Consider the following 72,089-nt stretch of genomic DNA (forward strand, 5'->3'; position numbering starts at 1 on the left):
ATCATTAGGCTTCTGTGCTCTAAAACAACCAACAGGGTTCCTTTGCAGATATAAAAGCCGGAAGATAATTGCAACAGTCCAGAAATCTTGGGCTCTTGTTAGACATTGGTCTCATGAACCCAATAATGTGCTACCAGTGGATTGGAACATTTGTCTCCTGATGGTACAATGGGCAGCATCCTCCCAGTAGAACGTGTCACAAGCCAACCTTCTCAGAATCATTTTAAAACAAGGTTTTACCAACATACAATACAATTTGAAAATAGCCAAGAATACACCTTTTATAATGTGTAATTCATAGGAAAAAGTCCTATATCTAGTTGTCAGTTTGACAATAGGATCATTTTGAACCTCATTAGCCATCGTAGTAAGCTTTGCAGTGCCTTCTGGACAGATGTCACTTAAGGCATCTATTTTACTTCACACATGGGGGAGGGGTGATTCAGGCCTGTTCGTACAGGTCCGAATTCAGCCCCGTCCCCATTGGTTGAGGTCTGCACATGTGCAAATGTGAGAAATTATCGCATGTGCAAACCCCTGCAGCAAGTGCTTTCGGCACATTTTTAATTCGCCAGGGAACTTGCTCACTGATTGACAGGCAGGGGAGCGTTTCGGGGTGGGCACTCAGTGTTTCATGGGCGTGCCCACAAAAATGGTGGGTGTGCCCATAGAAATGCTGGGCGGACCACTGAAAACGCAGGTGTGCGTCCGACTGCTCGGGGTGGGCGGATGACATCACATGACATCAGTGCCCGCCCCCAATTTGGCAGAGACCGTCCATACAAAAAGTCTTGGCTTACTTATTATAGGGACCAGAGGAATAATCATTAGATGGAGAGTAACCATCATATGATTTTTCCTCTGTGAGGGTGCATGTCAGTGGATGTATAAGCCTACACATCTGCTCGCAGCAAAGTGAGGGGATCCAATCAATGGGAGGGGGCGTGGTTTCGGCGGGCCGGTGTTTACCTGCTCGTTAGGCAGTGAATATATGCAGCCTAGCGAGCTGGTCTGAATAAGGCCCATCGTTTCTATCACAGATAGACACACATATGTTCTCCTCAGCATAGCATCTGAAGGTAAGAAATTCTGAGCCCTAAATCGGTCACCACAGATCAGCTGTCATTCGGTTATGCCAACTGTATTATTTTGCACAGCGCTATTCTCTGCATGTGCTCACACATGCATGCTTGAACGCTATGATTTCATATGTACTAAAACATATTCTTGCACATATGATTTCTTGATGTTGCATACATACAGTAGTTCATGTTTTTTGTAATGTTTGCAGCGCATGCTGTCTGTGCATATTGTAACTGCATTCTATTGTTGTATTCACAGTTACCGACTTCCTCTACTATATATTATATACCATTCTTCAAACAACCACATCTGATTGGCTTATTGTAAAGTACAGGTGGTTATGCTTAGAGATTTGCAGACTCAGATTCCGGAGATCCGAGCCCCCACGGACGTCATCATTCCGAGCCCGGTCCCGAGCAGCGCTCAGAGATTCCCGCCTGACTCGGGTCTGTCCGCGTGGTCAGAACGTCATCTCCCGGCGCCGGATTTCGCGAGGCTTTAAAAGCGGCTGCTGCGCCCGCCATCTTCACTCCAGTCTAGTAGTGGGTTGGGAGAGGATGTGTTGGTGCTGCTGCTGGGGCTTAAACTTGACCTTGACCTTGAGCTTGAACGCAATATTTTTCATTCGCTGGGGCTGTCTCTCAGTGCTGCTGTGTGGTCTTACTGTGTACTTGTAGTACTACTGTCTCCTCTGTGCGGTCTACCTTTGGTGTGCTGTGCTGTAATTATTTTATTCACTGGGGCTGTCTCCCTCAGTGCTGCTGTGTACTCTGTTCTCCTCTCTGCTTAGGAGAACAGTCTAACTGTGTACCTGTAGTACTACTGTCTCCTCTGTGCTGGGGCCTACCTCTGGTGCTGTGCTGTGCAGGCTGTAATATTATATTATATATTAATAATTAATTAATTTTATTATATATATAGTCCACTGGTGCTGCCTGCACTGAATCTGCCGTATTATTTAGTTACTCAGTCCACTGTTGCCACTGGCAGTGCTACTGCCTACCTAGTGTACCTACCTAGTACATACTACACACAAATAGACAGCGCAGACTGGACACTCAATAACCCAAGAAATTAAAATTTTAAATTTGTTTATTTGTGCAAATCTCTTAGAAATATAGACAAATTTTAAAAAAGAGGTCACCGGCCGGTGGGGTTCATACAATACATGGCATTTTACATAAAATAACAAAAATATAATGATAAAAATAAATAAACATTGGAGCAGCTTTCAATAATGCATAATTCCAGCTTGGTTAAGCATATATAGGGTTAATTGCTTTTTCTAGCAGGGTTAGATTGAAATCAAGCTTTTTGTCAGAAGGCTGTTAGTTGACAAATTATGCTGTGCTACCTGCACAGAACTTGCTTTCAGCAGCTTGTTAGAAGATTAGTCAATCAGCCATACTATTTAGAGTTAGTGACAATTTGGCACATATAAGCAGAAAGAAAGCAAATGGGTATACTTATGCTCTTGCTCTGCGGCTTGTGTGATGCTGTATAATTGTAATCCACTTTGGGGAGTATTTGCTGGCTCTGCCTTGAGTGTGTTCCCAGCTGATTTGGTGGAATTCTTTTCAGCTTTATCCAGAACGCTCCGGCTTCCAGGTCCCCCACAGCAGTGCCTTTCGTGCCTCTCGTGTGAACAAACAGGGGCTGATGACGCGTTTCCCCGCCTCTCCTTAGTCAGCGGCTTCCTCAGATTGGTTTATAGCTTTTTCTAGTACATACTAGGCTGCTATATCTAATTTAATTAAAAAATAATACTTGTGCTGTGTGGGACTGTAAAAAATAATTCCAGGCTGCTGGTGCACTGACGTGTGCCACTGAGTGCCACTGCCAAGCAGTACCTAATAATAAAATTAATTATTATAAATTCTGCTGGTGCACAATACTAGTATTGCTGCCGTATCTACCTGTCTTGTGCCTAGTACTGTCTTATCTACCTGTCTGGTGCCTAGTACTGCCATATCTACCGTCTGGTCTGGGACTCACTGCCTAATACTGGCGTATCTCTACCTGTCTGGTCTGGGGCTCACTGCCTAATACTGCCATATCTACCGTCTGGTCTGGGACTCACTGCCTAATACTGGCGTATCTCTACCTGTCTGGTCTGGGGCTCACTGCCTTATACTGCCGTATCTACCGTCTGGTCTGGGGCTCACTGCCTAATACTGCCGTATCTACCGTCTGGTCTGGGGCTCACTGCCTAATACTGCCGTATCAACCGTCTGGTCTGGGGCTCACTGCCTAATACTGCCGTATCTACCTGTCTGGTCTGGGGCCCACTGCCTAATACTGCCATATCTACCTGTCTGGTCTGGGGCTCACTGCCTAATACTGCCGTATCTACCGTCTGGTCTGGGGCTCACTGCCTAATACTGTCGTATCTACCAAGCCAGATAGAGGTCTTTTTGGGGCCTAGTTTTTTAAACTGCCATCCTGTCGGCTGCTGCAGTGCCACTCTTACATAAGCCACGTGTTTGTGCCGCACACTTGTGTGGCTTAGCATAGTTATCCAGCAACCTTTTGCCCTAAAAACAATATTGTGAGATGTGAGGTGTTCAGAATAGACTGTAAATGAGTGGAAATTAATGTTATTGAGGTTAATATAGCGTAGGAGCAAAAAAATAATAATAATTCTGTGATTTTAGCAGTTTTTATGCTTTTTTAACAAAAAAATCAGAACCCAAAACCCAAAAAATCCAAACACTTAGAAGGTGTTTTGCCAAAACCCATTAGAACCCAAAACCTCAAGGTAATCAGATCCCAAAACTCAAAACCCAAAACCCGAAAAGTGGCCGGTGAACATCCCTAGTTATGCTGTATGCCTCAAATTTTATCTAGCAGGCATTAGTGAGGGCAGAACAGTATGATTACAATGACCACAGTGGGAGAAAGGGCTTCCGCGCATTGTAATTATTAGTTACAAGCAGGGACGGACTGGGTCTCTGATTCGGCCCTGGCATTTGTGCATATGCATGCTTAAGTTGGGTGCATGCACGTGCCGGGCATGCATGCGCTGCCGATCCTGGTGTGCATGAGTGAGGAGCATGGCCGCTTGTTATGCCCCCATCACTCCCGGACCCCATTTGGCACACAGAGAGAGCCGCTGGACTCGCAGACAGTCCATTGTCTCTCTCTGTGCACCAATCGGGAGGTGGTGCTGCCACTAGCAGTCTAAACAAATCAGCCCTTGATGGACAAATTGGCCCACCTGGCACTTGTCAGACGTGCCAGATGGCCAGTCCGACCCTGGTTACAAGAGCCACAAAAGCAAGCTACTAGGCTGAGTAACCTTTATAGTTGCCCACACACAGCCATGGCTAATAGTATAAAATACCATTCTTACCACTCAACTTAAAACAGTGACAGAAAAGTAAAAAGTGGATAAATATTCAAAATAGTTAACAATAACTTCCACACAGCTAAATTATTGGATTCTATAGGATACCAACATTTTTTTTACTATGGTATTACAAATATGATCTATTGCTTAATATTATATAAAGTTTTATCAGTAGAAAAGTACTTTGTTTAGTAGTTTATCATTTCTCGATTTCTGCATTGCTGTAGTCAAAGTTGTTTAGAACTCCCCAAAGATATACAATAGGTATCTCCATATTTAAATCCCAAGAGGGAGCTATTATATGTAGTGTCAAAGGATAGATTCCCTACGGTGCTTTTTTACTGGAAATAGGAGATCATGGAATCAGAGAGTATATAAGATGCTTTCTATCCGTAGAATGAGTTTTAACATTGACCTTGGTCGACCGTTCATCTTAAACTGAAATCATTTTCTTTTTTTTTCTTTCTTTTTTTCATATGAAGTAAGTAAATATAGTGGATTATTTTATAACAGGGTGAGCAAAAAACATTTATGCTATGAATTTCAGTAATTTGGAAAAAAAAGTCTTGCATGATAAGACGGGAAAAAGAAAAGACGACGGATAAAATAAAAAAATCAGGGAATCTGATCGTTGTACAAATTTGTTTTAAAAATGGGCAAAACCATGTGCACTGCAGGTGGGGCAGATGTAACATGTATAGAGAGAGTTACATTTGGGTGTGTTGAAACTGAAATCTAACTTGCAGTGTAAAATAATGCAGCCAGTATTTATCCTGCACAGAAACAAAATAACTCACACAAATCTAACTCTCTCTGCACGTGTTACATCTGCCCCGCCTGCAGTGCACATGGTTTTGCCCATTTTGAGAACAAATTTGTACTGCGATCAGATCGGAATAAGGGCCATAGTCTGTTACAGTTAACAGTAATGTATCTTTCCCAGATCGTAACTTATTCTATACAAGGTTAAAAAAAAATCTAAAAGATTAGTGAGTTTATTATGCTGACAGGACAAAGTCAAAGTAGAAATGCTACAAATATATAATTAGGTAGGGACAGGGCCATCTTAATGTATGGGCTTAATGGGCAGCTGTTCAAGGATCCCTCAATTCTAAGGGCCTTCTAGAATGGGGCAGATTGAGCTGCGAGTGTCTGCCTCCTGAAATTCTTGGGAGACAGTACAGAATCAGAACCAACAGGCTACATTCTCTTCCACCAATCAGAGTGCAGCATTATTTTCCTTCCCATCCTGCAGCCAGACAGTGAATGGCTGTGAGCATACTGATTGGTGGATTCATGGAGTTATCTACCAATCAGAATGCTGACAGCCATTCGTTGTATGGAATATGGCGAGAGAAGGACTGCAGGAGGGGCATGTTATGATTTGTTTTTAAATAAATTTCCATTAATGGGTGTGTAGGGGCCCCAGTGCTATGCTTTGCCCATGGTCTACATGGTCTACAAAGATGACCCTGGATAGGCACCAGGAGTAGTGGCCTGCTGCCTATCACAGTACTATAATTAGATTTGTTTCCGTATTATTATTTTTTATTATTATTATTATTATTGCATACTTATCATGTGTAAATATGTGATGTATATAAAGAAACATTGCATTTTAATCTACTGCACATCTCAGCCTAAAATGTGTTTTTTTGTCCCCAAAATATTTTTATAATTTTAACAACTGGGACATGGACAGGGAGGTCCTAAATATTCAATGCATATTCCCATTCTTCTCTTGTTAATACATACTGTAAAATACAACCAATTTGTTTAGTGTGACCCTACACAGGGGCTTATTCGGACCTGTATAACAGGGGGTTATTCAGACCTGATCGCACCACTGCGAATTCGAGTCCGCTTGATTATCGATAGACTTTGCATGCATACAGATCATAGTACGCATGTGCAAGGCCATCCCGCGATAATAAATTCCTGCTAATTTTTGAATTGCTGGCTGTACACAAGTAGATTGACAGGAAGCTGGTATTTGATGGGGGTAACTGGACGTTTTCTGGGAGTATCACTGAAACCAAAGGCATGTCCAGGAATTTGCAGGGAAGGCGAGTGACGTCAGCTCAGAACCCGATAAGCCTGTTTCTATCACAGCCCCCAAGTAACTCCTGGACAACATACAGCCTGCACACACTGGAAAAAGCATTTGATGTTGAGCAGTTTGTAAGTGGATTTGCAGTTTATTGCCGATCATCCAGCTAATTTTTGCAAGCTGTGCTAAGCAAATTGTACACATGCACAAGGCATGACATAGCTTTGCCTAAAGTGGTATGAAATCTTGCACCTGCTCTGCTTCAAAATATAAATATTATTAATTCGCTACCTGACTAGATTATAAATTATAATTGTGCTGGCGGCGTCTCAGAAAAAAGTATGCTAGTTTGACCTTTTAATATATTTTTGTGTGTGTGTGTTACAGATCTGTCTTGTTTTTTTAAATGGAAAACGGTAACATGACTGTGGTTAAAGAATTCATTCTTTTGGCTTTTCCGAATCTCCACCAGTTCCGTCTTTTACTCTTTGTTCTAGTCCTACTTATGTACAGCACGTGCGTCCTTGGAAACATGACCATCATTTTCCTAATTAAGTGGAACACTTCTCTTCATACACCAATGTACATGTTTATCAGTAGTTTTTCTATATTAGAAATTATATTTGTTTCCATTATTGTGCCAAAATTTTTACATATTCTGGCTGCAGGCCAGAATAGGATATCATTTGTTGGCTGTATTACCCAGCAGTATTTTGGCAATTCAATGGGACTAGTGGAATGCTACCTCCTGACCGTTATGGCATTTGATCGAGACTTGGCCATTAACAGTCCACTTCATTATTATATCATAATGAGCAAGCTAAAAACTAAACTCGCATTATTTCCATGGATTGCCGGATTTGCCATTGCCTCCATCCCCACTGTATTCACATCTCGCCTTACATTTTGTGGCCGCAATGAGCTTGACCATTTCTTTTGTGATATGACACCTCTGCAGAATTTGGCTTGCTCCGGTTCTTTTGTCAGTAGGGCAGTTACTAATTCAGCAGCCATTCTTTCTGTAATGTTCCCATTCATCACAATTATAGGGTTCTACCTGCACATCATAATCACCATCTCCAAAATTAAAAGTAAAGAGGGTAAACGCAAAGCTTTCTCCACCTGCTCTTCCCACCTCATTGTAGCCAGTCTGTTCTTTGGTACGGCCCTTATTGTGTATGCCGGACCTAATGGCAGCCAGTATGATAAATATCTCGCTCTTATATACACAATAGTCACACCCTTGTTAAATCCATTTATTTATTCACTAAGGAACAGGGATATGAAAAGTGCATTCTTAAAATCATTTAGCAACATTAATGTCATTATTAAGAAAAAAATCAGAAACAAATAGTGCATTGCTGGCCAAACCAGTCCTCGAGATCTACCAACAGGCCATGTTTTCCATACCACCTAGCCGGTGCACAGGTGTAGTTATTACTAACGCTCACATGATGTGCTGCATTCATTTCTAACTGACACATTCTACAGATCCACAGGTGGCCGAGAAAACATTGGAATCTTGATTACCGGTTTGGCCAACCCCAAAATATAGAATGTCACATGAAATGGCCGTGTTGGAAAAAAACAGACTTTTGCTCAGAACAATAGCTTGAAATTGATCAGATCCGGAGGGAAAATTGAAATGGGCGCCTGGTGATTTTAAATTCTTTTGTTACAGTTGAATTGAATCATTTCATCTAATGAAAAATATATGACTTGATTATTGTAAAATTGCATGAAATCAATCTATGCAGGGTTGCCTTCAGAAATTGTGGGGCTCAGGAATGACAAAATAGGCAGGACCCCTTCTCGAACTCCCAAGGTGCCTGGTGAAACCTCTACATTGGGCAATTATTTTTCACATTTTTTTTATTATGTGTTTATATTTGTGATTTAGCCCCTAAAATACAACATCGATATTGATCGAACTAGACTACCTTGAAATTGATTACAATCAATTGAAATCAACGGTTAAAATTTTTTACCGCTTAAACACTTTTTCCCCGTCAACATGAGTGTGTCAACTGTTGTGTAAAAAAGAACAACTGTATTGGAGACCATTAATGTAGCCTGAATTGTACGTTTTGTTATTGTCTTGACATATTGTATTTTCAAAGGAAACCGGTAACTGTTTTTACTAGAGATTATTATTATTTTAGTAATATTAATTTGCTTCTTAAACTTTGGGCAAACCAGGACTTTATCCAAGAACTAAGGCTTCTATTTACTAAGCCTTGAAGATAGGTAAAGTGAAGAGAGATAAGGTAACAATTAACCAGCCCATAACTGTTACTTTTTTAAACACAGCCTGTAACATGGTAGTTAGAAGCTGATTGACTGGTAAATTATTTCTGCTTACTTTATCTCTCTCTAAGGCTTAATACGAAGAATCCCTAAAATATTTACTTATTTATCAGACCATGACTTACCAGATTATCATAGACAACTATAGAAAGGAGAAATCAGCCCTGTGTGTGTGTGTGGGGGGGGGGGGGGGGGGGTATTTTAGAGCTCATTTTTAAGGTGTCCATACAATGGGTGGGTACAATGGGCGGTCCCGTATACATCGGATCTGGTTCACTCGCAAAGACAAATTCACTCTCAGATAGACAAAACCGTTTGCACTGCAGGTGGGTCTGATGTGCAGTTAGATTTGTGTTGGGTGTGTACCCCACTGATATTCAAACTGATATCTATCTATATACAGTGTCAAAATAAAGCAGCCAGTATTTACCCTACACAGGAACAAATTATCATCCAAATCTAACTGTCTCTGTTACATCAGCCCCACCTGCAGTGCACATGGTTTTGTCAATCTGAGAATGAATTTGCCTTTCCGAGTGAACCAGAATAACTCCCCTGATCCGGAGGTAGCACCTGCTGCAGTCCGACATCCTCCCTCGCATTTGATCCTGCTGCCAGGGAAGGTCCCAGGTGGCGAAGGGGGGGGGGGGGGATTAGCCGTACACTGCTGGGATACATTGCAGCAGTGTATGGCCACTTAAATGGATTCGGTATGGAATCCCGGCAGTCGGAATCCTGACGGTCAAAATCCTGATGCTGGAATCCTGACCGCCGAAATCCAGACAAGGAGGGACGTGGATCGCCACCCCCCCCCTTGCAGGCTCATTGCGCTCACCACGCAGTGGGCCCGGTGCCTCGCTAACCTCGCATGGGTGTCGTGGAAAAAGAAAGTTTCGGGATTTCGGCGGTCGGGATTCCGGCGTCGGGATTTTGACCGCTGGGAAATTGACCGCATCCCAATTAAATTGCCCCTTAATGTGTCTGAACTGCAGGTAGTAGAGAAGACAAAAGTGTTGGACTCCGAGCGGGTATGCTTGTATTTTTAAAGCATCAATCCTTTACAAGACAAAACCATGTTGGTTTTACCTTGTAATGGATTGTCGCTTAACAATATGGTTATTATTGCTTGGAATCCCACAGTTACAGCTGCTTGCAACCAATTACATTTACCCCATAGTACCACTTAGCAGAGTCCTACTTAGGGCAGCTAAAACCAGATCATTATATGAAAATAGCTTTACTAACTAGTCCTCCTGATATCAATAAACAGAGATGCAGTACTTTAAATCTTGCCTCCCCAATGTACATCACAATGCACTAAGGGTGGAGGAAATAGAAGTCTAGTCAGGCTCAACAGCCCTGGCGCTAGAAGCAGATCCAATGGTGAGCCACTTTAAAATAAGAACATTAACAATGTTTAACACCTAATGTAGACCATAATGTGAACAAAACAGACTGTTCATGCAATGTACATATAAATATGTAATAGCGCCTTCCTGTTCATTTCACATAGCAAGCAAGTAAACGTTTCCTATGCACCGAATGACACAATACTGCAGAGGAGGTAGCAGGAAGAGGAGGCAGCTGGTGAGTGTTATATAAGCATATTCTATAATGTACAGTCCCCAGCGTGTGAAAATGTTCTGATCATTAACGGACATATTGTTTTACAGATCCTTTCAGATCACATTGAACAAGCCATGCTACTCAAGAGGCTGTTGCTGGCCCACCAAGAGACAGTAGACCAACATCTTTAGGCCGTGCCACCCAGAAGGAATTATCTGTGGTTTTTTTTTTTACTAAGCCTTGGAAAGAGATAACGTGGATAAAGTGCCAGACAATCAGCTCCTAACTGCCATGTTACAGGCTGGGTTTGAAAATGGCCGTTAGGAGTGGGTTGACTAGTACTTTGGGGCTGATTCAGAACCTGTTCTTTAATGTCCGATGATCGGGGTCTGTACATGCGCAAACCCCGGGAGCAAATAGCTTCAACGAGTTTCATACTGATCTAGACATTCATTCGAGGAGGGGAGAGAAGGGTTGCAAGGCTGGGGGGCAGCAGAAGGGGAATGCCCAGCATTTTTGGGGTGTCCCCATAAAAACACTGGGCATTCCCCTGCACACACGTGGCGGTGCCTGCTCGGGGTGGCGGATAACGTCATAATTGTCAGTGCCTGCCCCATTTTCTGCAATCTGCGGGCATAAACGTCAGTCTAGACTGACTTTTATTAGCGAACGGTAGGAAAATCTTTCGATGGTGTGCGACCAGCTAATGATTTTTCATCCGTGCGTCCGCATGTGAGAGGATGTGTTACCGTTACCATCAGCTGGGTGGGGGTGGTGTTTACCTGTCCCCTAGGCTGTGAACATATGCAGCCTAGCGAACAAGTCTGAATTAGGAATTTTATCTCTTTCCACTTGATCTCCATCCAAGTCTTAGTAAATAGACCCCTATATCTTTGCACTTCATTTCTGTGTTTTTTTCTTCAGTTTAAAGACTCCCCAATCCACCAATCTATGACCATATATTACAGATAGTTTTCAGCGATTTGCCGATCCTTTCCAGCAAATACAGATCTACCTATTCTGAAAGCTTCATGAGTTTACTAGAAACGGTCTGATTGTTACCACAAACTAGAAATCTTTAGCCCCAAGTGATCTGGGAAATGAAACATGGTGAAAAACCTGATTTAACCTTTGCAATAAATTTTGTTTAGAATCGGCGATCTGTGAAACCCATACAATTATTTGCAGAATTATCTGAAAAATTCCAAATTGTCCCCAGATGATTGTTGGTGTACGGTGTTGGGGGCTATGGGTCATCAAATGGCCAATCAGTCCTTCAGGTGATGTGCAGTAAGTGCATTATGTGTTATATGACAGGACTTGTGTTTTTACAAATGAATTGCTTGTTTTGGGTGTCTGAGATTGTAAACTTTTAAGTGAAACAATAAAATGTTAGCATTTTTAAATATGGCTGCTGCTTATTTTTTCTACACATGCTTTGCCAATGCGGTATTTACTATTTTCAATCTAAAAGTTAATGAAAAGGTACCCTTAAAATGTATGTGAACCTTTTGTTTGGGGGAGGTGGCTTAATGTTTACAACAAACTGCAATATAATATATGCATATACTTAAGATGGCCATACACACACAGATTTATCTTCAGATCTGGCTGGTTGGAACAAAATCCTGGTTATGGATGAGAACAAATGGCAGTTGACCATTTGCTTGGAAATGCTGGAAAACTGACAAACTGTCACTCATCCATAACCATATTTTTGTTCCAACCAGCCAGATCTGAAGATAAATCTTACTAGTGTATGGGCACCTTTTTTTGTTTTGGCTTGTGATATAATGCATGATAATCATTTTTCATCTTGACAAACATAAGTGCTTGATTTTGTTTAAGATACTTATGTTTTGTTTTTTATTTATTACCAATAGGATGTTCATTTACTGTGGATCCCGAGGGAATAATTGTTTTGTCTGCACATCATCAGTTCAGCATATTGCAGAATGGGCCTTGCAATGTTGCCCGCAGTTGATTGACAGGCAGCAGCAATGAGGGGGTGGGCAGGGGGGAAGAGGAAGGACCACATTTCTAGAAACAGTAGTGTGTCTCCTGTTATCTAGAGAGGAAGAGTCTCCGCCCCCGCTTCTATCAGTAGATGGAGCTTATTCAGCTGGCTATCTGCAACCGATGGTCACGATGTTGGATCTCAACTTTTTTTTTTTGGCCATCCATGAATCAGGCTCTTAGTCAAAAACTCAGTAAGGTATTTAAATAATAATGTCCTGTCATTATGATCACATATTGCTGCATGGTGACCACTACCCACAACATCCCAAATATTAACCGCCATCATTCCTACTTGTTCCCTCCTTCATGTCCCCTGCTCTCCTGATGGTGCATCTAAAGACACACCAGACAGTAATATAGCATCTGTAGATGCTGTGAGGGGGAAGCCTAACTCCATGCAAATTTGCATATACACCAGTGAAGGGACTTTGTAGTGTAAAATAATCAATCCAAACTGTTTACAAGGCTCTTAGGTGTCCTCCGCTAACACCTCTCACAACCTTACCCAGGATAAACTGGGACTGAGTGATCTCACCGCTGCCACCATTTGGGACGATATGGATTCTCTGATCACTCAGGTAAACAGTTTAGTAACATGGCAAAAGCCCTTTATTGTAAATATATACACACAGTGCACTATAACAGTAACAATTATCAGCCAGGAAGATATCTTACTTACTAAGTCCCCACAGTAGTATATGATTACCGGTGCTTGCATTCCTTTGCTACTACAAGCTGGCAGTATTTCTGTGTCCCCTGGCTTGGGATACCAGCTCACACAGCGCCCTTCCCCATGAATTGTCTGCACTGACGGCACCGCAATGCCTAGTCCCTTTCTGTACGTCAGAAGTCCAACTCCTCTCTCTGCACCTCCTGTGCTGATCTCTCCCAGTAGAGCTCACTCCCCTTGTTATACCCAGCCATGTCTATTCATAACCCAGCCAGTTCATTCAGGATGTTAGAGAGTTTGATGAGATGCAGAGACAAACTGACTGGGTTCCTGCATACAATGGGGTGTACATGATCAGATTATCTGTAGCTCCAAACATACACTAGTTACTACTTATGTTACTCACATCTGATAGTCAGGGGACTTAGAACAATGGGCAACTTACTATAGTAAATAACACTCTGACCTAGACTTAATCATATTAACAATTGCATTAAGCACAGTATGACCAATTGAAGTACATATTTCAAATATAACAGATAAAATATAGCTATACAATATAATATTATAGAGAATATGACTAATAACATATTATAATTAATTGGAGTCTATGAGCAGGACCAGGGCTATGAAAGTAACCGCAGTCATCTAACACTGTGCGACACGAGGTGCCGGCTGTGTCGTCACAACATGCATTAAAAAACATATCAAAGATACAACTGTATCTTACACATGACACTACTAAAATGCTAAACCATGCACTCATCATCTCTCGCATTGATTGTTGCAATAGTCTCCTTGTTGGTCTTCCCAAGAACAGACTCTCGCCACTGCAATCTATTTTGAACGCTGCAGTGAGGCTGATCTTCCTAGCCAGACATTCACTGTCTGCTGATCCGCTCTGCCAGTCCCTCCCTGGTTACATAGTTACATACATAGTTACATAGTAAGTAAGGCTGAATAAAGACTTGCATCCATCTAGTTCAACCTAGGTTTATAATAGATTATCCCTTGTTGTAGATTACAGTTATGGCCTGGTACATCGTGGCTGCGTTGCGCATACAGTGCGCCATGCAAATCGCGCCTGGATCGCGCCTGCTCCTTGCGCTATAGTCCCGTTATAGATCGCGTTATAACGTAACGTAATCTTGTAAATGTAACCTGCACTTACACTCATTGACCACCAGATGTCACTTTTCCCAAACAGTACAGCGCATGCGTAAAAATCTCTTCTACAAAACAGTGGCCGCCACGACTTTTCACTACGGATTTTGTCCTTACTTTACGGACAGATTGTTTTGTATTTATTCGCAGAAGCAGCTACGTACGGTCATTTATGTAATTGGTACAGAAGCCATGCTAACCTTTGCTATTGCTGGATGACTACTTAAAACATTATTTGAGGACCTACAGTATCATACTTTACACTACGGATTTTGTCCTTACTTTACGGACAGAGTTCTTTTCTTTTATTCGCAGCCGCAGTGACGTACTGGATGGTCATGAACTGTATTTGATTGGTGCAGAAGCCATGCTAACCATCTGCCAGGAGTAAAATCACAGGCAATAGTGGCCTAGCGGGTAGAGGCACGGCTTCACTATTTCAGTATCAGTAGTTCGATCCTCAGTTGATTACATTATATTTTTATTTTTTAAACGTTTTTTTTCGCAAAATAGATTTAGCTTTTCAGGTAAAACTCCTTGCCTTGAGGACCGTGTTTCGGGATTAAATTCGCTAACCATTGCTAACCAGCCACTTTTCACTACGGATTTTGTCCTTACTTTACGGACAGATTGTTTTGTATTTATTCGCAGAAGCAGCTACGTACGGTCATTTATGTAATTGGTACAGAAGCCATGCTAACCTTTGCTATTGCTGGATGACTACTTTAAACATTATTTGAGGACCTACAGTATCATACTTTACACTACGGATTTTGTCCTTACTTTACGGACAGATTGTTAGTACAGTATTTATTCGCAGAAGCAGCTACGTACGGTCATTTATGTAATTGGTACAGAAGCCATGCTAACCTTTGCTATTGCTGGATGACTACTTAAAACATTATTTGAGGACCTACAGTATCATACTTTACACTACGGATTTTGTCCTTACTTTACGGACAGAGTTCTTTTCTTTTATTCGCAGCCGCAGTGACGTACTGGATGGTCATGAACTGTATTTGATTGGTGCAGAAGCCATGCTAACCATCTGCCAGCAGTAAAATCACAGGCAATAGTGGCCTAGCGGGTAGAGGCACGGCTTCACTATCTCAGTATCAGTAGTTCGATCCTCAGTTGGTTACATTATATTTTTATTTTTTAAACGTTCTTTTTTTTTTTTTAAACTAATACAGTTACAGTAGTTGGTGCTTATCAAAATCTTTCGGACTTTTCCACAAACAAAAACGATAGTTAATACCCATACTGTACATACTGTACTGCGCTACAGAGAACGTTTTTTTTCAGCAACAATAGATTTCTCCAAACTCAGACACAGACCGACACCTCAGACAATAAGATGTTGATTGCAGTCATACAGTATGTTAATTTCAGTCTGCCTTTTTGTTTCGCTGGTAATTGTACATAATTCAAATGCACCTATCAGCTTCATGAAGGATTTCCTTTGTCTCTGCCAGCATAAATTCAGCTACAGTACATTAAAATTGTCAAACAATCCAGTTTGTTTTTCTGCATCTAAACCGTGTAGAATTGCTACGGATCGTCTCTTCATCTCTTGCCTGTATACAAGCACGAGATTCTACCTGTACACCTGGACTATTCATTCTGCTGAATCCAAAGTCAAGTTGTTGCTGCTTTCGTGTTTCTACCGTTTTACCATCATACTGCCTTCCTTCCGCAAGAACACTACTGTATCTTCTCGCTGGAGCAGTAAGTACACTATACAGTAGTACAGTCATTTGTACATTTCACTGATTGCTGCATTACAGTATACAGTAAGCAGCACTACAAAACGGTCCCTGCGCGGAAGCGCTCGGTTCCCACCCTTCCCTGAATGAAGCTGTTTCCCTTCTTTCCCTACTGTTCAAATGCACCCGGTGCAGAATACTGTATACTGTACAAGTGCCATTTAGAATATTGTACAATGTGTTAAAATTGCCTGGTGTGTATGGGCCGCAAATCCCCGACTAGCGATGACAGTACTCTATTAGGGTGGGCTACTGTAGGCTGCTACTGTAAATACTAGTTCTCTTCGTAATACCATTGGTGTAATACCGTAAAACACGTATTTTTTCCTCAAACGAGGGGACCGGTGTTTTTCTCATGTTTACAGACTGTTTCGCAGAGTCAGTCAGTAATAGGAGCACATGTGATACAGTATCGTGATTTTCAGCCATGTTGGGAATCGAGATGGCTGCACAGTGCAGTAGAGATAGCGCCATGTGGAATATTGTACAATGTGTTAAAATTGCCTAGTGTGTATGGGACGCAGATCCCCCGCTACATTTGCGAGGGCAGGATCAACTTTCCCTCCCCCTTACTGCACTTCTGCTTCAGGTACTGTACCATACAGTAAGTACCATAATGAACAGTGCATGATTCTCTTGAGGACCATACAGTACACACTAAACGTTTTTCATCTGAAAATTGCCTGGTGTGTATGGTCCAGAGTTCCCCGACTAGCGATGAGAATACTTTATTAGGCTACTGCAGGCTGCCGCTATGGGTATTGTCCGTATAATGTGTAATAAATCCTGGATTGGGGTATTGTCAGTAATATTGTTGTAATACCGTAAATAACGGATCATTTGGCATTTTTTCCCGCATACTGTACTTGTAATTGAAGTAGTCACAGCAATAGGATCACGTGGTATCGTGATTTTCCGCCATTTTAGGGATCAACATGGATGCCACATACAGTACAGTGCAGTGCAGTAGAGATACTGTAGCGCCATTTAGAATATTGTACGTGTTAAAATTGCCTGGTGTGTATAGGCCGCAGATCCCCGACTAGCGATGACAATACTCTATTAGGGTGGGCTACTACTGGCAGGCTGCTACTATGGGTATTCTCGTATAATCTGTGCAACTGTAAATACTGTTGGTGTAATACTGTAAATACTGTATACTGTAGTAACGTATTTTTTCGCAGTTTGGGGATTTTTGCGCATATTAATAGACTACTGTATTTCGCAGACTCAGTCATACTGTTTGTGTAAAAAATCCCCTAGCTGTGTACAAAATCCCCTAGCTGTGGGTGTTCGTATTGTAATACTGTACAGTAATTACTGTACAGTAATACTAGATTACAGGTATCCGGAGAACCAGAATACTGTACCAGTTTATTTTTTTATTTTTTTTATTACATTTTTTATTAATTCATTGCATTATTATTATACAGCAGGAACAGCATGTGGTGTCATTGCATTATTATTATTACAGTATACAGAGGGAGCAGCCTGTGGTGTCATGGCATTACTTTTATATTATACAGGGGGAGCAGCCTGTGGTGTCATGGCATTATTATTATACAGAGGGAGCAGCCTGTGGTGTCATGGCATAATGCCATGACACCACAGTCTGCTCCCCCTGTACAATAATAATTATGACACCACAGGTGGCTCCCCCTGTATAATATACAGTAAAATGAATGCCATGACACCACTGGCTGCTCCCTCTGTATAATAATAATAATGCAATGACACCACATGCTGTTCCTGCTGTACTGTATAATAATAATGCAATGACACCACAGGCTACTCCCGCTGTATAATATACAGTAACAATAGTAATACCATGACACAAATTATTATACAGGGGGAGCAGCCTGTGGTGTCATTGCATTATTATTATACAGAGGGAGCAGCCTGTGGTGTCATGGCATTACTTTTATATTATACAGGGGTAGCAGCCTGTGGTGTCATGGCATTATTATTATGCAGAGGGAGCAGCCTGTGGTGTCATGGCATAATGCCATGACACCACAGGCTGCTCCCCCTGTACAATAATAATGACACCACAGGGTGCTCCACCTGTATAATATAAAAGTAATGCCATGATCACAGGCTGCTCCCCCTGTATAATAATTTGTGTCATGGCATTACTATTATTAATAGTAATGCCATGACACAAATTATTATACAGGGGGAGCAGCCTGTGGTGTCATTGCATTATTACAGATACTGTATGTCGTTTTAGATCATGTTAACTTACTACTATCCTGTGTTTTATCCTCGACCAGGCTCCTCCTGTCCTGCTGCGGCTCCACACATTTCTGTTCCCCTCTCTGCGGCCTCCTGAAGCGTCCCCCACGAGTTGCTCTGCGGGCGGCCCCAGCCTTCCTCCAGTCTCTGAGTGCAGACGCGTGGGTGGGAGGCGTCAACGTCATGACGTCCACACCGCACCCAGCGTCTGCCGACTGCCACTGGGGATAAGAGGGAACAGGCTGCCGGCCGGAGCCCTCCTCCACGTAGCCGTGGAGGCCGGCGGCCATGTTGCTGTGGCCTCAGACATCATTTAAAAAACCACAGTAACATGGCCGCCGGCAGTGAAAAAACAAACAAACGGCAATGCGGCCTCAGAAACGGGCGCGGCCCGCAGCACACCTGCCAGAGCGGCCTGGGGGGCAGATGGCATCCTGCCCCCCGGCCCAGCCCGCCCCTGCCTCCACCCCTCCTAGTCTGTCTGTCTAAGCCCCATCTGTTAACGTACTGTACTTTTGTTTATCGCTTCATCCCTTTTATTGAAAAAAAAAGCTCATGTCTATGCAGTACGGTCACATAATTTTCGGTACTTGTGACTTACAGTATCTGGGCAGCCAATGTTGAAATTGTATGCCAGTACCCTAAGCATGCGATTTGATGCGATTTCCCTTGAAATTCCTTTGAAGAGAAAATTGCTGTTGCATTGTATGCTATTGTATTGCATGCGATGCGATTTGATGCGATTTTAATACTGTACTGTACAGTATGTACAGATGTACCCAGATGCCTGTTTCATACAGTATGTGAAATGGCCCCCCAGACCCCATTTTTAATTGTATTCCCACCCTGATGGCTAAATGCCCCCATTGTTAACGCCACCCCACTATCAACGCCAACCCGAAGCGTGGCGAGCGGCGGCGTTACGCGTCCTCCGACCTTTTCATACCCCCACAATCCACGTCGGCGTGGAGTTGATTTTATATAGTGTGGCGAGCGCAAGTGGGGTGGCGTTAACAATGGGGGCATTTAGCCATCAGGGTGGGAATACAATAAAAAATGGGGTCAATTGTATGATTGTATGCAATGCAATTTGACGCGATTTTAGGTGCGATGAAGAAAATCAGGCGCCCAAATAAGTCACAAGTACTGTACCTACTGTAATTTTCACTACTGTAATACCATAATACAATACTGTATGCTACTGTATTGTACTGTAACTAATGTACTGTACTGTACAGTATGTACTGTATTAACTTGAATCTTATTGTTGTGTATTGTAGAGTGCACTGCCTACTGAAGATGGTGAAAACAAAAAAATTCTATTCTGGAGAACCTACACTTGCATGTCCCAAGAGAATGGCTGCATTAGTGCCAAACATTAAAAATAATATCGTTAAGAAGAAAGCAGGAAAAGAAAATATTCCTGTTGTCAAACTACGGAAAAATGCCAAGGCCAAGAACAAGTCTTTGTTCGCGACTATAGGAGAATCTCACGATGACTGTCTGGTGCAAGACATTAACACTGATGCACAGCAAGACATTAACACAGTGACAGATGTGTCAGTTCCCGTAGATAATGACTTGCACCCTTTGGAGCTTCACATTACACCTCTGGAACAAAAATCTCAATCACCGTCCCGTAGGAAACTTAACTTTCTGGATCACAACCCACCACAATGTAGCTGCACAGGGCTGGTGAGAGACATTTTGGGCAAGATGACCCACATGGAAACCCAAAACAATGGACTGTCTGTACATGTGGATGAACTGAAAGCGGAAATTCATGTACTGACAGGACAAATTAAAGTGCTGTCAGGAGGTCTGATTGACATGCTTGCTCAAGCCAAACAATGGCAAGCTGCTACAGGGCCACCCATTACACCCACAACATCTAATCCAGTACAATCACAATTTGACTGCCCTGATGCATTTGAAACAGAGGATTTTGACTTGGAAATGACCCAACCAACCACATCTTTCCACTTTTCGGATTTGGAGATGACACCAGCTTCATCCAACCGATTGGCCAGCCCTAGCATGGACACAGAAACTGTTTTACCAAATGAATTGGTGAACATGGACACAACACCAGTGTCATCTCACTGGTTGCCTGCCACACATAATGCTTCAGATACACAACAACGTCAGACCAACTTAACAAGTACCCCACTGACATCTCACTGGTTGGCTGACAGACACAATGCACCATCCCAAGCCTCTAACAACATGGACACTGCAATGGTTGCATCATCCCAATTGTCCCCTGGAAATATGATCGTCGCAACCTTACCTCAACATCAAAGAACATCACCTCTACATGAAAGAACACCTAGAATCATACCCAAAGAATTGTGCGCTGTGGGGATTTCCTTGCCTGACATGCCGCTCAAAGTCATCACAGCTGAGGGTGTCAACACTCTCTTTAAAGCAGCGAAGATGGAAATGCACCGTTATGCACAACAGATTTTCCAAGAGCATGTTTCTTTTGACCTGTATAAGAATTGGTGCAATCGGGTCAATTATGATGGGCAACGTAATAAATTTGCAATCCCAGAAAATCTGCGCCTCGATATAGTGACACGGCTCATGGGGAAATTTGAGCTTACAAAGGCTGATTGTACAAAGATAAAGGACACTATAAATGGATTGCTACGGATGCCCAGAGTTACACGCTGGACGTGCTTACTGTAGCACAGCAACTGGAGACGTCTCTTCAAACTGGCATCTACTGTACTCACAGAACAAAGGACTGGCAATGAAATGGAAAAAAAGTACGTTTATGATCTTACTGTACTGTATTTCTCTCCCTCTCTCCCATCCCCTTCCAACATACAGTACTGTATCTCTCTCTCCCCCCCCCCTGACATCCTTGTGACCATTCAGTACTAACGCTATTCTCTTTTCTTCTCTCCCCATGCCACTCTACAATGAGCAAAATCAAGCGAGTTTGGGACCGAGAACAAAGGACTGGCAATGAAATGGAAAAAAAGTACGTTTATGATCTTACTGTACATTACTGTATCTCTCTCCCTCTCTCCCATCCCCTTCCCCTGCCAACATTTCCCCCCCCCCCCCCCCCCCCCGAAACCCTTGTGACCATTCAGTACTAATGCTACTGTATTCTTTTTTCTTCAACCCTTATCCACCACATGCCACTCTACAATGAGCAAAATCAAGCGAGTTTGGGACCGAGAACAAAGGACTGGCAATGAAATGGAAAAAAAGTACGTTTATGATCTTACTGTACATTACTGTATCTCTCTCCCTCTCTCCCATCCCCTTCCCCTGCCAACATGTTTCCCCCCCCCCCCCCCGAAACCCTTGTGACCATTCAGTACTAATGCTATTCTTTTTTCTTCAACTCTTATCCACCACATGCCACTCTACAATGAGCAAAATCAAGCGAGTTTGGGACTGAGAACAAAGGACTGGCAATGAAATGGAAAAAAAGTACGTTTATGATCTTACTGTACATTACTGTATCTCTCTCCCTCTCTCCCATCCCCTTCCCCTGCCAACATGTGTCTCCCCCCCCCCCCCCCCCCGAAACCCTTGTGACCATTCAGTACTAACGTTATTCTTTATTCTTCTCTCCCATTATCCACCACATGCCACTCTACCATGAGCAAAATCAAGCGTGTTTGGGACCGAGAACAAAGGACTGGCAATGAAATGGAAAAAAAGTACGTTTATGATCTTACTGTACATTATCTCTCTCCCTCTCTCCCATCCCCTTCCCCTGCCAACATGTCCCCCCCCCCCCCCCCCGAAACCCTTGTGACCATTCAGTACTAATGCTATTCTTTATTCTTCTCCCCTTATCCACCACATGCCACTCTACAATGAGCAAAATCAAGCGAGTTTGGGACCGAGAACAAAGGACTGGCAATGAAATGGAAAAAAAGTACGTTTATGATCTTACTGTACATTACTGTATCTCTCTCCCTCTCTCCCATCCCCTTCCCCTGCCAACATGTGTCTCCCCCCCCCCCCCCGAAACCCTTGTGACCATTCAGTACTAACGTTATTCTTTATTCTTCTCTCCCATTATCCACCATGACACTCTACCATGAGCAAAATCAAGCGTGTTTGGGACCGAGAACAAAGGACTGGCAATGAAATGGAAAAAAAGTACGTTTATGATCTTACTGTACTGTACATTATCTCTCTCCCTCTCTCCCATCCCCTTCCCCTGCCAACATGTCCCCCCCCCCCCCCCCCCGAAACCCTTGTGACCATTCAGTACTAACGCTATTCTTTTTTCTTCTCCCCTTATCCACCACATGCCACTCTACAATGAGCAAAATCAAGCGTGTTTTGGATAGAGAACAAAGGACAGCCACGCCTTGCAAAAAGCTTTGTTGTGACCAACAGTACTTTAAATTATTGTACCTAAAATACTGTATGACTTTGTCCTGTTTAAATTAATGTGCTGTGTTTTTTTATTTTATTTTTTATTATACTGTATTTGAAGTCCCCACACATGATTCAAATTGTACAGTATGGTACTGTGTAAAGAAGTTTTGGAAAGATGTACTGTACTGACACCTGCCCAGTAGACTGTACTGTAATAATTACAAACTGCAAACCATCTTTAATGAAACGTACTGACAGTAATGATTGTTATAAATTTTTTATTAAAAAAAAAAAAAAAATTATATTAATTCTAATAATAAATTGAAAATCCGATTTATTATCATCTGCAGCATTTGCACCACTCTTCTTAATTCTTCTGTGAAAATAAACAAACAAACAATGTACAGTTTTAGAACAGAAATACTGTACATGTTGAATACTGTACTTTACAGTACAGTAAGCATTACTATTACTACAGTATACTGTACTGTACTGTACTTTACCTCTATCCATGGGTGGATTTGGATGAGGGGTGGAGGCTGCCTCGTCCTCTTGTACCCTTGGCACTGTGGAAAAATGAGAAAATATGCTTTAAAAATAAAGTTTTTATTACTGTAGTATTATTATTATTACTTGTAATACACTAGTTACTGTATGGTTATTGCTGTAAAGTACAGTAAGTGTGCGATATGACGTGCAGCATATGGCAGCAGCTCAAAAGGGAAGGAGGCTGCTGCCAGGGCAATAAGATGTAATCCCTGGCATCGAGCAATAAATCCCTGGCATCAAGCATGTAACATCTAGCAATGAGAATGCACTGTAGGTACAGTAATACCACTTTCACATCGCAGACCCGTTTTAAAAACCGGTATTTTAAACCGGTAATTAAAACGGGTCAGAGCCTTAATAGTGGCCAGATTACCGTTTTAAATGCAGGTTTCAGTGTCATTCACATTGCAGTTGAAACGTTTCATTCTGAACACGTTTCAAGGCAGTGTGTGACCATTGCCTGTCATTATTGCCTGTCGGCAGCAGCGCGGAGGGGAGGAAGAGTGTCACAGTCTGAGTGCTGTTGCTGCTGCTGTCTATCCACTCGTCCCTTCTTATTTACATCAACTTGCTGCCGCCGCCCCCACCGTGCACTGTAATAGCATCACTGCCGCCGCTGCCTGTCAGGCTGGGCGGCTGGGGAAGAGCGACCTAGAGCCGGGCTGCTGCCTGTAATCCCCACCCTGCATGGATGCGCCGCCGCACGGTTAGCCCCTGTACCAATGCACAGCGTCCGTGCGGCCATGTAAGCGGCTCCTGTGCGGTACTCGCCGTGTGACAGTGCCTGACAGTCACGCAGCGGCCGCTGCCTTCGTCCCCGCAGCGCTGCCCTTGTGTTCATCCCTGGTACATAGCCGCATTCCCCGCCGCACGCTTCCCGATGCCGAGGAGATGCAGAGCCGGAAGATGGTAGAGATGAAGCCGGAGGGCACCGTGCTGGGGAGCTACCAGCGTGGGCCAATGACACGCCAACAAAAGACACAATTACAGTAGGAGAGAAAGAAAAAAAAAAAACACAAACTCAATAAAGAAATGACAGGACTTACTCTCAGACGGAGCGGCTGAGGCGGTGGGGGCTGTTATGGTGCCCTGGTCTGCAATCGGAGTCACTGTGGGAAAATGTCAAAAATGAGAACAAGTGCTGTTTACTGTTAATAAACTTACCGTACTCTTAGTACTGTAAATAGGGCGGGGGTGGCTTTACAAAAATGACGTGCAGCACAGGGCCGGCGCCACCACTAGGCAGCCTTAGGCATTTGCCTAGGGCGCCGGCCACTGGAGGGCGGCACTTGGGAGCCCCTCATGGAGCAAGTTCACTGGTAGTGCCACAGCGGCAGCGGCGCCCGCACCACCCCCCCATGGAGCACGGTGAGGACAGTGGCGCTCGCACCGTCCGCAAACCCCCGTGGAGCCTGGTGAGTTAACAAAGCCCGCATCCCCACACCCCGCCCCTCATGGAGGGACTCGGCAGCAGCGGCCGCATTCGCTCCCTTTCCCCTTCCCTTTGTAAACTCTCCCCCTTGTGTAACTTGTGTAGCGTGTGTGTGGGGGGAGGTGGAGCGACCCGCCGCAACTCTCCTCCTCTCCCCCCGCCTGTCATGAGCGACTCAGCGGCCGCATCTCACCCCCCCCCCGCCCCGGAGCAGGTGAGCGGCGGGGGGGGGGGGGTGTATGCGGGCGCTCCCCCCCTCCCCCTGCCTGGGGCGCTGCCGTACCTGGCACCGGCCCTGGTGCAGCATATGGCAGCAGCTCAAAAGGGAAGGAGGCTGCTGTGGCTCTGGCATGTGGGAATGCAGTTTAAAAAGGAAGAAGGCTGCGGCTCCGGCAGGTATCTGATACGAAGAGTGCTTAATGCTTTCCGAAAGTGTGTGCAGTGTGCCCCCAAGCAATGAGCATGAAACTTCCACTGTCAATTAGCATTTAACCACCCCCTTCTCAGGTAGCATGGAACCCCTGGTAAAATGCATGTTACCCCTGGAAATGAGCAGTTCACCCCACCCCCATGGCAATTAGCATTTCACACCCTCTGGCAACGAGCATGAGACACCTGGAATGGAGCATGTAGACCAGGGCAATAAGATGTACTGTAATCCCTGGCATCGAGCAATAAATCCCTGGCATCAAGCATGTAACATCTAGCAATGAGAATGCACTGTAGGTAAGCCGCAGTTAATACTGTACAGTACAGTATGTAATGGGCATTACGGTGTGTGGCATAATGTGTGTCAAATAATGTGTAATGGGCAATACAGTATGTGGCCTAATGTGTAATGGCCATTATAGTGTATAGCATTCTGTGTAATGGCCATTACTGTGTGTACCATTATGTGTGATGGGCAGCATGGTGTGTGGCATAATGTGTAATGGGCATCACGGTGTGAGGCTTAATGTTGAATGGGCATCACGGTCTGAGGCATAATGTGTAATGTCTGTGTGACATGTAATAGGCATTACGAAGTGTGAGGTGTACCATGTAATGGGCATCACAGTGAGGGCATCACAGTTTGCAGTGCAATGGGCATTACGGTGTGTGGCATAACGTGTAATGGGCATTATGGCATGTGGTATACAGTACTACAGTATGTATTGGCTGTGTGACATGTAATCGGCATTACGGTGTAAATTTTTGACGTGCACCATTGGAACGCACATTTTCTATTATCCCTGTTTTACAAACATTGGTCAAGCCCTGGCATAATGTGTCATGGGCAGTATGGTGTGTAGCATTACTGTATGTAAAATGGTCATTACTGTGTGTAGCATTACAGTATGAGTGTTGGCCATTATGGTGTGTGGCATTATGTGTAATTGGCATTACTGTACTGTATGTTGGGTGGCATTATGTGGAATGGGCATTACTGTGTGTGGCATTATGTGGAATGGACATTACTGTGCATGGCATTACAGTACAGTATGTGGAATTGGCATTACTGTGTGTGTAATTACAGTATCTCTAATGGGCATTAAAGTGTGTGGCATTTTGTGTAATAATAGGCGGTGATGGACATGTCCAGTGATTGACATGCCCCTTGAATGGTGCACCCCCTAATAAAATGGGCTACGCACACCTACTATACTGTACAGTATGCGCAGCAATGCTTACAGTACCTTCTTCATGGCGGATGGAAGCACAGGGACTGTTATATTGGAAGGGGTAAAGAGGACGAGGAGGGGTGTCCAGCCACATCAAGGGCAGGGTGCCCTGGTCTGCAATCGGAGTCACTGTGGGAAAATGTCAAAAATGAGAACAAGGATGGATTGTATGGTCGACCGAAAGATTGTCGACAGTCATAAGGTCGACATACTGCAAGGTCGACAGGTGTCTAGGACGACATGGGATAAGATCGACAGGTCATCAGGTCGACACAAGCATTAGGTCGACATGGTCTAGGTCGGCAGTCAAAAAGTTCACCATTGAGTTTTTCATTATTGTTGACTGAATGTCGACACAGTCAACATGGACAATAGAAAAGTGCATTGCGTCCCCTCAGCCTCGGCCAAAGGCACGCCAAGAAAATACACAAGTTGGAAAGGAAGAAAAAATACACAAACTCAATAAAGAAATGACAGGACTTACTTTCAGACGGAGCGGCTGAGGCTGTAACGGCCCGCAAGGTCAGGGTGTCCTCCTCGCCTTCAAGCGGTGGCACTGTGTGAAGATGAGAAAAATGAGAAAGTGTGCTGTTTAAATAAAGTTACTGTACTCATTACTGGGTTTACAAAAAGGCGTGGACTGGATTTTATAAAGTGCTGCGGCCGCTATACAGTAGTGTACTTTATAAAATCAACTCCGCTCCAAAGTGGATAGGACCGCTGCGCTTGGTATGGTCGACCGAAAGATTGTCGACAGTCATAAGGTCGACATACTGCAAGGTCGACAGGTGTCTAGGACGACATGGGATAAGATCGACAGGTCATCAGGTCGACACAAGCATTAGGTCGACAAGGTCTAGGTCGGCAGTCAAAAAGTTCACCATTGAGTTTTTCATTATTGTTGACTGAATGTCGACACAGTCAACATGGACAATAGAAAAGTGCATTGCGTCCCCTCAGCCTCGGCCAAAGGCACGCCAAGAAAATACACAAGTTGGAAAGGAAGAAAAAATACACAAACTCAATAAAGAAATGACAGGACTTACTTTCAGACGGAGCGGCTGAGGCTGTAACGGCCCGCAAGGGCAGGGTGTCCTCCTCGCCTTCAAGCGGTGGCACTGTGTGAAGATGAGAAAAATGAGAAAGTGTGCTGTTTAAATAAAGTTACTGTACTCATTACTGGGTTTACAAAAAGGCGTGGACTGGATTTTATAAAGTGCTGCGGCCGCTATACAGTAGTGTACTTTATAAAATCAACTCCGCTCCAAAGTGGATAGGACCGCTGCGCTTGGTATGGTCGACCGAAAGATTGTCGACAGTCATAAGGTCGACATACTGCAAGGTCGACAGGTGTCTAGGACGACATGGGATAAGATCGACAGGTCATCAGGTCGACACAAGCATTAGGTCGACATGGTCTAGGTCGGCAGTCAAAAAGTTCACCATTGAGTTTTTCATTATTGTTGACTGAATGTCGACACAGTCAACATGGACAATAGAAAAGTGCATTGCGTCCCCTCAGCCTCGGCCAAAGGCACGCCAAGAAAATACACAAGTTGGAAAGGAAGAAAAAATACACAAACTCAATAAAGAAATGACAGGACTTACTTTCAGACGGAGCGGCTGAGGCTGTAACGGCCCGCAAGGTCAGGGTGTCCTCCTCGCCTTCAAGCGGTGGCACTGTGTGAAGATGAGAAAAATGAGAAAGTGTGCTGTTTAAATAAAGTTACTGTACTCATTACTGGGTTTACAAAAAGGCGTGGACTGGATTTTATAAAGTGCTGCGGCCGCTATACAGTAGTGTACTTTATAAAATCAACTCCGCTCCAAAGTGGATAGGACCGCTGCGCTTGGTATGGTCGACCGAAAGATTGTCGACAGTCATAAGGTCGACATACTGCAAGGTCGACAGGTGTCTAGGACGACATGGGATAAGATCGACAGGTCATCAGGTCGACACAAGCATTAGGTCGACATGGTCTAGGTCGGCAGTCAAAAAGTTCACCATTGAGTTTTTCATTATTGTTGACTGAATGTCGACACAGTCAACATGGACAATAGAAAAGTGCATTGCGTCCCCTCAGCCTCGGCCAAAGGCACGCCAAGAAAATACACAAGTTGGAAAGGAAGAAAAAATACACAAACTCAATAAAGAAATGACAGGACTTACTTTCAGACGGAGCGGCTGAGGCTGTAACGGCCCGCAAGGTCAGGGTGTCCTCCTCGCCTTCAAGCGGTGGCACTGTGTGAAGATGAGAAAAATGAGAAAGTGTGCTGTTTAAATAAAGTTACTGTACTCATTACTGGGTTTACAAAAAGGCGTGGACTGGATTTTATAAAGTGCTGCGGCCGCTATACAGTAGTGTACTTTATAAAATCAACTCCGCTCCAAAGTGGATAGGACCGCTGCGCTTGGTATGGTCGACCGAAAGATTGTCGACAGTCATAAGGTCGACATACTGCAAGGTCGACAGGTGTCTAGGACGACATGGGATAAGATCGACAGGTCATCAGGTCGACACAAGCATTAGGTCGACATGGTCTAGGTCGGCAGTCAAAAAGTTCACCATTGAGTTTTTCATTATTGTTGACTGAATGTCGACACAGTCAACATGGACAATAGAAAAGTGCATTGCGTCCCCTCAGCCTCGGCCAAAGGCACGCCAAGAAAATACACAAGTTGGAAAGGAAGAAAAAATACACAAACTCAATAAAGAAATGACAGGACTTACTTTCAGACGGAGCGGCTGAGGCTGTAACGGCCCGCAAGGTCAGGGTGTCCTCCTCGCCTTCAAGCGGTGGCACTGTGTGAAGATGAGAAAAATGAGAAAGTGTGCTGTTTAAATAAAGTTACTGTACTCATTACTGGGTTTACAAAAAGGCGTGGACTGGATTTTATAAAGTGCTGCGGCCGCTATACAGTAGTGTACTTTATAAAATCAACTCCGCTCCAAAGTGGATAGGACCGCTGCGCTTGGTATGGTCGACCGAAAGATTGTCGACAGTCATAAGGTCGACATACTGCAAGGTCGACAGGTGTCTAGGACGACATGGGATAAGATCGACAGGTCATCAGGTCGACACAAGCATTAGGTCGACATGGTCTAGGTCGGCAGTCAAAAGGTCAACATGGGGTTTTTCCACTGTTTTTTTTTACCCGAATGTCGACATACAGTACTGTAGTTTTAAGTGTCCATGCACTCGGCACACTATTTTATTCTCCCACAATGCCCCAGTGCAGTGATGGCTAACCTTAACACTCCAGCTGTTGTTGAACTACACATCCCAGCATGCCCTGCATCAGTTTTAGCATGGCCAAATAGTAAAACTGTAGCAGGGCATGCTGGGATGTGTAGTTCAATAACAGCTGGAGTGTCAAGGTTAGCCATCACTGCCCTAGTGGATATTAGGGCATGAAATACCGCCTGTCGGCTCTTTAAACAGTGAAAAATCCTATGCCGACCTAATGACTTGTTGACCTTGTCCCATGTGGACCTTGCAGTATGTCGACCTAGTGGTGAGGCCCTAATGACTGTCGACCATCTTTAGGTCGACCAACTGAATGCTGCTGCAGGGGCAGAGGACTGGGGGGGGCACATGGGTGATGCTGCACTTTTATACCGCTACAGTATGTGCGCTTCATCACTGAATACTGTATAACTTTTTGACAAAATATTTTGCTAAATAAACCAACCAACATTTTTCAATGCTAACATTTCATGTCTTTTAATTTTTATTTAAATCATCGAGGGAAGGTTGGCTTCAGTTTCTCACAAATACAGTATCCTATAAACGACAATACATTAGTGGGGGTTGGTGGTGGAGAGCTTTAACACATAGAAATGCTAATGAGTTAGTGTACTTGGAATGGGGAGGCTAATAGTGTGATTTTTCCTTTCACAGATACAAGATTCAAATGTAAATGTCCTTTTTAGACAATGCAGTCTTTAGACAATGCAGGTTTATAGCGACCCTTAATCAAATTACTGTATCTGTCTGCACTTAACACTACAGAAAGGAGGTTGAACTGGCATCTCTAGTACAATGCAGCTTTGAAAAGGGGAATCCAGTCATCACATTTGAAGAAAACTTTCAGATTTTCACAAATACAGTACAGTACAGGTTGAGTATCCCCTATCCGAAATGCTCAGGACCGCGAGCATTTTGGATAGGGGAATTTTCCGGTTTTTGGAATATTTTTTTTGCAGCCATACTTACCTGTCCCCTGATGGTCCCCGGGCGTCCCTCGGCGTCCGCGCAGTCCGCGGGCGTCCACAGCAGGCCTCCGACATCTTCTCCTGGTCTCCAGCGGTCCCAGGAATGCATTGCGCGAGTGTGCGCGCGCAATGCATTCCTGGGACCGCTGGAGACCCTGGAGAAGATGCCGGAAGCCTGCTGTGGACGCCCGGGGACTTGGTAAGTATGAAAAGAGGGTTAGGGGTTAAAAAATAGAAAAAAAAATTCAAATGATTCCAAAAACCACGGTAAGAAATGGCAGGACTTACTCTCAAACTGGGCAGCGGCTGCGCCTGTTGAGCCGGATGGGGCGGCTGTAGCGGCCTGCAAACTTTCAAGCGGAGGCACTGTGGGAAAATTAGAAAAATTAGAAAATGTGCTGTTTTCATAAAGTTACTCTACTCTTATTACTGTAAATGGGGAAGGGGTGGGTTTACAAAAAGGCGTGGACTGGATTTTATAAAGTGCTGCGGATGCCATACTGTACGTTATAAAATCCACTCCCCACCAAAGTGGATAGGACACATACCGCTTGCCACGCTTCCACTTGATGACAAAAGTGCCCTTTCCCTCCTCCTCCTCTGACGTCCTGTGTAAAAATAACATTTACAGTATACTGTAGTGTCCTTTCAAACATTAGTACAGTAAAGTACAAGTACTGTATTTTATTATCCCACCACGCTCTAGTGCACGGGTGTCAAACACAAGGCCCATGGGCCAAATCTGGCCCGCAAGACCTCGACATGTGGCCCACGCAGCCTTCACCTACAGTATTACAGCATTCCCGCCAGCCAATGTTTGTACCGTCATGTGATCAGGGACATCATCCATCAGACTTTGGCCTGGGTAATTTGTACCCCCTACCCCTTTCTCTCGGCACCCCTGATAATACCACACAGTAATGCCCCTTACACATGACACATGTTATTAATGTCCTTACTGTATAACCATAATGCCCCTTACACATTATAATAGATATATACAGTATACAGTATATACTGTACACTGTATACAGTATATACTGTATATACAGTATATATATATATATATTTATTATCTATAAATATAATATATATATTATATATATAGATATATAGATATATATATTTAACTATATACTGTACAGTATATACATAAATATATCTATAATATAAATACACTTGTGGGCAATCTCACATTGATGGCAGTGGTCTCATTTTATAAAAGTTTTAACAACTGCTTTTTTTTTTAACATACTGTATGAGGAGGCAGCGGCTGGGGACCCTGGAAGCTGCTGCGGGGGTGCGGGGGCATCCAGGCAGACATGTCAGGTGGGCGTGTGGCCGGAAGGACCTGCGGGCGGAGGGGTGCCCAGCAGCCTGATGAAATTGTGGCCATTCGGAGGGGTACTGTAGCCGGAATTTAGGTGCATGTTGGGGGAGGGAGCAGGGGGAGGCGGCGGGGCGGCATGCGGGCTGAAAGTGGCTAATCTTTCAGCCCGTGCTGCGTACACACATAATCCGATAGACCGGCGGGTACTTGTGTAGTTTCACGGCGCCACTAAATCGCATGCGATATCACATGCGATTTAATACCTGTTCATATCCCCACTATCCGCTGTGGCGTGGAGTTGATTTTATATAGTGTGGCGAGCGCAGCGAGACACCGAGCCCGAAACTTGGCGAGCGCCGCAAGGGGACACGGAATGCGATATCAGTAATGTACCATAATCCGTGTCCGCTCGCCACGCTTCGGGTTCAGTGGCTCGCTGCGCTCGCCACACTGTATAATTTCGACTCCACGCCGTAGTGGATAGTCGGGAAATAAACAGGTATTAAATTGCGTTTGATATCGCATGCAAAATCGCATTTCTCCGAATATACTCCGCCCAGCGATCAATTCTGAATCAGGACCCAAAAACTGAAATGCACAGAATAATATGGCCCCTTCTCCCACCCTTGGAAATCAAACCCAGCCCATTATGTACAGTAAATAGCCTTTTACATGAAAGATTTTCAGCAAAGTCTTTCACCTCCTGAACATCTCTTGCTCTTTTGGGAAAATAGATCAGTGTGTACGCACTACTTTGGTGACAGATATATCTATCAAAGATTTTGGCAAAGTCTTTTGAAATGAAAATCTTCAAGTGTGTATGGGCCTTAACAGGAGTAGTGTACAGTACTTACTGGCGACGGAACGGCGCAGGGCCTCCAGCTTCGCAGGCTGCCTTGTGACTAGGTCACTCCATTTTCTTTGGAGTGACCTAATCCTGCGCAGCCGGCAGTACTTGCGCATTATTATCCTGCGCGCATCCTTATAAGCATTGCGCTTCTCCCGGTTACTGCTCAGAGGCTTGTCCCGGCAGCTAACCAAAATGATCAGCTCTGCGTAGCTGTAACGCTGTCTCTGTCTCTGAGCAGAATCCATTTTGGAAGTGAACACTCCCCAGCGCATGACACAAAACGCAGGACACATGGTAGTCAGTAGGCTAAAGTAATCAATCCAGTACTGTACAGTACTATACAGTGAATGAGTTTCTTAACTTTAATAAAATTGTGTCTTCATACCGTACAGTACAGTATATGGGAGGCCTCATACTGTATTAATTTAATTTAATAAACTGTGCGTTGCAGCTGCTACAGTATTATTCCTGCGATTAATACTGTACAGTATGTACAGTTTATGCGGCGCAAGTTTCTTCTGCGAATTTTTCCATATTTAGTGGAGGGTTTCCGTAATCTGTGAAGGCTGTACGGTGTTTAGGTTTATGCGGCGCAAGTTTGTTATGCGAATTTTTCCGTGTTTAGTGGAATTTGTACTGCGAATTTTTCCGTTTTTAGTGGAGGGCTTCCGTTTTTTGTTTGACATGTGACCTGTGTCGACATGTGACATGCGTGGAAGGCGGCCACCATTACAGTATACTGTAGACAACATGGCGCACAGAAACAGAAACTTCTGTGATGCGGAGCTCCTGATTTTGCTGCGGCATGTGGACAAATCCTTGGCCAGTAATGCAGAGAAGAACAGCGCATACAGGAGCGCAAAGGAGGAGATTTTGGAAGTCCTGCACAGGGATAGGAGTATCCTCTCGCTGCAGAAGAGGTGGAGTGACCTGCTTCGGAGGCAGCCAGATAAACTGGCCAAATTGAGGGCCAAGCTGAGCAGAGGTACTGTACAGTACATGACATTAACAAAATTAAAGTACATTAGTACTGTAGTACAGTATTTACTGTTATTATAGCGGGTATGGATAATTGGATAGACACAAACGCAAGGGGACGCGGACACCTGTGAAGCCCGCGTGGGTAAGCGTTTATCTGTACAGGTACATATCCGTGTCCCCTCGCGGTGCTTGCTGGGCTCGGTGGCTCGCTGCGCTCGCCACACTTTCTGTTCTAAACTCCACGGCAACGTGGATAGTGGGGTTATGAAAAGGTCGTTGGACACGTAACGCCGCCCCTCGTGGGCTCGCTGCGCTCGCCACGCTTCGGGTCGGCGTTGGTAGTGGGGGTGGTTTACTATGAAAAAAGGTAATCGGGACATCGGTCAGAATGAACTTAGGTCTACAGTCATTAGGTCGACTGTCAGGAAGGTCGACATGGGCCAAGGTGGACATGTGATTAGATTGACACAAGCATTACAGTATGTCAACATTCAAAAGGTCGACATGGTATATTCCAGTGTATTCCAATGCAGGGCCGCACGCTCCACCAGGTCCCGCCACCCAAGACCACACGGACACTTGTCCGTGTGAAATCATGTATGGGGGCGGGCAGCTGACATCCGGCGATGTCAGATGCCCGCCCCCTACACACGCGCCCCCTTTTACACGCCCCTCACGCCCCTCTACGCCCCCTGTGCGGCGTGTAAAGAATACGTGCGGCGAAATCGCCTGCACATGCGCAGAGTGACCATCGGCGGGATGACCGCATGCGGAGAAATCTGCACCGATCAGAATAAGGCCCATTGTCTGGCGGGAATGCTGTAATAGTAGGTGTGTTGACCAAATGAAATGTCGACCTTGACCAAAGTCGACCAAAACCCATGTCGACCTTGCTTTCTGTCGACCTAGTGGTGTTGACCCAATGCACTAATGTTTGAAAGGACACTACAGTATACTGTAAATGTTATTTTTACACAGGACTTCAGAGGAGGAGGAGGAGGGAAATGCAGGCCGATACAGCCCCCACCGCCTCAACAAGCGGCGCCGCTCCATCTGAGAGTAAGTCCTGTCATTTCTTTATTGAGTTTGTGTATTTTTTCTTCAGGGGGGTGGGGGTGGAGCGTTGCGCCAAGGCCTCTGATGCACAAAAGGAGGCAATTGCCACTGGCAGTACTAGTGTACATCCGGTACTGCACTGGCAAATGCCTCCTTTTGAAACAACCACTATCCAGGGCAGCCGTAAGCAGGGAATGCGCAGCGGTACTGTATGTGTCCTATCCACTTTGGAGCAGAGTGGATTTTCTAAAGTACAGTATGGCGGGCGCAGCACTTTATAAAATCCAGTCCACGCCTTTTTGTAAACCCAGTAATGAGTACAGTAACTTTATTTAAACAGCACACTTTCTCATTTTTCTCATCTTCACACAGTGCCTCCGCTTGAAGGCGAGGAGGACACCCTGCCCTTGCGGGCCGTTACAGCCTCAGCCGCTCCGTCTGAAAGTAAGTCCTGTCATTTCTTTATTGAGTTTGTGTATTTTTTCTTCCTTTCCAACTTGTGTATTTTCTTGGCGTGCCTTTGGCCGAGGCTGAGGGGACGCAATGCACTTTTCTATTGTCCATGTTGACTGTGTCGACATTCAGTCAACAATAATGAAAAACTGAATGGTGAACTTTTTGACTGTCGACCTAGACCATGTCGACCTAATGCTTGTGTCGACCTGATGACCTGTCGATCTTATCCCATGTCGACCTAGACACCTGTCGACCTTGCAGTATGTCGACCTTATGACTGTCGACAATCTTTCGGTCGACCATACCAAGCGCAGCGTTCCTATCCACTTTGGAGCGGAGTTGATTTTATAAAGTACAGTACACTACTGTATAGCGGCCGCAGCACTTTATAAAATCCAGTCCACGCCTTTTTGTAAACCCAGTAATGAGTACAGTAACTTTATTTAAACAGCACACTTTCTCATTTTTCTCATCTTCACACAGTGCCTCCGCTTGAAGGCGAGGAGGACACCCTGCCCTTGCGGGCCGTTACAGCCTCAGCCGCTCCGTCTGAAAGTAAGTCCTGTCATTTCTTTATTGAGTTTGTGTATTTTTTCTTCCTTTCCAACTTGTGTATTTTCTTGGCGTGCCTTTGGCCGAGGCTGAGGGGACGCAATGCACTTTTCTATTGTCCATGTTGACTGTGTCGACATTCAGTCAACAATAATGAAAAACTGAATGGTGAACTTTTTGACTGTCGACCTAGACCATGTCGACCTAATGCTTGTGTCGACCTGATGACCTGTCGATCTTATCCCATGTCGACCTAGACACCTGTCGACCTTGCAGTATGTCGACCTTATGACTGTCGACAATCTTTCGGTCAACCATACCAAGCGCAGCGGTCCTATCCACTTTGGAGCGGAGTTGATTTTATAAAGTACACTACTGTATAGCGGCCGCAGCACTTTATAAAATCCAGTCCACGCCTTTTTGTAAACCCAGTAATGAGTACAGTAACTTTATTTAAACAGCACACTTTCTCATTTTTCTCATCTTCACACAGTGCCACCGCTTGAAGGCGAGGAGGACACCCTGACCTTGCGGGCCGTTACAGCCTCAGCCGCTCCGTCTGAAAGTAAGTCCTGTCATTTCTTTATTGAGTTTGTGTATTTTTTCTTCCTTTCCAACTTGTGTATTTTCTTGGCGTGCCTTTGGCCGAGGCTGAGGGGACGCAATGCACTTTTCTATTGTCCATGTTGACTGTGTCGACATTCAGTCAACAATAATGAAAAACTCAATGGTGAACTTTTTGACTGCCGACCTAGACCATGTCGACCTAATGCTTGTGTCGACCTGATGACCTGTCGATCTTATCCCATGTCGACCTAGACACCTGTCGACCTTGCAGTATGTCGACCTTATGACTGTCGACAATCTTTCGGTCGACCATACCAAGCGCAGCGGTCCTATCCACTTTGGAGCGGAGTTGATTTTATAAAGTACACTACTGTATAGCGGCCGCAGCACTTTATAAAATCCAGTCCACGCCTTTTTGTAAAGCCACCCCAGCCCCATTTACAGTAATAAGAGTACGGTAAGTTACTTGTTCTCATTTTTGACATTTTCCCACAGTGACTCCGATTGAAGACCAGGGCACCCTGCCCTGCGGGCATGCTACAGGCCCCCCCTCAAGCATCGCCACGATGCTAAGCAGTAAGTCCTGTCATTTCTTTATTGTGTTTTGTGTTTGTGTGTTTGAACTTGTGTAGTTTTTTGCCGTGCCGTTGGGCGACGCTGTCAGCATCGGCCAACGGCAGCCTAGCACAGTCAGCGTAGTGTCCCCACGGGAGCCCTGCACAATTACCGTAATGTCCCCGTCAGGTACTGTAGCTCTGCGTCTCGTGCACAAAGGGGGTGGGAGTGGAGGCGTGCGGTACGTCTGATGCATGACGTTTTGACCTAGACATTATTTATCTACAGTATACAGTACTGCAATACTGTATACTCTACCATAACCTCAGTGATTACAGTAGTGTGTGTGAACTAATGTTTCAAAGGACACTACAGTACAGTATACTGTAATGTACTGTAATTATTTTTACACAGGACTTCAGAGGAGGATGGAAAGGGTACCCCCAAGAAGGTCCCCTCAAACTTTGGCAGCCAGTAAGTGTCCTCCCGACCTGTTCATACAGTACCCCCAGTATCCACGTTGACGTGGAGTCTATTTTATCAAGTGTGGTGGGCACAGCACTTTATTGAAAACAGTCCACGGCTTTTTTTTTTAACACCCCCTCCTCCCCATTTAGAGTAAGAATAATAACTTTACAGTATTTTAACAGCACATTTTATCATTTCCCCACAGTGCCAAGCCTAGAGGAAGACCAGGGCACCCTGCCCTTGCGGGCCGTTACAGCCCCCAGCGCCTCAGCCGCTCCGTCTGACAGTAAGTCCTGTCATTTGTTTATTGAGTTTGTGTATTTTTTCTTCCTTTCCAACTTGTGTCTTTTGTTGGCGTGCCGTTGGCCGAGGCTGAGGGGACGCAATGCACTTTTCTAGTGTCCATGTTGACTGTGTCGACATTCAGTCAACAATAATGAAAAACTCGATGGTGAACTTTTTGAATGTTGACCATACCCATGTCGACCTAATAATTTAGTTTTCCTAATGACCATGTCTCCCTAACCCATGTTGACCTTCAGTCATGTCGACCTTCATGCTTGTCAACCTTCAGTGGTCGACCTAATGCTTGTAGACCTACAGTAATGTCTGTCTTTCCTATGACCCATCTTTGTTTGCTACTACAGTACAGTATACAGGTTGAGTATCCGGTATCCGGACATCCCTTATCCGAATGATTCCAAAAACCGTGGTTTTTGGAATCATTCGAATTTTTTTTTATTTTTTATTTTTCAACCCCTAACCCTCTTTTCATACTTACCAAGTCCCCGGGCGTCCACAGCAGGCCTCCGGCATCTTCTCCAGGGTCTCCAGCGGTCCCAGGAATGCATTGCGCGAGTGTGTGCGCGCGCCGGTGACGTCACCAGCTCCCGCACCCATAGACCTCACGGACACTTGTCCGTGTAAAAGCATGTATGGGGCCGGGCAGCTGACATCCGGCGATGTCAGATGCCCGCCCCCAACACATGCGTCACAGCCTCATTACCATGCGTACGCCCCGCGTTTGCATGGGAACGCCCATGAAACGCGGGGCGTATGCATAGGGAAATGAGGCTACAGTAAGTAGTCCCTCACGCCCCTATCCACCCCCTTTGCGGCGTTAAAAAAAATTGTGCGGCGATTTCGCCTGCACATGCGCAGATCGAAAACATCGGCGGAACGGCCGCATGCGGCCGTTACCGCTTAGATCAGATTAAGGGCCTGTATACTGTATTTGTGAAAATCTGAAAGTTTTCTTCAAATGTGATGACTGGATTCCCCTTTTCAAAGCTGCATACTGTACTAGAGATGACAGTTCACCCTCCTTTCTGTAGTGTTAAGTGCAGACCGATAATTTGATTAAGGGTCACTATAAACCTGGACTGCATTGTCTAAAAAGGACATTTACATTTGAATCTTGTATCTGTGAAAGGAAAAATCACACTATTAGCCTCCCCACTCCAAGTACACTAACTCATTAGCATTTCTATGTGTTAAAGCTCTCCACCACCAACCCCCACTAATGTATTGTCGTTTATAGGATACTGTACAGTATTTGTGAGAAACTGAAGCCAACCTTCCCTCGATGATTTAAATAAAAATTAAAAGACATGAAATGTTAGCATTGAAAAATGTTGGTTGGTTTATTTAGCAAAATATTTTGTCAAAAAGTTATACAGTATTCAGTGATGAAGCGCACATACTGTAGCGGTATAAAAGTGCAGCATCACCCATGTGCTCCCCCCAGTCCTCTGCCCCTGCAGCAGCATTCAGTTGGTCGACCTAAAGATGGTCGACAGTCATTAGGGCCTCACCACTAGGTCGACATACTGCAAGGTCAACAAGTCATTAGGTCGGCATAGGATTTTTCACTGTTTAAAGAGCCGACAGGCGGTATTTCATGCCCTAATATCCACTAGGGCAGTGATGGCTAACCTTGACACTCCAGCTGTTAATGAACTACACATCCCAGCATGCCCTGCTACAGTTTTACTATTTGGCCATGCTAAAACTGATTTTTGTAAACCCAGTAATGAGTACAGTAACTTTATTTAAACAGCACACTTTCTCATTTTTCTCATCTTCACATAGTGCCTCCGCTTGAAGACCAGGGCACCCTGCCCTTGCGGGCCGTTACAGCCCCCAGCGCCTCAGCCGCTCCGTCTGACAGTAAGTCCTGTCATTTGTTTATTGAGTTTGTGTATTTTTTCTTCCTTTCCAACTTGTGTCTTTTGTTGGCGTGCCGTTGGCCGAGGCTGAGGGGACGCAATGCACTTTTCTAGTGTCCATGTTGACTGTGTCGACATTCAGTCAACAATAATGAAAAACTCGATGGTGAACTTTTTGAATGTTGACCATACCCATGTCGACCTAATAATTTAGTTTTCCTAATGACCATGTCTCCCTAACCCATGTTGACCTTCAGTCATGTCGACCTTCATGCATGTCAACCTTCAGTGGTCGACCTAATGCTTGTAGATGATGGCTAACCTTGACACTCCAGCTGTTAATGAACTACACATCCCAGCATGCCCTGCTACAGTTTTACTATTTGGCCATGCTAAAACTGATGCAGGGCATGCTGGGATGTGTACTGTAGTTCAACAACAGCTGGAGTGTTAAGGTTAGCCATCACTGCACTGGGGCATTGTGTGAGAATAAAATAGTGTGCCGAGTGCATGGACACTTAAAACTACAGTACAGTATGTCGACATTCGGATAAAAATGTCGACCTTTTGACTGTCGACCTAGACCATGTCGACCTAATGCTTGTGTCTGGCGTGCCGTTGGCCGTTTGCTAATTGCGGTGACATGTCTTCCAACAGCCCAGCAACCCCCTCAACAAGTGGGAGCTCCCAGACAGCTCTGGAGAGGCCGTATCAGCCCTCCACCTAGTAAGTACAGTACATGTTTTTGTTTACAGTATTTGTTAGTTTTTCTCTCTATGGGGCTGCATCAGATGTTACAGTATTGTACAGTGGTGCAAGTAGAATTTTTTTCTTGGTGGTACTGATAGCTTCCACCAAAAATGGGCGTGGCCATGTGTCATGAGGGGGCATGGTCACACAAAGCTAGGGGAGTGACTTATACCCACTTTAAACCAAAATCCTTGGTTAGACCTGATCTTTGTACACAGGAGTTTCCAGGGTTGAACCCAGCTTTATACCCCATTTACACAGCACTATGTCCCAGGTCGGACCCAGGTCTGCGCCATTTATACTGAACCTGGGTCAGCCCTGCTTTTCCCTTTGGATGACATTAAAAAATGTCCATTTTAGGACTGATAAACTTCCAGTCAACCTTCCGTCATTGATTAAAAAAATAAAATAAAAAAGACATGAAAAGTTAGCATTGAAAAATGTCGGTTTGTTTATTTTGTTAAATATTTGTTCAAAAAGTTTTATTCAGTGCTCAAGGACACATAGCGGTATAAAAGTACAGCATCAACCATGTGAGCTCCCCTGTGGAACCTGGGGTGGGACCATTTACACCACCCACGACCCAGGTCCAACCAGTGTTTAACTTCGGTCAGGACCTGGGTAGGAAACCAGTGTTACTGGACCAGGGTGGCCCCTTTTACACCAACACTGACCTGTGTCCAACCTGGGTTTCTCACTTGGTGTAAAAGGGGTATTAATGACAATAGTAGCATGGCATTGGGAGACAGGGAATGAGAAACAGGGAATGACTGGGGGTGGGTTGGCTCTTGCTTGGGGAGAGCCGGGCAGCTTGTACTGTACTGTACTTACAATTGTGGAGCCTGCTCTTCATGCTGTCGGCACCGTGTGACAGGCTAAATCAGCAGTAGCCAGTAGCTGCATACAGCACCAATCATAACACTGGGTGGGCGGGCTGCGGATGCATTACAGTATATTTAGACTTACAATAAAAATAGAATTGACAGTGGGTCAGGGAATACAGTAAGTGGTACTGCGTACCTGCAACATACAGTATTTCTCCGTACCACGCCGTACCCCCTTACTTGCAACACTGGTACTGTATCTCTACCAGTACAGTACAGTACAGTATATTATGGAGCCAAGTGCTGCTAATATACCCCACCTCCCTTCCATGCCCTCTTACACATGCGCAGAAATACTGTACAAGTGTGTCTGCTTGTGCTCACCTCTGAATTAGGCACTCTGTCTCTCTTCACCCCTCTCTACTGTACAGCATACAGTATCCTCTACGCTCAAGACTTTATTGTTACCTATTGTATTTATTGTTACCTAGTATACTGTACTGTATCAGCAAGCTCAAATTTTGGTGCAATTTTTTTTACAGACCTGCAATACCCAGAGGTGCCAAAGGAGGACAGTATGGACACCTGCAGTATGGACACCTGGAGCTGTTCATCCCCGGAGCCCCAGGAAAATTGGAGCTACTGTTCCTGCCGCTCGGAGGAAGAAAGCGAGGTGGCAGCAGCGCTTCCTCCTGCATCCAGCAGAACTCCCCCAGGGTGTAAGTACTGTACTCATGGCCAGCAACAGCAATCCTGGGGCCCCATAAATTGATCTCTCTGGGGCCCCTTCCCCATCAAGCATAGTAGTGGTGTGGAGCAGGGGGGGAGTAATAGTGTGGAGAAGGGAGGGAGGGAGGGAGTAATAATGCAGAGCAGGAGGGAGGGTGGGAGTAATAGTGCGGAGCAGGGAGGGAGGGAGGATAGGAGTAGTAGTGTGGAGCAGGGAGGGAAGGTGGGAGTAATGGTGTGGAGCATTGAGGGAGTTGTGGAGTCCACCTGTAAAGCCATATACAGTACAGTACTGTACTGTACTGTACCTGTGCACTACAAAATTCCCTCAATATTGCCATTCTGTATACTGTACAGAATGACCCATACTGTATGAAGAATGCCCCCCTTTAGTGCCTACAGTAATTACAGTATGCATTCAACCCCCCCCCCCCCCATCACCTAATGCACAATGCCCCCTGACTTGTGTAATGCCTTCATTCATCAACACTCACTGCTGCAACTGCTTCTGCTGCATTGAATACTGGCCTACAGTATGGATAGCTGTCCTGAGATTCTGTCTCCAGGAGCAGCTGAAATGGGAGCTGCTCCATCTGTACATTACCGTACACAGAAAGTTGTGCTCCACTATGACAATTCTTATGACTTTATTGGTGTTCATACAGTACTGTACAGTACACTAGTGTACAGTACTGTATGTGCTGCAGTATGAGACACTATTGTTCAGTACTGTACAGTAAAGTACTGTATTTGTACTGTACTGTACAGTACCGTATGTACTGTACAATATGCTGTACTGTATTACTATTGTTACAGAAAATGATCAAACATTTCTTTTTCCACAGTGCATTCCCCTTGGCTACCTTGGCAGTACGAACAAACTCCTCCCCAACCATGTAAGTAGTAGTAGTAGCAGTACGTTTATTTATTAGGCGCCACCAGTGGCGCCGGAAGGGGGGGGGCGAGGGGGCAGCTTGCCCCCCCCAAAATTACTGAGGCGCTAAAGCAGCTGTGCGGGCGGCTGATTAATCAGTAATATAGGCGGGCGGGCGGTGGGCTGATTAAGCTTGATCCAGCCTCCCGCCCGTCCGCCTACAGTATATTACTGATTAATCGCAGCCGCCCGCCCGCACAGCTGCTTTAGCGCCTCAGCAAGAATCCGATTCCTATTCGCAGCCGTCCGCCCACATGGATGACTTCTGCGGGGAGATGTTGAGAACCAGCGCCCGCCAATCACAGTGGCTGTGATGCGTCCACAGTGATTGGCGGGCGTGATGCGGGCCGTAGGGAGGGAGACTGGTCGCGTGGATCAGTGCATGGGCGGGAGCCGCGGGAGCATCCTACAACAGCCGCAGCAGCAGCCATCACGCTGTGCTGCCACAACTAAAACTTAAAGGTAAATGCTGCTCCTCTCACCCTCCCTTCCCCAGTGACTGACAGATCCAGGGGTTGTCATTTACCCCTGGATTCACACCCAAACAGGTTTATGTAATTATGTCTGATTATCATAATCAGACATAATCACATAAATCTGTTTGGGGGTGACAGTGCCACTTTTTCCACTTTTTACGAGTAAATGACAACCCCTGGATTAATGTCAGTCCTGGTGTCTCTGGCCACATGTACTGTATATGCCGCTGCCCGGTGTATAATGCCCACGTGTACAGAATATGCCGCTGCCCTGTGTATAATGCCCATGCGTAAATGCCGCTGCCTAGTGTATAATGCCCACGCATATACAGTATGCCGCTGCCCTGTGTATAATGCCCACGTGTACAGTATATGCCGCTGCCAGTGTGTATAGTGCCCGGGGGTAACATATAGCAATTTAGGGTGCGCCAAAATGAGATTATATCTTGCCCCCCCCCCCAACCTAAAAACGTTCCAGCGCCCCTGGGCGCCACAAAGTGTCCACAGCGCCGTACATACAGTACTGTAGCAAACAAAAAAGCAAATTACAAGGTAACGTACTGTACAGGGTGTGTTGAAAATTACAGCATACTGTAAATAGGGGTACAGTATACTGTAGCTGGTAGAACTAAAATCAGCATCAGTTCAGAAGTACTGTACTGTAGGTGTTGAAATGAAGTACAGTACAGTAGATGAAGGGAACAACAGGAGAGGAGCACAGGTGAGGTAAAGAGGTACTGTAGGGTGAGTACTGGAGGAAGGAGGGCCCTACTCATAAGAGTTAACAGACTACAGTAAAAGGAGGACGAACGAAAAACAATAGGATACTGTACTGTAAGTACTGTAGGAACAGATGGGAACGGAGGCATGATAGGAGGATCAAAAGAGGTTAGGAGGAGGGATAGGCTAGTCGAAAAAAGTGGGTTTTGAGGGAGCGCTTGAAGGAGGTAAGGGAATCAGAAAGCCTGATACAGTAGGTGGCGGGAGGTTGTTCCAGGAGGCAGAGGTAGAGTGGCGGGAGAGGAAGATGAGCCTAGCAGCAGCGTTAATAATGGATTGGAGTGGTGCAAGGCGTGTTCGAGGTAACCCAGAGAGAAGGATGTTGCAGTAGTCAAGGCGGGAGATGACAAGAGAGTGAATGAGAATTTTGGTCGTGTCAGTGGAGAGGAATGGTCTGATGCGTGAGATGTTGCGTAGGTTAAAACGGCAAGACTTGGAGAGAGCACGAATGTGGGGGGTGAAAGAGAGGGAGGAGTCAATGATGACACCAAGGCCGCGCGTTTGGTCGGTGGAGGTGATCTCGGTTTCACCAATGCTGATGAAGATACTGTAGTGGGAAAAAGGGTACTGTACAGTATGTTCGGGGGATGGAAGATTAGAAGTTTAGTTTTAAACTAGTAGTAAACTGACAGTGCTTTTTTTTTTACAGCAACTCCTGCACCATCAATTCAGGATGAAGACCAACAAGGTACAGTACAGTTTTGTACTTCTTAATACTGTAACTTACAGTACAGGTGTTTTTAAACCTTTTTTTTTTACAGTAATTAAGGCTTTCACCACTGTCTCTCAACTTAATTCCCCACACGGTGCCTTGTAACTGTAAAGTACTCAACTTGTATTACTGTTCTAAAACTGTTAATTTTTTTTTATTTTCACAGATGCCATACGAAGTGAAATCGGGAGACTGATTGCGACCGAAAATGAAGTTTTTAATTATATTTTAAAAAATATATAAATAATTTATTTTGTTTTAAATGTGCAGTGCTATTTATTTGTGTTACTACAGTATCCATCTTAGTAGTAGACTACTTTTTTTTTTTTGTGGTTGATCACCCCGCCCATGGAAACGGAGCCACCAGGGCAATCCCTGGCCCGCCAGCCGGCCGACCCCAGCGCGCAGCATGTCACTTGCCATCTCCCCAGCACTGGCACAGTGGGGGTTGAGGTGAGCGAGCTGGCTGCCTCACTAATCCACTGTCCCTTTGCAGCATTGGGCATCTGGCAGCGGGTACTGTATACTGGGATTTACAGTAAGATTGGACTCCATGCAAAGCAGCAGAGATTTGGAGACAGGGAAGTTATAAAACAAGTCCCATTCTACCCACCCCCCCACCCCCCCTTAATGGAATTACTGCGGTGAATTACAAGGTGAGCAGGAGCCGGACAGCCAACACAATAATCTCCCCTGGTCTCCTTCACGCTGCCGGACAGCCTCTGCACTAATCCCCGCTGGTCTTCCACGCAGCCACACATCCCAGAGCATGGCTCTGCCGACCTGCAGCAGCGGCAACGCTGCTCTCTCCCCCCGGCTGCTGAAGCTCACGCTCCACTGGAAGCACCCTCCCCCTTCACCTCTCCGTGGTCATCTTCTTCCTCCCGGGTTCCATTGGCAGCACAAAGAAGAAGGCTGGCTCTATACCTAGCAGCTACAGTAACTGCGGAACACAACAGACACAGGTACTCCCACTCCCCTGCTCTCTCTCACACTGTGCATCTACAGTATACAGTACCCTGCTCTCTCTCACACTGTGCATCTATCCCCTGCTCTCTCTCACACTGTACACCTATCCCCTGTTCTCTCTCCCACTGTCTCCCTATCCCCTGCTCTCTCTCCCACTGTCTCTCTATGGCCCCCATTTATCATTGATTGCATTTACAATGCGATCTGGGCGGAATATTACAGTACCTCCAGGATCGCATTGTAAAATGCGATCATACAGTATCACCGGGATGTACTGTATCACCTGCTGTGCGCAGGGACAGGGCTACGAAAGGGGGGCTGATACATCGGGCAGCTTCGCATCCCCCATAGAAACCTATGGGGGATGCGGCCGGCGGTGCTGCAGGGGGGGATCGCAGCAGGGATCGGAGATTCCTGCTGCGGTCCACCTTAATACTGTACATTTCAGTGCTACAGTACTTAATATTTGTGCATCTGTATCCCCTGCTCTCTCTCCCACTGTCTCTCTATATCCCCTGCTCTCTCTCTCTCACACTCTCTCCCCAATGAACCCCGCCCCCCCAGCATTATACACACACACACACACACACACACACAAAAGCCAAATACTGTACTACAGTATATGCACCCGCACCCCCTGACACACTTCCCAGGTCACAGCACAGACACACAGGTGTACTCATTACTCACTGACACACTTCTGCAGAGTGCGCACAATGCCTGCTACCCTCTCCAGCCGCGACCTCCAAGCTACAACTCCCCTCACAGCCGCAAAGCCGCCTACTACCTCCGCAGTGCCGCTACCCTGACACCCACCACTGCACTCAACTCTCCGCCGCTGCCTGCTACAGTACTTCAGCACCTGCAAGGACTACCGGTACTTTATTGACAAAACACAGCATTGACCAAAAATATTGTACAGTACAATACAGCACTTCATTTTTCTTAAAACATACAGTACAGTACAATACAGTGCAGGAGAAGTGTTATTTACAGTATGCATGTAATGTACATTACATTACATTTCATTCAATGACGTCAGGCAAGACCCTGTACAGATGGTTTGCAGTTTGTCTGGGGACTTAACGTAGAATACGGTATAATAATAAAAAAGTACAGTAATTCAATCAGTCCTAACACAGTATTTTAAGTAAAGTACAGTATTTTACAGTAGGTGACAAGAAAGCTTTTTCCAAGGCAGTGGGTGTCTCTTTTGTCCCAAACACGCTTGATTTTGCTCATGGTAGAGTGGTATGGGGAGAGAAGAAAAAAAGAATAGCGTTAGTACTGAATGGTCACAAGGATTTCAGGGGGGGGGGGGGGGAGACACATGTTGGCAGGGGAAGAGGAGGGGATAGAGGGAGAGAGATACAGTAATGTTCAGTAAGTTCATGGGTGACATTTACAGTATTAGAGATCGATGGTGGGTTTTTGGCGATTTTTATCGCCAAAACGGCCGTTTTTTCATTGTTTTCCCAAATCCATTTTTTTAATGGGTGGCGATTTGCGGCATACTGTAAATCGCACTTTTCTAAAAGTGCGATTATTTTTAACTCCGGAATTCGCATTCGTGTGCTTTATTTTAACATTCTTTTTACAGGTGGGCTACTAGTCCCAGTGGGCCTATTAATGCCCCGCATGCTGGGACTTGTGGTTCCCCAAGTCCCAGCCTGCTTGGGGAGGTCTGCTGGCACTTGCAGTTCTCCTGTATTAAGCAATGCTAGGAATGACAATTTAACCCTATCAGGCCGGCGTCCAATGGCCAGGGACGCCGGTGACAGCCCCGGGCTTCAGCCCTGGACGGGTGAAGGCTGGGGGGGGGACCCCTTTATTGGGGGGGTCCCCACTCCTCCAGGTACCACTTTTCATGCCGGAATACACACCTCATTAAATATTCTAGTTCTGGAAAAAAAAGCGATTTAAAAAAACGGCGATAAAGGGCGATTTGAGCAAAAATCGCATTTTCGGAAAAACGGTAAACACAATAAATCTCGCCCCATAAACTTACTTTTTTCCATTTCATTGCCTGTCCTTTGCTCTCTGTCCCAAACACGCTTGATTTTGCTCATACTGTAGTATAGTGGCATGTGGTGGATAAGGGGAGAAGAAAAAAGAATAGCGTTAGTACTGAATGGTCACAAGGGTTTCGGGGGGGGGGGGAGACACATGTTGGCAGGGGAAGGGGATGGGAGAGAGGGAGAGAGATATAGTAGTGTACAGTAAGATCATAAACGTACTTTTTTTCCATTTCATTGCCAGTCCTTTGTTCACTGTCCCAAACTCGCTTGATTTTGCTCATGGTAGAGTGGCATGTGGTGGATACAGTAAGGGGAGAAGAAAAAAGAATAGCGTTAGTACTGAATGGTCACAAGGGTTTCGGGGGGGGGGGGGGAGACACATGTTGGCAGGGGAAGGGGATGGGAGAGAGGGAGAGAGATATAGTAATGTACAGTAAGATCATAAACGTACTTTTTTTCCATTTCATTGCCAGTCCTTTGTTCACTGTCCCAAACTCGCTTGATTTTGCTCATGGTAGAGTGGCATGTGGTGGATACAGTAAGGGGAGAAGAAAAAAGAATAGCGTTAGTACTGAATGGTCACAAGGGTTTCGGGGGGGGGGGGGGGAGACACATGTTGGCAGGGGAAGGGGATGGGAGAGAGGGAGAGAGATACAGTAATGTACAGTAAGATCATAAACGTACTTTTTTCCATTTCATTGCCAGTCCTTTGTTCACTGTCCCAAACTCGCTTGATTTTGCTCATGGTAGAGTGGCATGTGGTGGATACAGTAAGGGAGAAGAAAAAAGAATAGCGTTAGTACTGAATGGTCACAAGGGTTTCGGGGGGGGGGGGGACATGTTGGCAGGGGAAGGGGATGGGAGAGAGGGAGAGAGATAATGTACAGTAAGATCATAAACTTACTTTTTTTCCATTTCATTGCCAGTCCTTTGTTCTCTGGCCCAAACACGCTTGATTTTGCTCATGGTAGAGTAGAAAAAATAATAGCGAGGGATAGATACAGTACACATGACAATCTGTAAGAGTGTTGTACAGTAAGATCATAAACTTACTGTACTTTTTTCAGGCCAGTGGTTCTTCCTTGTTCTCTGACCCAAGCAAACTGCAATGTGTAGTACATGTCAAGTAAACATTGAAGGGAGGGAAATACAGTAAGTTGTGAGGTGGACAGCGAGTAAAAGGAGAGGTACTGTACTGTACAGTACAGTATACTGTACTGTAAGAGACTGCTGCGAGGGGTTCATTTTTACAGGTACAGTACTTTATACTGTATTATACAGTACTGGAGAATCTACTTAGCAGTTGCATGCCCATTTCGCTCAATGACGACAGGCAAGACGGTGTCCAGATGGTTTATGTACTTAATACACTGGACACGTGTCAGTTTTTTTTCCCAAAAAGTCCTGATCCCATCCAAAAGTTCTTGTTTATTTTTCGGTTTCACTTCATTCCTGATGAACTTCTTCATTTGTGCCCAGACCATTTCAATTGGGTTCATGTCCGGTGACCTAAAGTATACGTAGTACAGTACATACAAAAGTTAAGTACTACTGTATTAACATACTGTACAGTACAGTAGTAATAAAATCACGACTGTACAATAAGTAGTGTACTGTAGTTCAGTAAATGCTGTTCGAATAATACTCACTCTGGTGGTGTGCGTTGCCAAATTATTCCTCTCTCTTCCATGTATTTTGCAGAAGCAGAATGTTTTGGGTCATTATCTTGGAATACTCTGTGTCCAGATGGATAGTATTTTCTGATAAATGGCACCAAAACACGATCGACTATTTGTTCTTGGAAGAAGATCTTATCCATAATCCCTACAGAGATACAGTACAGTAAGATGCCATTAACATGTACACATTTCAGGGTTCTGAGTTGTTTAAAACTACAGTACAGTAGAAATGTACAGTACAGTACCTTCAAAAACTAACATAGGTCCAGCACCCCTGCGAGATATACCTCCCCATACGTGGACTTTTAATGGAAACTTTGCTCGTGGTTTCAATGAGATAAAGGTAGGTTTGCAGAAGGACATTCTTGAGAACCTCTCCATAGAAACAGAAGTTTCATCTGTGAAAAGTACATCATTAAATTTTTCGGCACTGTCAATCCACTGTTGAGCTTGTATCACTCTCTTTTCTTTATTGACATCTCTTATCATGGGATGCAGCCTAGAGGTACAGTAAGTAAAGAAAAATTAGGACCATTGAGGCATTAAATGCTTATGACTTGCAGTATACAGTATTGTAAAATTAAGGTTGATGTACTGTACAGTACAGTATTTTACATTACCTTGTGCGACAATATCTCCATCCCATTGTTCTTCGCATCCGTTTCACACTGGAAACTGAAACGTCCATATCATAGTCCGAATGAAGAATGTTTTTTATTTTTCCAGCAGTACGCTCATCATCACCACAAGTTAATTCTTCTACAATCTTTTGGACTTTCCTATAGTACAGTATAACACAGACAAAAATGATTGTACAGCATACTGTACAGTACAGCAGGCATGCCCAAACTGTGGACCTCCAGCTGTTGTGAAACTACACATCTGTATCTTTCTCTAATAGCAAATCGATGGCACAGCATGATGGCAATTGTACAGTAGTTTCACAACGGCTGGAGGGCCACAGCTTGAAGCCGCCTGGTACAGTACAGTATACAGTAGTAATGTACAGTACAGTAATTATAGAATCTGCTAATACTGTATAGAGTACTGTACTTACAATGTGCAGTGAGAAGAAGTTCTGTATCTGGGGCGCATCCTCATAGAAGCATGATTGCGCACAGTCTGTAAATGAACTTCAGTACCACTTTCTTTCAGCCAAGCCTGGATCTCTCGTGTTGTCTTGTTATCTTGCTTCATCTTGACGATGATCTGGCTCATTTCTTTGGTGATTTTTGGCGGCATGTTTAATCTCAGGAACTGTGGAGACAAGATACTGTACAGTAATGTACCGTAAATACAGTACTGACCAGTAATGGAAATTTTGGTACTTCGGCAACAAGTCGACTGGCTGTCAGCCGGGCAGGCAGGAGTGAAGTTGGGGCCGGACGTGCTGCCAGTAGGGTTGCCTTCCCTTAATTAGTGGTATGCGATGCGATGATAATAGACAAGTACCAAATACAGTACAGTCTCCAGGATTAAAGGGATGAGGTGGCAACCCTAGCGGCCGGTAATGTGTGGCTCATAACAACACAGAGCAGGGGGAAGGAGCAGGGACAGGAGAAGGGGAGGCGCAGAGGCGGTCCGCAAGTTGAAAGCACGCGCGGTGTACACACACACACAGCGATGATGGATGAAAAATTATCCATCATCGCTGGCATGCTGGTCAAATCAGCAGACGGGAGACTTTGCTAGTGTTGTGTCTCCCATTGGTGGCCTACACTATACACACTTGGAGATTTACTGTAGATCTGAAAATTGGCAAAAAGTAGCATGATTAAAAAAAATGGGGTACTTGTGTATTATCAAGGCGCCCACCATTTCCATCGCAGGGCATTGTACAACCAAAAATCGCATCGCATGTGATATGAAGCGATAGGACCGATTTGTAATTGTACAGGCAACCAGATGAGTACCCTGATGGGTAATGACTATTTTAAATGCACCACCATTGTTAACGAGACCCCATTATCAACACCAACCCGAAGCGTGGCGAGCGCAGCCAGCCCGCGAGGGGCGGCGGTACGCGTCCTCTGACCTTTTTATACCCCCACTACACACGTCGGCGTGGAGTTTGGAGTTGATTTTACAGTACAGTATATAGAGCGCAGCGAGCCACTGAACCTGAAGCGTGACGAGCGCAGCAAGACCCGTGAGGGGACGCGTAATACTTGTGAAGTAATGCGCGTGCCCTCGCGGGGCTCGCTGCGCGCGCCACGCTACAGTGTATACTGTACTGTACAGTAAGATCAACTTCACGCCGACGTGGATAGTGTGGGTATGAAAAGGTCAGAGGATGCGTACTGCCGCCCCTCGTACTTACAATACGAACACCCACAGCTAGGGGATTTTGTACACAGCTAGGGTATTTTTTTACACAAATACAGTACAGTATGAGTGCAAAATAGCGAAAAAATACGTTATTTACAGTATTACACCAATTGTATTACGGAGAGAACTAGTATTTAGCAGCCTAAAGTAGCCCACCCTAATAGAGTACTGTCATCGCTAGTCGGGGATCTGCGGCCCATACACACCAGGCAATTTTAACACATTGTACAATATTCTCAATGGCGCTATCTCTACTGCACTGCACTGAACGTGTAAGGCATCAAAAATCACGATATCACTACCACTGTAGATACTGTATACAGTAAGTCTGCGAAACAGACTCTAGTATTTATGGACAGTGGGGCAGGTGTATTAAGCTTTAACAAGAGGTACTGTAAATCCAAGGGTGATAAGGAGAGATAAACATCCAGCCAATCACCTCCTAACTGCCATGTTACAGGCTGTGTTTGAAAAAAGTCAGAAAGGAGATGATTGGCTGGACGTTTATCTCTCCTTATCACCCTTGGATTGAATCTCTTGTTAACGCTTAATACTGTACATCTGCCCCAATACTCATAGCGGCAGCCTGCAGTATCTGAATACAGTATACACAGCAAGCGATGGTATACAGTATTCTGCACCGGGTGCATTTGAACAGTAGGAAAAGAAGGGAAACAGCTTCATTCAGGGAAGGGTGGGAACCGAGCGCTTCCGCGCAGGGACCGTTTTGTAGTGCTGCTTACTGTATACTGTAATGCAGCAATCAGTGAAATGTACAAAAGACTGTACTACTGTACTGTATAGTGTACTTACTGTACTGCTCCAGCGAGAAGATACAGTAGTGTTCTTGCGGAAGGAAGGCAGTATGATGGTAAAACGGTAGAAACACGAAAGCAGCAACAACTTGACTTTGGATTCAGCAGAATGAATAGTCCAGGTGTACAGGTAGAATCTCGTGCTTGTATACAGGCAAGAGATGAAGAGACGATCCGTAGCAATTCTACACGGTTTAGATGCAGAAAAAAAAACTGGATTGTTTGACAATTTTAATGTAGCTGAATTTATGCTGGCAGAGACAAAGGAAATCCTTCATGAAGCTGATAGGTGCATTTGAATTATGTACAATTACCAGCGAAACAAAAAGGCAGACTGAAATTAACATATGACTGCAATCAACATCTTATTGTCTGAGGTGTCGGTCTGTGTCTGAGTTTGGAGAAATCTACTGTATTGTTGCTGAAAAAAAACGTTCTCTGTAGCGCAGTACAGTATGTACAGTATGGGTATTAACTATCGTTTTTGTTTGTGGAAAAGTCCGAAAGATTTTGATAAGCACCAACTACTGTAACTGTATTAGTTTAAAAAAAAAAAAAAAAAGAACGTTTAAAAAATAAAAATATAATGTAACCAACTGAGGATCGAACTACTGATACTGAGATAGTGAAGCCGTGCCTCTACCCGCTAGGCCACTATTGCCTGTGATTTTACTGCTGGCAGATGGTTAGCATGGCTTCTGCACCAATCAAATACAGTTCATGACCATCCAGTACGTCACTGCGGCTGCGAATAAAAGAAAAGAACTCTGTCCGTAAAGTAAGGACAAAATCCGTAGTGTAAAGTATGATACTGTAGGTCCTCAAATAAAGTTTTAAGTAGTCATCCAGCAATAGCAAAGGTTAGCATGTCTTCTGTACCAATTACATAAATGACCGTACGTAGCTGCTTCTGCGAATAAATACAAAACAATCTGTCCGTAAAGTAAGGACAAAATCCGTAGTGAAAAGTGGCTGGTTAGCAATGGTTAGCGAATTTTATCCCGAAACACGGTCCTCAAGGCAAGGAGTTTTACCTGAAAAGCTAAATCTATTTTGCGAAAAAAAACGTTTAAAAAATAAAAATATAATGTAATCAACTGAGGATCGAACAACTGATACTGAGATAGTGAAGCCGTGCCTCTACCCGCTAGGCCACTATTGCCTGTGACTTCATTCCTGGCAGATGGTTAACATGGCTTCTGCACCAATCAAATACAGTTCATGACCATCCAGTACGTCACTGCGGCTGCGAATAAAAGAAAAGAACTCTGTCCGTAAAGTAAGGACAAAATCCGTAGTGTAAAGTACCTGTACTGTATGATACTGTAGGTCCTCAAATAATGTTTTAAGTAGTCATCCAGCAATAGCAAAGGTTAGCATGGCTTCTGTACCAATTACATAAATGACCGTACGTAGCTGCTTCTGCGAATAAATACAAAACAATCTGTCCGTAAAGTAAGGACAAAATCCGTAGTGAAAAGTGGCTGGTTAGCAATGGTTAGCGAATTTAATCCCGAAACACGGTCCTCAAGGCAAGGAGTTTTACCTGAAAAGCTAAATCTATTTTGCGAAAAAAAACGTTTAAAAAATAAAAATATAATGTAATCAACTGAGGATCGAACTACTGATACTGAGATAGTGAAGCCGTGCCTCTACCCGCTAGGCCACTATTGCCTGTGACTTCATTTCTGGCAGATGGTTAACATGGCTTCTGCACCAATCAAATACAGTTCATGACCATCCAGTACGTCACTGCGGCTGCGAATAAAAGAAAAGAACTCTGTCCGTAAAGTAAGGACAAAATCCGTAGTGTAAAGTATGATACTGTAGGTCCTCAAATAATGTTTTAAGTAGTCATCCAGCAATAGCAAAGGTTAGCATGGCTTCTGTACCAATTACATAAATGACCGTACGTAGCTGCTTCTGCGAATAAATACAAAACAATCTGTCCGTAAAGTAAGGACAAAATCCGTAGTGAAAAGTGGCTGGTTAGCAATGGTTAGCGAATTTAATCCCGAAACACGGTCCTCAAGGCAAGGAGTTTTACCTGAAAAGCTAAATCTATTTTGCGAAAAAAAACGTTTAAAAAATAAAAATATAATGTAATCAACTGAGGATCGAACTACTGATACTGAGATAGTGAAGCCGTGCCTCTACCCGCTAGGCCACTATTGCCTGTGACTTCATTCCTGGCAGATGGTTAACATGGCTTCTGCACCAATCAAATACAGTTCATGACCATCCAGTACGTCACTGCGGCTGCGAATAAAAGAAAAGAACTCTGTCCGTAAACTAAGGACAAAATCCGTAGTGTAAAGTATGATACTGTAGGTCCTCAAATAAAGTTTTAAGTAGTCATCCAGCAATAGCAAAGGTTAGCATGTCTTCTGTACCAATTACATAAATGACCGTACGTAGCTGCTTCTGCGAATAAATACAAAACAATCTGTCCGTAAAGTAAGGACAAAATCCGTAGTGAAAAGTGGTTAGCAAAAATCCGTAGCGTAAAGTCTTAACGTGGAGCATTAGTCACCCAGTGGTTAAACTATGTATTGCATGGCGTGGTACATAACGCAGGACATAACGTGATCTGCAACTCGCGAGTCAGAGCCCTCAATGGCGCGTTGTAAACCACGATGTACCAGGCCAGAACTGTATGTTTCTTATTTGTACCCATGGATGTTTTAACCAATAAATGTTTATCCAACCTTATTTTAAATATCAAGATCAAGCATGGTGACATCTTCTGATGATTTAATAACTCTGCTGAGTAACCCCATACCAATATCATTAATAAAAATGTTAAATAAAATGGGCCCTAGAACCGAACCCTGTGGCACTCCACTTAGAAATGGTATCATATTTGATACGGCACTGTTCACGACCACTCTTTGTTCTCTATTACACAGCCAGTTCCCTACCCATCTACAAATGTTTGCCCCTAATCCCAGGTCCTCCATTTTATTTATCAACCTCTTGTGTGGTACTGTATCAAAATCTTTAGCAAAATCTAGGAAAATCACATCTACAGCGTTTCCATTATCAAGGTTTTTGCTAACCTCCTCACAGAAACCTAGTAAATTAGTTTGGCATGAACGATTTTTCACGAACCCATGCTGGTTAACCCCTTCCCGCCGCAGCCTGTTTTTGCCTTCCTGACAGAGCCCTTTTTTTCAAATCTGACAGGTATTACTTAAGTGGGGATAACTTTTTTTTGCTTTTACTTATCCCAGTGATTTTGTTTTCTCGTGACACATTGTACTTCAAGTTAGTGGTAAATTTGGGTCGATACAGTCTGTGTTTTTTGTGAAAAATACCAAAATGTCGTAAAAAAAATGGAAAATTTAGCAATTTTCAAAATGTTAAATTTTCTGCTTGTGAGACAAATAATCATACCACTCAAAATAGTTAATAACTAACATAGACCATATGTCTACTTTATGTTTCCATCATTATTTCAACATCCTTTTAATTTTTTTGGACACTAGGAGGCTTAAAATATGAATAGCAAATTCTCAAATTTTCAAGAAAATTTCAAACACTGATTTTTTTAGGGACCAGTTCAGTTCTGATGTGACTTTGAGGGACTTGTATGTGAGACACCCCCATAAATGATGCCATTTCAAAAACTGCACCCCTCACAGTATCCAAAACAGCATTTTGGAAGTTGGTTAACCCTTTAGGTGTTTCACAGGAATTAAAACAAAGTGTAGGTGAAATTTCAAAATTTCATTTTTTTTGCAGATTTGCAATTTTAATACATTTTTCTAAGGAACACAGTAGATTTTACTAGAGAAATGTGACTAAAAATTGATTCCCCCAATTCTTTTGTTTTCATAAATATCCTATATGTGGCCCTAGTGTGCACGTTGACCAAACCACAGGCTTCATAATAGAAGGAGCACCTACTTGATTTTGGAGCCTCCTTTTTATGAGATTATTTTTTAGGCACCATGTAGGTTTCTAGGCACCATAAGATGCTAAAAGTTAGGAACCCCCCCACAAGTGACCCCATTTTGCAAACTACACCCCTCAGGGAATTCATCTAGGGGTATAGTGTACATTTCAAACCCCCAGGGGTTTCACCAATTGTGGTACAACTGGGCAGTGAAAATGAAAAATTAATTTTTTTACACAAAAATGCAGTTCTGGCTCCAAATTTTTCATTTTCACAAGGAATGAAGGAGACAAAGCACCCCAAAATCTGTGCCCCAATTTCTCCCGAGTACGGCAATGCCTCACATGTGACCAAAAAATACCATTTGGGTGCATGGCAGGACTCAGAAGGGAAGGAGTGATTTTTGGATTTTGCAGCTCAGATTCTGGTGGAATGTTGGTGGGTGCTATGTCGCATTAGCAAGACCCCCGAAGCACCAATACAGTGGAACCCCCCCACAAGTGACCCCATTTTGCAAACTACACCCCTCAGAGAATTCATCTAGGGGTATAGTGTACATTTCAAACCCCCAGGGGTTTCACCAATTTTGATACAACTGGGCTGTGCAAATGAAAAATTACATTTTTTACACAAAAATGCAGTTCTGGCTCAAAATTTTTCATTTTCACAAGGAATGAAGGAGACAAAGCACCCCAAAATCTGTGCCCCAATTTCTCCCGAGTACGGCAATGCCTCACATGTGACCAAAAAATACCATTTGGGTGCATGGCAGGACTCAGAAGGGAAGGAGTGATTTTTGGATTTTGCAGCTCAGATTCTGGTGGAATGTTGGTGGGTGCTATGTCGCATTAGCAAGACCCCCGAAGCACCAATACAGTGGAACCCCCCCACAAGTGACCCCATTTTGCAAACTACACCCCTCAGAGAATTCATCTAGGGGTATAGTGTACATTTCAAACCCCCAGGGGTTTCACCAATTTTGATACAACTGGGCTGTGCAAATGAAAAATTACATTTTTTACACAAAAATGCAGTTCTGGCTCAAAATTTTTCATTTTCACAAGGAATGAAGGAGACAAAGCACCCCAAAATCTGTGCCCCAATTTCTCCCGAGTACGGCAATGCCTCACATGTGACCAAAAAATACCATTTGGGTGCATGGCAGGACTCAGAAGGGAAGGAGTGATTTTTGGATTTTGCAGCTCAGATTCTGGTGGAATGTTGGTGGGTGCTATGTCGCATTAGCAAGACCCCGAAGCACCAATACAGTGGAACCCCCCCACAAGTGACCCCATTTTGCAAACTACACCCCTCAGGGAATTCATCTAGGGGTATAGTGTACATTTCAAACCCCCAGGGGTTTCACCAATTTTGATACAACTGGGCTGTGCAAATGAAAAATTACATTTTTCACACAAAAATGCAGTTCTGGCTCCAAATTTTTCATTTTCACAAGGAATGAAGGAGACAAAGCACCCCAAAATCTGTGCCCCAATTTCTCCCGAGTATGGCAATGCCTCATATGTGACCAAAAAATACCAGTTGGGTGCATGGCAGGACTCAGAAGGGAAGGAGTGATTTTTGGATTTTGCAGCTCAGATTCTGGTGGAATGAATGGTGGGTGCTATGTGGCATTAGCAAGACCCCCGAAGCACGGTGAAATGATGAACCTAATAATCCATAGATGTGTGGTATATTTTAAAACACTCCTTTATACATAGGCCGGGTTTGTCGGGGCAAGTTTCACAGTGGAAAATAGTATCCTTTCTTATTCCCTTTTTATAGCAAACTTTGCACCTTTTTTGTGTCCTGGCCTTTCTTGCAGTGGAGGGTATTTCGTTAGGAAAATGCTGCCCTGGTACAATACGGGGGCCAGTACTAGAAGTACTGCTGGTTCCCAAATATTAGGCCCTTTATGACTTCCTCTTGAAAGTGCATAAATGTCCCCCTCTGGCTGGTAGAACGGAATAGCACGTAAGCGTTATACAGTGCCATCTGGATGATATACACGGCCAGCTTCTTGTACCAGATTTTTGTTTTCCGCAGGGGACTGTACGGCTTCAGTACCTGATCTGAAAGATCCACTCCGCCCATGTACTTATTGTAATCTAGGATACAATTAGGTTTTGAGGTGTGGGTACTGGTACCTCGTACAGGGATGGAGGTGGTACTGTCTCCATGAATTGTTGTCAGTATAAGGACATCCCTCTTGTCCTTATATTTGACCAACAACATATTTTCGGTGCATATTCCCCTGCTTTCACCCCTTCTCAGTAATTGGGCAACGTGCGTTTTTGGGAGGCCTCTTTGGTTCTTGCGCACAGTACCGCAAGCTGCTGTACCTCTTGAACCAAGGGCCTTAAACAGGGGGATGCTAGTGTAAAAGTTATCCACATAGAGGTGATAACCCTTATCCAGGAAGGGGTGCACTAAATCCCAGACAATTTTTCCACTAACACCTACGAGGGAGGGGGGGCATTCTGGCGGTTCAATTCTTGAATCCTTCCCTTCATATACCCTAAACCTGTGGGTGTACCCTGAGGTGCTTTCACACAGTTTATACATTTTTATGCCATACCTTGCCCTCTTACTGGGAAGGTACTGGCGGAATTTAACCCTTCCTTTAAAATGTATAAGGGACTCGTCGATACAAATACATTTTTCAGGGATGTACATCTCTGCAAATTTGGCACTGAAATGATAAATGACCGGCCTGACTTTGAATAGCCGGTCCAAGGTGGGATCATCTCTGGGTGGGCACTGTGCATTATCGGTGTAATGTAAAAATTTAAGGATTATCTCAAAACGAGTCCGAGTCATGGCCATACGGTAAAGTGGGGTGCTGTACAGAACATCTGTACTCCAATATTGCCTAATTTCTGGCTTTTTTACTATGCCCATATGTAACACCAGACCCCAAAACGTCATCATCTCTACTGCATCTACAGGGGTCCACCTAGCAAATGATGACGTGGGGTTTTGAGCAATAAACTGCTGGGCATATAAATTACTTTGGTCCACCATTAAATTTATAAAATCATCAGAGAAAAATAATTTGAAAACGTCAATTTCTCTGAGACCTGTTGAATCAAATTGGATTCCTGGGATGGCCAAAAACTCAGGAACCTGGGGCTCAAAATTGTCTGGTGGTGGGGTCCATACGGGATCAATCATTTGGGGGGGGGTCTCAGCTGCTCTACGGGGGCATCTTTGAGGGGGTCCCTCATCACTAGAGGAGGAAGAGGAGCTTAAGACGAATCCTTCAAATTCCCCGCTTGCATCACTGGCTGTGTCAGAGTCAGAGGCAAGCATGGCATATGCCTCCTCCGCTGAATACATTCTTCTGGATGACTGGGATGACATTTGGGATGACATTTGGGATGCCATTTTTATTTTTGTGTTTCTGTAAGTGTAATGTTTCAACACGTGTATAGTGTAGGGGGGTACAAACTTTATTTCAACACGGGGGGTATGTAGTGTGTAGTGTGTATGTAGTGCAGAAAAAAAAATACTTTATACAGGAATTTGATCCCAATAAAAAAAAAAAATTGAAGGGGTTAAAAAAAATAAAAAAAAGGTCCTGCGCCGAAAATTGAGCATAGATGTTGGTCAGTAACGTCCGTCACTGAACAGCGCTCAAAGGCAACAGGACACCCACAAAAGCAACGTGGGTGTAAAAACAATAAAAAAATAAATAAACCACAGCACTCTCCAAAAAAAAACAATTTAAAAAAACTGCAGAAAAAAAATGATATCAACCCTGTGCCAAAAATGCTGTTCAGTGATGTACGTCACTGATCAGCGGCCACAGGACACCCACAAAAGCAACGTGGGTGTAATAAACCACAGCACTCTCCAAAAAAAAAAAACAATTTAAAAAAACTGCAGAAAAAAAATGATATCAACCCTGTGCCAAAAATGCTGTTCAGTGATGTACGTCACTGATCAGCGGCCACAGGACACCCACAAAAGCAACGTGGGTGTAATAAACCACAGCACTCTCCAAAAAAAAAACAATTTAAAAAAACTGCAGAAAAAAAATGATATCAACCCTGTGCCAAAAATGCTGTTCAGTGATGTACGTCACTGATCAGCGGCCACAGGACACCCACAAAAGCACCCACAAAAGCAACGTGGGTGTAAAAACAAAACCCCACTGCAATCCCCCCCCCCCCAAAAAAAAAAACTGCAGATCAGTGATGCAGTGATGCGACACTGATTAGCAGTGAGGGGCAGCAGGCAGACAACTGTGGGTGCAACCTGACAGGGTATATATATAAAAAAAAAACCCTGGACCCCCAAAAAGTTGCTGATCAGTTAATTAATTTAAACTGATCAGCACAAAAGGGGGGGCAGCAGTCAGTTGCACAGGCAGCACAACCTTTGGTGCAACTGACAGGTATATATATATAAAAAAAAAAAACCCAAAAAGTTGCTGATCAGCACAGATATACTGATCAGCACAAAAGGGGTGCAGCAGACACAAAATATAGCACTCTCTATCACTCTCTATCACTCTCTGTCACTCTCTGTCACTATCTGTCACTATCTCTCACGATCTGTGACTCTATGACACTGCAGCAGCAGGACACAGGAAGTCACAAGATCCAGGAAGCATCCAGCTGCTGGCAGCACGCTACCAGCGGTGATCAGGTAAGTATCAGGCAAGGATCAGGTATGTATATCACGACAGATTGGTCGGTGACCGCTCTGCACGCAATTCCAGACCGGAATGGCGTCTGCAGCGCAGTCACCGTTAGTTTAAATGACGCGCCTTGGCTGTGATTGGTCCGTCGGTCCGACGGACCAATCACAGCCTTGGGGGCAGGTGGGGTGAGGTGGGGTGAGGTGTGGTCATCACCGGTGCCCCCCTCATGCCCCCTCACACCCGGCGGTGATTGACAACTGTGTTACCGAGTGTCTGATTCGCCGGTAACACAGGAAAACGCTGCGACTGGCTATTCACATTGAACAGCCAATTTACAGCGATCGCCGACGGGGGGAGGCATCGCCGCCACCCCTTGGCCAGGGACATGTCTGCTGTCAGGGACAGGAGACATGTTTAAACTGTCACCGCGTCTATAGACGCGGGGACAGTTTAAAGTCATGACGTATATATACGTCATGTGTCGGGAAGTACATCCCGGCCATGACGTATATATACGTCAAATGTCGGGAAGGGGTTAATACTGAGTAAACTATGAAGGTCTAAATATTCCTGGATACCATCCCTTAAAAATCCTTCAAATCCTTCTGTAATTAGCTGGATCCTTCCTTTTCCCTTTTTTGAACATTTGGCACTACCTCTGCTATTCTCCAGTCTTTTGGCACCATACCCAATGATAGTGAATTATCAAAAATATAATGTAGAGGGGTCACTAGTTCCTCCCTTAATTCCATTAGTACCCTAGGATGAATCCCATCTGGCCTGGCGATTTGTTTGTTTTGATTTTGCTGAGCCTCAATATTATTTCCTCAGTCGTGAAATCAATAATGAGATCCAGCTTGTTCATCCGATATGTGGTACGTGTGCATTCCACTGTCTGCTCTCCCTTAGTAAACACTGATGAGAAGAACTCATTAAAACAGTTCTGCTTTTCCCTTATGCTCCGTAAAACTTTTACCATTGATATTGGTTAATGGGACTATTTTCTCTTTAATTATTTGCTTACTATTTATGTATTTGAAAAACTTCTTGGGGTTGGTTTTGCTTTCAGGGGCTATGCACTTTTCATTTTCCCTTTTAGCTACTTTGATTACCCCTCTATAAGTTTTATTTGATTCTATGTTCTTGTTGAACGCTGCCTCATTTAAGTTTTGTTTATAGAATTTAAATGCTTTTGTTTTATTGTTGATTGCTGACCTTACTTTTTTGTCCAACCATGATGGCTTTTTTTTATTGAATTTACCCTTATTTACTTTAGGAATGTATTTAACAGTTAATGATTCCAGCACATTTTTTAGAGTATCCCACATTTCCTCTGCATTTTTCCCCTCAAAGACCGTTTCCCACACATTTCCATTTAGGGCTTCCCTGAATAATTCGAAGTTAGCTTTTCTGAAGTTTAGTATTTTTGCCGTCCATTACGATGTAGTTTACTTAAGTTGATTTCTAGTGAAACCATGTTGCGGTCACTGTTCCTAGATGTTAAATTACTTTGGTGTTTGAAACTAAATCTATGTCATTTGATGATCTGATCTGACGATTGTTTGATTTGGTTTAATAGGAGAGACTCGTCCCTTTCGTTTATGTTCGGCGGTCTATAACATACTCCTATTAAAATGTTGTTATAAATTTTTTTTATTGTCTGTTATCTCTGCCCACACGGACTCCATGTTATCTTCCTCTGTACCTGTGCTCAATTCTTTCTCACATGATGTTAAGTTATTTTTTACATATAGGCACAAACCCCCGCCCCTATTTTCCCTGTCTTTTTTGTAGAGTGTATATCCCTCCATGCTTAATGCCCAGTTATGTGCTTAATGCCCATATTCAATACAAAATACCGTACTTGTGTATTATCACGGCGCCCGATTTCATCTAAATCGCATCCGATATCGCATCCGATTTATCGGCCGATTTTGTGGGCGCCGTGATAATACACAAGTACCCAAAATACTTGTACTCACATATAAAGCCAAACCACACCAACCTATGTCTCAAAATATCTTCGAACTCGCTCTCTCCGCTCTGCACAAGATCTGTTACAGGACTTTCATAGGGCTGCTCCCACCCTATGGAATGCCCTCCCACACGCAATTAGACCCTCATCAAGCCTCCAAACTTTCCAACATTCCCTGAAAACTCACCTCTTCAGGCAAGCCTATCGAATTTAGGTAACCCTCAGAGGCACTCATGTATTATATAACTTCCCTTCTGGACTTGCAACTTGGTGGGACTGCTATGCTATTACTGGTGCCTGTCTTTGTGTTTCTCTCCTATGTCCCTATAGATTGTAAGCTTGCAGCAGGGCCCTCCAACCGCTATGTATGTCTGTTTTACCCAATTTGTTATTTCAGTGTTGCCATCAGTTGATCAGTTGAATCTGCTGTGCTTTATAAGATACTGTAAATAAATAAATAAATAAAATAAAGATGACTCCTTGAAGTTTAATCAAGGAACCATCTATCTGTATGTAGTGAAATACACGTTGAATGTTGCAGAAGGTTGTTTGATGTGTGACATCTTTCTCAGAGATTATAGACAGTGCAGGTGGCTCAGTGAGCTAACAGTCTGGTGCTCTATATGAAGTCTAGTGAGGATCCTAGTTTGAATCCTCTTTGGCTCCACCATATGGCGTTATATGGCGTAACTATAGCCCCGCAGCCACCGCTGTGGCTGGGAGGCGCTGAGAAACTGTGGGTGCTGGTCTGCGGGGCTATAGTTACTAGTATGTGTCTCTGTGTGGCCGGAGCCCGGGACATATTGACAGTGTCGCCCCCCACCCGCCCGCCCAAGTAAAGTTAAGCACCCCCCTTACCCCTCCGCATGCCGACACCACCGCATTCCAGGTCCCGCAGCGCAGATATCCTCCTGGCTCCGTCTCCTGCAGTTCTAATGAAAAATGACATTACAAAATGGCTGCCCCCATACAGCAGACAGTTTTTTTAGGAATGTTAGAGCAGGCGGCGGCCTCCTCTAGCATCCTTAAAATCTGTCTGCTATAAGGGGGCAGCCATTTTGTGGTGTAATTTTTCATTAGAACGGCAGGAGACGGAGCCTGGAGGATATCTGCGCTGCGGGACCTGGAATGCGGCGGCGGTGGCATGCGGAGGGGTAAGGAGGGTGCTTAACTTTACTTGAGCGGGTAGGTGGGGGGGGCTGGGGGGGAGGCGGCACTGTCAATAACACCGGGGGGGGGCGCTAAAAATGTTAGTTATGCCACTGCATCCAGCTAAGGGTAGGAGCAGGTGCAGTGACCTAGTGGAATATACCCCTTCATGTACTAATTGTGGGGTTTTAATCCCTGAATCAATGTTATTCATAGTATTTGTAGTTTCCCCTCTGACTGCCGGTTGATATTGGTAATAGTCTTCTAACATACTCACTCATGTGGTCTGGTACTGGGATGGGTTTGATATGAAATCCCAGTGGTTGGAATCCCGGCATTATAAATCCAGACGCCGGAATCCCGACCGCCGAAATTCCGACAAGGGGGGGATGTGGATCTCTCGCCACGCAGCGGGCCTGATACCTCGCTACGCTTGGCACACTAATTTATTCTCCCTCTATGGGTGTCATGGACACCCACAGAGGGAGAAAGTGTCTGGATTTCGGCGGTCGGGATTCCGGCATCGGGGTTTTGAACGCCGGGATTCCAACCGCCGGGATTATAACTGCATCCTACTGGGATGTACTGTAGCTGCTAATGCTGGGAACACAGGTTCATATCACCAACCTGGCTCATCACAACCATATGTGCTAGATCAGGGGTTCTCAAACTCGGTCCTCAGGACTCCACACACTTCACATTTTCCAGGTTAGCCAGCAGGTGCATTACTCATTGACACATTTTAAAAGATCCACAGGTAAAGCTAGTTATTTTACTTGTGATTTTGTGTGGAGACCTACAAAACATGCACTGTGTGGGGTCCTGAGGCCTGAGGTTGGGAACCTGTGTACTAGAACCACATGACATGGAGCACTCGGGCTGGTTAGAGATGGTTGAACCCTCAGTCAGGTGTCCAGAGTTGGTTGTTGCAGTGGCGGAACTCTGGGAGGCAATGGAGGCTCCAGCAAAGCAAAATCCTGGCGAGGGCACTTCCACTCAACTCCATTTTCACATCCAGAGTCGGCGGGCTGTCTGGAGGTCAAGTATCCCTGGGTCCCCCTGAGAACTCACGCCCCATCCCCAGGGCCAGATTTGCCACTAGGCCCGTGAGGCACGGGCCTAGGGGCGGCACAAATTAAGGGCGGCAGGCAGCCAGGACCCGTCCCCCAGCTCCTGCCTCCCCTTACAGCCGCCGGGTTATAGCATGTGTCAAACACCGGCATCCTGCCCGTGCCTGCCCGGGATTGTGCCACCCCAGCGCCGGGCACCGCGCGCGTGAAGCCCACTCACACTCGTCACAGAGCGCTGTCACTCCTGTGGGAGTTTCTTATCGCAGGGCAGAGCGTACTGTTATACATTGCTCCCTGCTTCTGCCTTCTTCTAACTTCTCTCCTCCCTCCTCGCTGGCATCGGTAGCCCTGCTCAGCAACAGGCGCCCCATGTCAGGAGGACGGGCAGAGGAGCTTCGCCGGTGGTCCCCGGCATTCATCCAGCGTCCCAGTGGCCTCCCCCGCTGCCCCTCGGGCAGGCACAGGATTGTGTGTGGCCGGCAGCCTCGGCCTGTCAGGGGACGCAGCTGGGTGTGTGTACCGCTACTGCTGCTGGCGGGGGAATGACAGGGGGAGTGACAGCGGTCACACAGCACAGGCTGTGGCGGCTACAGCGGCTGCGGGAGCAGGTGAAGAGGCTGACCGGCCAAGTGGAGGAGCTGAGGGGGGGAGGACTAAAGTGTGGTGCCTAGGGGCGGCCTGACCCCCAAATCCGGCTCTGCCCACCCCCACTTACCCGCTGCGCATTGGGTGTTTATTTCCTTCCAGATCCGCATCACAGGTGACTGCACACAGACAGTGACAGACAGCTGCCAGGGCCATAGAGCAGAGCTGAGCTTCCAGCGGCTCTCTAATGGAACTTAATCATGCAGCCTGTGGCTTGGTGACAGGACAGCGCGCAGGCTGCAGGGAGGTAGTGCGGGCGGTGGAGGAAGGGAAGTCAGTGGCACACACAAACGCCACACATAAAGAGGAACATGCTGCTCAGCTGCTGAAGCCTTCTTCTCTTCTACAAGCCTCAGGTAGGGGGGGGGGGCTCCAAAATCTATCTTGCCTCCGGGAAAATTGCATGAAGTTACACCACTACGTTGTTGCACTGTGTTTATTATTTAGTAACATATACGAACATCAATTCGAATGGATGGACTTTTGCAGGACTATACTTCTCACTGCTACCCTTCTTAGGTGCTCTCCCCACTGACTGGGGGCCTTCTGTCAGTAATGTGTGCAACTGTGCGCCTGCTGGGTGACCTGGGAAATGTGTCAGTGAGTAATGAGTGCACCTGTGCGCCTGCCGGGTCACTTGCTAAATGTGTCAGTGAGTAATGAGTGCACCAGTGCACCTGCTGGGTGACCTGGGAAATGTGTCAGTGAGTAATGAGTACACCTGTGCACGTGCTGGGTGACTTGGGAAATGTGTCAGTAAATAATGAGTGCACCTGTGTGCCTGCTGGGTCACTTGCGGAATGTGTCAGTGAGTAATGAGTACACCTGTACAACTGCTGGGTGACCTGGGAAATGTGTCAGTGAGTAATGAGTACACCTGTGCACCTGCTGGGTGACGTGGGAAATGTGTCAGTAAATAGTGAGTGCACCTGTGTGCCTGCTGGGTCACTTGCGGAATGTGTCAGTGAATAATGAGTACACCTGTACAACTGCTGGGTGACCTGGGAAATGTGTCAGTGAGTAATGAGCACACCTGTGCACCTGCTGGGTGACCTGGGAAATGCTTCAGTGAGCAATGAGTGCAACTGTGTGTCTGCTGGGTCACTTGCAAAATGTGTCAGTGAGCTAACAGTCTGCGACGCTATATCCTGCATAGTGAGGGTCCAGGTTTGAATCGTCTATGACTCCACTTTTTTATCTTGACATTAAAGGGGTAGCTAAGTTGAAAAACACATTGAGCAAAGTATTTCAGCTAAGGGTATGAGCAGGTGCAGTGGCCTAGTGGTATGGTTCCATGCACATAGGCCCTTATTCTGATTGAGTCGGATGGCTCCGAGTGCGGACGGACAGCCAATGTTTGGTGTTTGCGCATGTGCAGAGGTGTATCTGCGCAGGTGCGAATGCCTCACACGTCATGAGGTCTGTGCAGAAAATGATCGTACGGAACCATCCGAGCAGGGGGTGGAGAGGGGCGGGAAGGGCTGTTTGGACTCATTACCATATGCGTACGCCCCGCGTTTCATGGGTATTTCCATGAAAACGATGGGCGTACGTATGGTAATGCAGCCGTGACGCACGTGTGGGGGGCGGACAGCTGACATAGCCGGATGTCAGCTGCCCGCCCAGATCCCTGCTTTCATACGGAAAAATGTTCGAGTGGTATGTAGCACTCAGTGCTGTCTGACCACTCGGTCCATCATTCGATGGTCGGCGACCATCGGAGGATGGGGGAGGTTCCCACAGATGGGGGAGGTGTTCACATGAAACATCCACTCGCGGTCCGTTCGGTTGGCGTTTTACCGCATTCGGACGGTGTGAGCAATCCGTACGGTAGGCGGGGCTAAGAACACTCGGTTCCTGTCTGAAATACGCATCCGTCCGATTCAACTAGAATAAGGGCCTCAGTCATGATGGCGTCACTGGTACGACTCTTGCATACATTGATATTTATTTTACCTGTAATTTTACCCCTGGCTGCCGGGTGATATACAGTAGGTAAAAGTCTCTGAACATTCAAAGTTGTGTGGTAGCTCAGTAGCTCAGTGCACTAGGTCTGTGGTTTGCTGCAGAGAGCTATGGTGAGGTCCCTGGTTTGAATCCCTGGACCAGTGTTGTTTATAGTATATGTACTTTTCCCCCTTGCTGCCAGTTTATATAGGTAATAGTCTCATTATTTTCTCAGTTGTCTGGTGGGTCAATGGACTGGTTATATGGTTCCCTGCACGCAGCTATTGTGAGGGCCATGGTTTGAATACCTGGACCAGCTTTGTTTATACTACCTGTAATTTTTCCCCTGGCTGCCATATAGGTAATAGTATCAGGATATTCTCAGTTGTGTGGTGGCTCAGTGCACTGGTTACATGGTTCCCTCCACACAGCTATGGTGAAGTTGCTGGTTTGAATCCCAGGACCAGCTTTGTTTATATTACCTGTAATTTTACCCCTGGCTGCCGACTGATATAGGTAATAGTCTCAAGATATATACTGTGTCGTGTGGTGGCTCAGTGCACTAGTTACATGGATCTCTGCACACAGCTATGGTGGGGTCCCCGGTTTGAATCCCTGGACCAGCATTGTTTATGTTACCTGTAATTTTCCCCCTGGCTGCCGGGTGATATAGGTAATAGTCTTAGGATATTCTCAGTCGTGTGGTGGCTCAGCTGGAAGGCTGCCTGGTATTGTGATGCTGCTGCTGCTAGGTGTGCGGACATGTCGCTGCACTCTGTGCGTTGTGTGGTTCAAGACACACTTACCACTGCAAATTCACACCACCTTGTACGCTAGATCCACATGACATGGCGGCCAAGGGGCTTGTGGGTGATGCTGGAATCCTAACTCAGCCGTCCTGAGTTGTATGTTGCACTTTGTTTATTAATTAAATAAAGTGCAACATCAACATCAGTCTGCTGCAGGGTTACACCACACTCCATTGAGTGGGGCCATTTTGTCAGCGACATACATGTTTAATAGAAGGCAGTCTTCTCTCCCTCTCTCTCCTCCTCCTCGCCTCTCTCTCCTCCTCCTCGCCTCTCTCTCTCCTCCTCGCCTCTCTCGCTCTCTCTCTCTCCTCCGCCGCCTCGCCTCTCTCTCCCTCCTCCTCCTCCTCGTCTCTCTCTCTCTCTCTCTGCCTCCTCGTCTCGTCTCTCTCTCTCTCTCTCTCTCTGCCTCCTCGCCTCTCTCTCTCTCCGCCTCCTCGCCTCTCTCTCTCCGCCGCCTCGCCTCTCTCTCTCCTCCGCCGCCTCGTCTCTCTCTCTCCGCCTCCTCGCCTCTCCCTCTCTCTCCTCCGCCTCCTCGCCTCTCCCTCTCTCTCTCCTCCGCCGCCTCGTCTCTCTCTCCTCCTCCGCCTCGTCTCTCTCTCCTCCGCCTCCACGTCTCGTCTCTCTCTCTCTCTGCCTCCTCGCCTCTCTCTCTCTGCCTCCTCGCCTCTCTCTCTCTCTCTGCCTCCTCGCCTCCGCCGCCTCGTCTCTCTCTCACTGCCTCTCCCTCTCCCTCTCTCGCCGCCTCGTCTCTCTCTCTACTCCTCCGCCTCGTCTCTCTCTCCTCCTCCTCCTCGCCTCTCCCTCTCTCTCCTCCTCCTCGCCTCTCCCTCTCTCTCCTCCTCCTCGCCTCTCCCTCTCTCTCCTCCTCCTCGCCTCTCCCTCTCTCTCTCCTCCGCCGCCTCGTCTCTCTCTCCTCCTCCTACTCGCCTCTCTCTCTCTCCTCCGCCTCCTCTCTCTCCCTCTCTCTCCTCCTCCTCGCCTCTCCCTCTCTCCTCCGCCGCCTCGTCTCTCTCTCCTCCTCCTACTCGCCTCGTCTCTCTCTCCTCCGCCTCCTCGCCTCGTCTCTCTCTCCTCCGCCTCCACGTCTCGTCTCTCTCTCTCTGCCTCCTCGTCTCGTCTCTCTCTCTCTCTCTGCCTCCTCGCCTCTCTCTCTCTGCCTCCTCGCCTCTCTCTCTCTCTCCTCCGCCGCCTCGTCTCTCTCTCCTCCTCCTCCTCGCCTCTCCCTCTCTCTCCTCCGCCGCCTCGTCTCTCTCTCTCTCTCCTCCGCCGCCTCGTCTCTCTCTCTCCGCCTCCTCGCCTCTCCCTCTCTCTCCTCCGCCTCCTCGCCTCTCCCTGTCTCTCTCCTCCGCCGCCTCGTCTCTCTCTCTCTCTCCCTCCTCGCCTCGTCTCTCTCTCCTCCGCCTCCTCGTCTCGTCTCTCTCTCTCTGCCTCCTCGCCTCTCTCTCTCTCTCCTCCGCCGCCTCGTCTCTCTCTCCTCCTCCTCCTCGCCTCTCCCTCTCTCTCCTCCGCCTCCTCGCCTCGTCTCTCTCTCTCTCTCCTCCGCCGCCTCGCCTCCTCGCCTCGTCTCTCTCTCTCTGCCTCCTCACCTCGTCTCTCTCTCTCTCCTCCTCCTCACCTCGTCTCTCTCTCTCTCTGCCTCCTCGCCTCGTCTCTCTCTCTCTCTCCTCCGCCGCCTCGCCTCGTCTCTCTCTCTCTCCTCCGCCACCTCGTCTCTCCCTCTCTCTCCTCCGCCGCCGCCTCGTCTCTCCCTCTCTCTCTCTCCTCCGCCGCCTCGCCTCTCTCTCTCTCTCCTCCGCCGCCTCGCCTCGCCTCTCTCTCTCTCTCTCTCTCTCTCCGCCGCCTCGTCTCTCTCTCCTCCGCCGCCTCGCCTCTCCCTCCTCCGCCGCCTCGCCTCTCCCTCTCTCTCCTCGCCTCTCCCTCTCTCTCCTCCGCCTCCTCGCCTCGTCTCTCTCTCTCTCTCTGCCTCCTCGCCTCTCCCTCTCTCTCCTCCGCCGCCTCGTCTCTCTCTCTCTCCGCCTCCTCGCCTCTCCCTCTCTCTCCTCCGCCTCCTCGCCTCGTCTCTCTCTCTCCTCCGCCGCCTCGCCTCTCCCTCTCTCTCCTCCTCCTCGCCTCTCCCTCTCTCTCCTCCGCCTCCTCGCCTCGTCTCTCCTCCTCCTCGCCTCGTCTCTCTCTCTCTCCTCCGCCGCCTCGCCTCGCCTCTCTCTCTCTCTCCTCCGCCTCCTCGCCTCGTCTCTCTCTCTCTCTCTCCTCCGCCGCCTCGCCTCTCCCTCGCTCTCCTCCGCCGCCTCGCCTCTCTCTCCTCCTCCTCCTCCTCGTCTCTCTCTCTCCTCCGCCGCCTCGCCTCTCTCTCCCTCTCTCTCTCCTCCGCCGCCTCGCCTCTCTCTCCTCCTCCTCCTCCTCGTCTCGTCCCTCTCTCTCTCTCTGCCTCCTCGCCTCTCTCTCTCCTCCGCCGCCTCGCCTCTCCCTCTCTCTCCTCCGCCGCCTCGTCTCTCTCTCTCTCCGCCTCCTCGCCTCTCCCTCTCTCTCCTCCGCCTCCTCGCCTCTCCCTCTCTCTCTCCTCCGCCGCCTCGTCTCTCTCTCCTCCTCCTACTCGTCTCTCTCTCTCTCCTCCGCCTCGTCTCTCTCTCTCTCCTCCGCCTCCTCGCCTCGTCTCTCTCTCCTCCGCCTCCACGTCTCGTCTCTCTCTCTCTGCCTCCTCGTCTCGTCTCTCTCTCTCTCTGCCTCCTCGCCTCTCTCTCTCTCTGCCTCCTCGCCTCCGCCGCCTCGTCTCTCTCTCACTGCCTCTCCCTCTCCCTCTCTCGCCGCCTCGTCTCTCTCTCTCCTCCTCCGCCTCGTCTCTCTCTCCTCCTCCTCCTCGCCTCTCTCTCCCTCTCCTCGCCTCTCCCTCTCTCTCCTCCTCCTCGCCTCTCCCTCTCTCTCTCCTCCGCCGCCTCGTCTCTCTCTCCTCCTCCTACTCGCCTCTCTCTCTCTCCTCTGCCTCGTCTCTCTCCCTCTCTCTCCTCCTCCTCGCCTCTCCCTCTCTCTCTCCTCCGCCGCCTCGTCTCTCTCTCCTCCTCCTACTCGCCTCTCTCTCTCTCCTCCGCCTCGTCTCTCTCTCTCTCCTCCGCCTCCTCGCCTCGTCTCTCTCTCCTCCGCCTCCACGTCTCGTCTCTCTCTCTCTCCTCCACCCTCCTCGCCTCGTCTCTCCCTCTCTCTCCTCCGCCGCCTCGTCTCTCTCTCCTCCGCCTCCTCGCCTCGTCTCTCTCTCTCCTCCGCCGCCTCGCCTCTCTCTCTCTCTCTCCTCCGCCCTCCTCCTCGCCTCTCTCTCTCTCTCTCCTCCGCCCTCCTCGCCTCGTCTCTCCCTCTCTCTCCTCCGCCTCCTCGTCTCTCTCTCTCTCTCTCCTCCGCCTCCTCGCCTCGTCTCTCTCCTCGTCTCTCTCTCTCTCTCCTCCGCCCTCCTCGCCTCGTCTCTCCCTCTCTCTCCTCCGCCTCCTCGCCTCATCTCTCCTCCGCCGCCTCGTCTCTCTCTCCTCCGCCTCGTCTCT

General features: G+C 45.9%; 3 protein-coding genes and 1 long non-coding RNA gene across 4 annotated transcripts; 3 read left to right on the forward strand and 1 right to left on the reverse strand.

Annotated features, from left to right (window-relative positions):
• Window positions 1-6,903: 6,903 nt before the first annotated feature.
• Window positions 6,904-7,836, forward strand: LOC146049516 (olfactory receptor 10A4-like). Its single transcript, XM_083166055.1, has one exon. It carries the CDS (start codon window positions 6,904-6,906, stop codon window positions 7,834-7,836), a length of 933 nt encoding a protein of 310 aa, XP_083022181.1.
• A 7,550-nt stretch (window positions 7,837-15,386) lies between these two features.
• Window positions 15,387-21,241, forward strand: LOC146049476 (uncharacterized). The gene is made up of 2 exons (XM_083166020.1): window positions 15,387-15,936; window positions 19,490-21,241. Exon 2 carries the CDS (start codon window positions 19,509-19,511, stop codon window positions 20,898-20,900), a length of 1,392 nt encoding a protein of 463 aa, XP_083022146.1. The 5' UTR covers window positions 15,387-15,936; window positions 19,490-19,508; the 3' UTR covers window positions 20,901-21,241.
• A 2,911-nt stretch (window positions 21,242-24,152) lies between these two features.
• Window positions 24,153-26,760, reverse strand: LOC146049690 (uncharacterized). Its single transcript, XR_014466184.1, has 3 exons — window positions 26,692-26,760; window positions 26,223-26,336; window positions 24,153-24,223 (listed from the first exon to the last, which is right to left on the reverse strand). It is a non-coding gene; the product is annotated as an uncharacterized LOC146049690 (long non-coding RNA).
• A 9,893-nt stretch (window positions 26,761-36,653) lies between these two features.
• Window positions 36,654-44,916, forward strand: LOC146049354 (uncharacterized). Its single transcript, XM_083165851.1, has 9 exons — window positions 36,654-36,792; window positions 37,186-37,245; window positions 37,445-37,525; window positions 39,331-39,408; window positions 40,065-40,133; window positions 41,524-41,700; window positions 42,556-42,606; window positions 44,550-44,588; window positions 44,779-44,916. Exons 1-9 carry the CDS (start codon window positions 36,783-36,785, stop codon window positions 44,853-44,855), a joined length of 642 nt encoding a protein of 213 aa, XP_083021977.1. The 5' UTR covers window positions 36,654-36,782; the 3' UTR covers window positions 44,856-44,916.
• Window positions 44,917-72,089: the final 27,173 nt, after the last annotated feature.

This window comes from Crinia signifera, chromosome 12 (assembly GCF_055691185.1).
Source record: "Crinia signifera chromosome 12, ASM5569118v1, whole genome shotgun sequence".
In the NCBI taxonomy this organism is placed as follows: Eukaryota; Metazoa; Chordata; class Amphibia; order Anura; family Myobatrachidae; genus Crinia; species Crinia signifera.

Coding starts and splice junctions, on each gene's coding strand:
- LOC146049354 (XM_083165851.1), top strand. Junction 37,526..39,330: donor CTCAGCCGCTCCGTCTGACA/GTAAGTCCTGTC, acceptor ATCTTCACATAG/TGCCTCCGCTTGAAGACCAG. Junction 40,134..41,523: donor CCGTATCAGCCCTCCACCTA/GTAAGTACAGTA, acceptor TTTTTTTTACAG/ACCTGCAATACCCAGAGGTG.
- LOC146049476 (XM_083166020.1), top strand. CDS start 19,509: ATGGTGAAAACAAAAAAATTCTATTCTGGAGAACCTACACTTGCATGT.
- LOC146049516 (XM_083166055.1), top strand. CDS start 6,904: ATGACTGTGGTTAAAGAATTCATTCTTTTGGCTTTTCCGAATCTCCAC.